The sequence below is a fragment of the Protomyctophum bolini genome (assembly GCF_963924005.1).
Source record: "Protomyctophum bolini genome assembly, chromosome: 16".
Lineage (NCBI taxonomy): Eukaryota > Metazoa > Chordata > Actinopteri > Myctophiformes > Myctophidae > Protomyctophum > Protomyctophum bolini.
This window is the reverse complement of record NC_137877.1, coordinates 9,640,779-9,701,726: the sequence shown is the minus strand read 5'-3', so window position 1 is coordinate 9,701,726 and position 60,948 is coordinate 9,640,779. Positions and strand designations below refer to the sequence as shown.

At 43.8% G+C, this 60,948-nt stretch overlaps 1 protein-coding gene across 2 annotated transcripts; it reads right to left on the bottom strand.

The window, feature by feature from the left end:
• Positions 1-432: 432 nt before the first annotated feature.
• On the bottom strand, positions 433-30,425 carry ppp2r3b (protein phosphatase 2, regulatory subunit B'', beta). 2 transcript variants are annotated; one of them, XM_080785367.1, is made up of 14 exons: positions 30,351-30,425; positions 28,962-29,352; positions 15,230-15,415; positions 14,704-14,807; positions 13,546-13,648; positions 9,995-10,069; positions 8,285-8,371; positions 7,258-7,414; positions 5,747-5,795; positions 5,524-5,613; positions 4,417-4,592; positions 3,636-3,754; positions 2,883-2,992; positions 433-2,146 (listed from the first exon to the last, which is right to left on the bottom strand). In XM_080785367.1, exons 2-14 carry the CDS (start codon positions 29,313-29,315, stop codon positions 2,005-2,007), a joined length of 1,752 nt encoding a protein of 583 aa, XP_080641493.1. In that variant the 5' UTR covers positions 29,316-29,352; positions 30,351-30,425; the 3' UTR covers positions 433-2,004. The 2 variants fall into 2 exon arrangements, with proteins under 2 accessions (XP_080641493.1, XP_080641494.1); XM_080785368.1 differs by lacking the exons at positions 28,962-29,352; positions 30,351-30,425 and adding an exon at positions 19,333-19,849.
• Between the last annotated feature and the right edge of the window lie 30,523 nt (positions 30,426-60,948).

Below are 60,948 nucleotides of genomic sequence, written 5' to 3'. Positions count from 1 at the left end.
CATAGTGTACACTACAGTGTACACTCAAGAGAATGTACCCGCTACCACCCTTTCCATATACTGTATGGAGCTGACCCGTTCTTCATATGTTGATCATTTGACCTCATCAAACCCTGTAGACTCAAGACGATGTTTTGATGAATTGAACATGGACCCCGTTGTAAACAAGTGTAATGCTTAATTGGGTCGTCCACTCACAGTTAAGTCTCTGTATTGAGTTTGTGCTTGAAATGTACTGTAATTCTGCAAACTGTTAATACATATTTCAATCAATCAATGGCACATTGTGAGCCTGTAGTTGCCATTCTTGGTATACATTACGCATAACAGGGCTTTGAGTACCGGTAATCATGTTGAAAAGTGAAGTACTTATATGTTAAGCTAAGCCCTATCTATATATAGCACCGGTTAAATAATGACAGTATACACATCTCTTCGTCACCATTTATTTGAACAAAACAAAACATTGAAAAAATTGGTTCCATTTTTCCTGTAAAACTTCTCAGATAGAAAAAGAAATTTGGCCAATTAATTTACAACACAGCAAGCGGAAAATACATATTTACATCTATTAATAAATATCTCAATTTATATAAAACCATTTCTCACACTGAAGTTTATATCCTCCAAAATATAAGGTTCTATAAATGAACACAAAACAGACACTTCACGTGTCGCCAACTTTACTGTGTGTGTGTGTGTGTGTGTGTGTGTGTGTGCGCGCGTGTGTGAGTGTGTGTATACAGCAGGTCAACTGTGTTCTAGTTTGGCACTTTCAGTATTCTCCAGGGGTTTCCTTCAATCAAACCATGGCAGTATTTACATTCTTACAGAGCACTATTATTATTATCTGGAATGTCAGATGATTACTAGCCAAGATCCTCAAATGTTAAGTATTCGAATTGCCATGGTGGCTGTCCAATAATACACATGTATGTAGCTACTTGTACCTGAATGAGCTCTAGCACAGGGCGTTGTGTGAACGTAGCGTTGGCCCAGTTCAACATAGCAGCTTCCAGCCAGTGTTCAACTTCTAACCAGTGCTCAGACTGTACAACTTCCATCCCTGTAATCGGTGTCAAGTGTGAACATTATGTCCGATAGTTTGAAGGCCATTTAATCCCCCCCCCCCAAGGACACGTTTGGACAACCACATCTCTGATACAGAGTCGGGAGCTGCTTCTTTTCACCCGATGGTGAAGAGTTTTACCGGAAGGGCGCAACGCTAGGCCTGACAGATTTTGTTCTTTACCAATTCAGACATTTCCATATCTGTGTCAGTTCTGGTGGACCCGCCCCCCCCCCAAATATCCACGGAGCACTTAAGGAGGTGCGAACACCTCTTTATTGCAACAAAATGTAATATTACGGAATACTAGCAGTCAGACTGGATGCCACATCCGTTGGTGGTAAAACACTGAAGACCATTCAACACGGCGCATGCTGTGGATATTTGGGGGGGGGGGGGGCTCCAACAAATATGGACAGAGTCTGATATATATAAATGTCAGAATTGAAGAAAAACCTGTCAGTCTCCAGTCTTCCTAACTAGCGTGCAGAGGAGGAACACACCGTTCATCCCAGTTTTCTGCTCGTTGCTGAACAGGCACCCGAACCACCTGTAGGAGTCACTAGTGCAGCGACAGATGGTCCCTCCCCCTGCCAGCCTTCCACCTGCAAACACTTGTGTTAATTAAAACACCCCGGCCAAGCCGTAGGCACCACGGAGGAATGAAAACCCGCTCTCCACTGTGGTGAGACTCCCTCATTCCCACAGCTCTGATAAGGGTGTCATTCTGGGCTTGACAGCAAAGTTTGCTCCCGGGCAAAGTGTGTCCTCCTCCTGTCTCGCTGGATGGGAACTTAAACCTGAAACCTGTGTAGCATTGACTGAGGCTTGGTGGCGCTCGTCTGCCTTAGCAGCGTAAGGCAGCGTATTGTGTTATGTCCGTTTGCAGAGCAAAAGGGTCGTGATTAAGTTTATATATAAAGGGTTGAGGAAGGTCATTCGTAGTCGTCCTCGTATTCATAGTTGTCCAGGTCCAGGTCGCAGTGTGGACTGGGGAACTCGAAGAAGTGCTTCTTGCTCTTCAGATCCTGCTCACTGGAGATGTGCTGCCCGATGGGGGTCAAGGGGTTGTCGTACCTGCACAGACAATTCAATTAAATTCAATTCAATTCAAAGGGCTTTATTGGCATGAGAAAACATACGTTTACATTGCCAAAGCAGAAAGAACAATACAAGACACACGACACAAGATACACAGACACACAGAGAGCAACGATGGAGCATGTGAGAGAGACAATGAAAATAGTGATTTTAAGGATGCGGTTGGGGAACAATATGGAGGGGTCAAAATGCCATGATGCATCATATGAAAACGTTGTGGTATTTTATCATGGACATTAGTGAGGACCAATTATATGAAGATAGGTTGAAAAGGGGCGAAGTGGTCCTTTAACCCATTGTAGACCCGAGCTCTATTCCACAAATGCCTTCTAAACTCAAACTTAATAGAGTTAAAAACGTTTGCTGTGATAGGATTTCATTGAATGTATTTTGTAATATGAAAAATGCAGCCTTGTCTTTTTGTCTTTTTCCCCGTATAGTCTTGTTTTTCTTGTCTGTTTTTTCTTCAATAAAAATTAAGTAAAAAAAAAAAACGTTTGCTGTGAAAGAACATATTCAAAGATTTGCGCCACATTTTTACGATTTTTCAAAAAATAGCAGACCTACAAGCTCGTAGCGCGGCACTCGGTGGCGCGCTACGAGCAATGTAGATCTGCTATTTTTTCAATAGCTAAAGTATAACAGAATGCTTACGAAGACCAAAAATGGGTTAAGACAAGTGATATTTTGACGAGCGTGCGTCGAGTCTCACCCTTCATTGTACTGGTCGCCGGCGGTCTCCTCGGCCACCAGGAGGTCATACTCCTCGGCGGCGTACTTCTCCCAGTCAGACATCTCCTGGTGATCCACCTGCTCCATCTCCTTTAGAGAGAACACACATTGCCAGAGACAATACTACACGTCAGGATGCATTTGTGTGAACTCATGACTTCAAATCAATATCACTATTATTTATGCCTCGATGATGATTCATTAATTAACAATTATAGAACTTTTTTGTGTGTGTGTGTGTGTGTGTGTGTGTGTGTGTGTGTGAACGTCACGCGATCCAGCTTGTAGATGTGGTATTTTTTGTACAATGAAGTATAATACCGGGTTATGTGGGTTAATCAGACCAATAGATTTTTGTCAATTATTTAAAAATAAATCTATTAAGACGTAATGGCCCAGCCTTAGCCTTTGAAAGTGTCCAAGACGTAAGGTCATAATGCCACCCTGTGTGCAGTCAGTTAACCCATTCTGACCTGAGATCAGATTCTAAAAATGTCTTCTACACGCTGACAGTTTTCTGAAAAAGCTATGTTTCTGACCTGAGATCAGATTCTAAAAAGCCGTTTCTATGTCAGTGGTTATTCGATTTTTCAAAAATAGCAGACCTATACAAGCTCGTAGCGCGCCACTCGGTGGCGCGCTATGAGGTTGTAGATCTGCTATTTTTTAAATAGCTAAAGCATAACGTAATGCTAACACCAAAAGGGGTCCCCGCCCAAAATGGGTTAATTACCCTTATAAGAGAGAAGGGGTCCCTCTGCTCGTGATCCAGGTACTTCTCGATGTTGAAGAACGTGTCAAAGAAGACGTGGGCCAGTTTGCATCTCTTCAGGTCCCGCAGTGTGATCTTACCTGGGGGAGTGGGGATATAATAAAACAGGTAAACGTCATGACAAAATGTCCCCTTACTTTACCTATGCGTCGTCCAACAGCCTAGCGTCGATGTCACAGGTTCGATTTGGCCAAGCATTCGACGACCAGAACATGGCGGCCTAAATAAAATACCCCGCAGAGGTGCGGCGGGCGGCTATGTCTCGTGTTTCACTGCTTGTTCCACTGAAAGGTCAGATTCTTTCTGCTGCTGCTGCTGCCATCCATACTGGTAAAGCCAAGCCGGGACCGATGAATCAATCAATCTCTAATCGATTACCATTTGGCTAAGCGGACGATCAGGCCTGGAAACACGTTGTGACACACACTCATTGCTGGTAATGAGTGTGTGTGTGGGGCAGCGGTGGCCCGAACAGTTTGCGGAGCAGGTCTTGATACCGGAAAGGTCGCCAGTTCGCATCCCCGGACCGGCACGTTAAAAATGTACCACCGCTGAAGTGCCCCTTGAGTAAGGCATTGAACCCCTACCATGAAATGTTCTATGAGCAGGGTGTGGCTGTAAACAAGTTCTTGAGCTTAGTCCACTTCCCTGGGTAAACAAAGAACTTTGCTTTGTGTGTGTGTGTGTGTTTGTGTGTGTGAGAGTGTGCGCACGTGCTTGTGTGTGTCGAGTGGGCCCTGACCTTCAACCTCTGGCTTGACGAGGTCGAGCATTTGGCAGAGGCAGTCCTCGAAGGGCAGCGGTTCGATGGCCATGGTCTCCAGCTTCTGGCACTGCTCCTCGTAGAAGTACTCCAGCTCGTACATGCTCAGCACGCCGTCCCCGTCCACGTCCATGCAGCGGAACCAGTACTCTATACTGGACAGAGACACAGAGGGGGGGAGGGGGGGAGCCGGCCAATCAACATCTTGTTTTAGCCAAAAGAGGAAAGAAAAACTACAGCACATTAACCCATTTTGACCTGAGATCAGATTCTACTAAATGTCTTCTACATCCTGACAGTTTTCTGAAAAAGCTATGTTTCTATGTCAGTGGTTCTTCGATTTAAAACAAGCCCAAATTGATTAAATCAATTAATTACCAGCTGCATTATAATTATCTGTGGGTCTGCTGCTGACGTTATGCCACTTTTTAACTGCGCTCCGCTGTTATGCTCATATTAGTGACCCTAAAGAATTCTGAGGCAACATGGCTGGAGACGAGGCAGCCAATCAGAACTGCTCGACTAGCCATGCCGTGCAGACGATGGGATGTTATGGGTTGTTGCCAGTGGTGGCAACTGTCGTGACAGAAATAAGCTAAGCAGACTCCAAAAACCAAACCAGGCAAGCAACTGTGAATGAATCCAGGTTAGGCTGGAAATATGCAGGATTGGCAACCAGTAGCAGAAAATGATCTCCAGTGTGTACTACCCGGTCGGAACGAAAAATCTTAAAACGTTGATATAACTCGCAATCTAAATCATCCTGTCCAATTCTGAGAAAAGATCATGTGTTTTAGACGGCCCCACCGCGGTCCTGTCGCTAGTCGCGTTAGAATTAATCATACCATATAAATCATTGGGCGCTATGATTTAATGGATGAAATAACCCCCGGGGCAATCGGAAGTGTTAAGGACCCATTATACCACTTAAACCCTTTGATACTGTGTAAAAACGAATACTTAAGTTAACTGGGGGTCATCTCTGCAATTGGTCCACACTTTTTTTTCCTGTCGACATCAAATCTGAACACGTTGTGAGCTTGAAGATCTACTAGTTAACAGTGGTTAACACCGATGTTTGCTCACCTGGTTTCTGTCTTCTTGTCCTCCTCGGAGATGAGGAACCAGACGAAGTCAGCGTAACTCAAACGCCCCTCCTTGTGCACCCGTCTGTCTCTGAGGAACACACGGTACGTTGAAGATCAATCAAATATTAACTTTCAAACATTGTTCAACTAGTTCACTAGCCAAAGCATTAGAATGACTCGTTCGTCCTTTTAAAAAAAAAGGACGTTCATTGGTCACTTACCGTGTTACCGTTCCTGAGAATATTCTTTCGATCATCTTGTGAGAGATGGCTAGAAAAAAAACACAGCGGAGAGAGAAAACATTTACGATACGAGCACTTTGAATTCCATGTTTCTAAAGCATCTGGCTCTTACAAGCTTAATGTACAACTCTCTCAGACTGCCCCTTAATCCGTTCTCGCACGTCATAAATCCAACATCATTGCGAAAATGTCGCTCCGTTTTTATCTTTTGACAATACCATAAATATTCTTGTTCATCATATTTGGCCACTCGGGTGGTAGTAATTGTGCCAGACATGGCGTCACCCCAGCCAGAGCATAATACACTGCTCTCTCTCCATTGATCTTGTGTCTCATTTCCCCTGCTGCACTCACGGACCCATCAACCAAGAACATGTGGCGCGGAGTGTGTGGGAGAGAAACGTCCCCTTGTCCCAAGTGTGCACTTGTGTCTGGACTAGACCTGCGGGGCCCTAAATGGTATTCAAAAATACGTATTTTTGATTCAGCCTTCTTCTTACCTGGCAAGATAAATGAGAATCGTTTGCATAGAAGACAACAGCTGCTGGGAATTTTTTATGTGAAGTGTTTTACTAAATTAATTTTCAAATACTTGGCAGTGACTGACAGGTTACTCGTCACCAACGCCCGGTACAGTAAACCCAACTCAACTGGTACCCTGTGGAGGTTAAAGCGGCACTGGAGGGTACAGTATGTTGCTGATTGCAAGTGGCTACAAGAGGTGACCTTTGATTCTTGAACCAGCGGTCATACAAGACCACATACAATGAATATGCATAATACCTTATGGTTCAGCGGGCTTGGTGTTCCTGGGTGGAGGAAGAAATATGTACTGTATGTTTTGAATTGTTTTCAAACAGAGTACTGTGTATTTGGCTAATTTTTTATTTTTATTTTAGAATTGTTTCAACACAGTTTTTAGCCACTGGATTTAGATTTCTACAGGTGTATCAAGAGGCAGAGGTCTCGGATTAAATCAAATCAAATCAAGCCCTGCATGACTGGGGTATAAGGTTCCACAAGTTCTGTGAGATAAGGAGCCGGCCCACATAAAGATTTACAAACAAAAAGGCCTTAAAATTTATTCTGACATAGATAGGGAGCCAATGCACTGCAGCTAAGACAGGAGTTATAGGTCTCGCTTTCTTTTGTGCCACTGAGGAGACTGACAGCCGAGTGCGGACTGCTCAATACCTGCATAGCTGGCTACGTGAGACTAAGCTATTTTAGCTTAAATATCTTACAAAGTTCATCCCGAAGGGGGGGGGGGGGGGTGAGAACAATATATTTGTAACTGTGTAGACGAGACTGTAGAGAGTGTACACATGTAACAAAATGTACACTTACAGTATGGGTCTATTTGGTTACATTTGCACACGCTCAGACTTGAATACTCAAAGATTTTTGCATATAAATACCATACCCCAGTCGTTGTGTATTGGGGGATGGACATGTGTGTGTGTGTGTGTGTGTGTGTGTGTGTACCGTACCTTGGTCATTGTGTCGCGCCATGTCTCTCTGGTCTATGTAGAGGTCGTGGTCAGCATCCAGCTCCCAGAATTTGCAGTAGATGACGTAGAAGTGTTCATAAGAGAAGAACTCTGTCAACTGGTTGACGTCTTCCTCCTGCTCCAACAAGGCTATATTCTGGAGAGGAGAGGAAGACATTAACGTTAGAAAACTAATGGATCCATTTCCCCAACTGAGCGCAACTGGCCATTTTGCCAAAGCACATGTTTTTCCCCGCATGACAATAAAATAAATTAAAAAAAGAAACCTACAAAAGAAAACAAACGACACAATAGATTAACTTCAATAAAAAGAGGAAAAACACAATGTGGCTAGACCACACTGGTAGAGGTTTGGGTTGTGTACTCAGCTTGCCATGATGCTCCATTGACATGAAATGAATCATTAAAAAATCCACTCCTTATTGACTTGCACTGTACAGCTCTCAGTCACAAATCTGATTCAGACCGTATCAAATATCACAAAACGCAGGGAAAATAAAAAATGTCAACTTCCATAGCCATCGACTTTAGCCATTTTCATCAGGAAGAAAACCCCATACTAGATCTGGCTGCGGATACATATCTTCAAATAGCAAAGTCATTAGGAAGTTGAATAGACTCAGTTTGCATTCGTCCATGAGCTAAAAGAGCCTCTTCTTCCCTGTACAGATTAAGTCAATGAGGAGCATATTTTGTATGATCAATTTCTAGTCAATGGGGCAATTATTTTAGATTTCTTGCACACCTTAGTTACCAAAAAATTATCTTGCCCTTTAACCCTTTGTGTTTTAAACATTATGTTATAATTTAGCTATTTTTGAAAAATCGTAAAAATGTGGCGCAAAGTGAATGTTTTTAACTCGGGACTAAATGGGTTAAATGTGTAAACTGAGGATAGCCGCAACACAACAACAACCAGATGGGAATCAGCATGGGAAGAAAAGAAGAAAAAAACTAACTTTAAACTAACTTTGTCTGTATAAGTCTTTATAGAGTGATGTCTGACCTGAAGGAAGTTGCTTTTCCGTAGCTCGGAGCGTGTGATTCTGCCGGTCCACGAGCGGTTCACAGTGTAGAATATCCTCTGGATCACCTGATAAGTAAATCAGTGGTAGTAGAAATATGTTTTGCTTTATAAGTCCTGTAATCACAATTGCACTTGATAAAAGTACCAAAGCATTGACATGAAAATATATATATAAAAAAATAAAGAAAAAGTAAAAGTACTAATTAAATTAAGCAGAAAGGTCAATTTCTCAAAAATTAAGTGTTAAATGGGTACCCACACATTTATACCAATGAATTCCCCAAACTTTTCCAGAACATTTATTTAACCCAATTTCCAGGCCTATACAACAACCACTTAGCGCAATAATGAGTCTCTTGCTCCTACGTGCCCAAAGACAGGCAGTGTAGCAACAATAAAGAATAGAATGCTACAATTCAATTCCAAATGTTGTGCCAAATATTTAGCTACAGTGCGTTGTATTTCATGTTTTGGAAAAAAAAGTTTTTCATTAACAAAATCTATAGCCAAAAACAATGCATAGCCAACTATTTTTCCAGGACCCTTGATACATTTCAAACCTTTTTTCCAGGACTGGAAAATTTTTCCAGGAATTTAATGACCGTGGGAACCCTGTAAATAGCTCTATATATTGATAGTGTTTCATTATTAACGGGCGATTCTCCCTTTCTCCAACTCCTTAGTAAACAGAATTGATTGGATAAATTGGTATGGCAAGTCCTAACCCGAAATTGTCATCACTCACATCACTTACTGTACACCCTTAAAGGGACACTTCACCCTTTTTGCAAAAAAATATATGTTAATGACGTTTAGAAGCTTTAGAACACTTTCCTGGGGGTCTTTATGTGTGTAATACGTGGTTTTAGATATTTTAGATTGTAGCAGTGAGCCTGTTGTCTCTGATGTCATGGACACTGGGCTCACTTCCTTCCTGGACTACATGTTGTCTCAGTAAGACAGCTCTCCCCCCTATCCACAAGGAGGAGCAGTGCACCAAATAATTATGGGAATTGTAGTCCAGGAAGGTAGTGAGACCAGTGTCCATGACATCAGAGACAACAGGCTCACTGCTACAATCTAAAATATCTAAAACCACATATTACACACATAAATACCCCCAGGAAAGTGATCTAAAGCTTCTAAACGTCATTAACATATATTTTTTTGCAAAAAGGGTGAAGTGTCCCTTTAATGTTGCAGCTGGTTAAGAAAGATGAGGCTGATTACTGTATATGCGGTTGTGTGGCTTAACCTATAATAACACATCATTTTGAATTATACTGTACAGTATTTCTTCTGTTAACTAGTAACTAAAGCTATCAAATAACTGTAGTGGAGTACAGAAGTATAATGTGTCAAAAATACTCAGCTAAAGTAATAGTACTTGAGTAAATGTACTTAAGTTTCCACCAAATGTATCCAGTTCAAACGTGCTGCCAAGCGAGTACAACCATGTAGGAATGCACTGGGGGAAAGGGGCACCCGATATGCTGTGATTTACATGGAACGACTATCTGTAATATATCGGCCGGAGATATTTGCTGAGTAAATTAAGGCACGTGCAATGCATTTGGAAATGGCGTCACTTTCCCTGCGTTATTTACCACTCTCTGGAGTTAAATGAACAAGTGTTGATTCAACAAATTTCTACAAGTGTTATTTTGCTGGTCTCTCTCTCTCTCTCACCGTGTTGATGTAGCGCGAGTGAAAGTCAGAAGCCTCCTTCAGGAAGGCCAGGCCAGCGTGAGTGTTCACCACATCCTGGAAAAGGGAAAGCAAATGTCTCATTTCAACTAGCCCATTTAGGCCTGACCTCAACATTTAAAAAACTTCTTCTAAATCCTACAGTTTTCTGAAATAAATATTTTCACGATTTTTCAAAAATATCAGACCTACAAGCTCGTAGCGCGCCACTCGGTGGTGCGCTATGAGCTTGTAGATCTGCTATTTCAATAGCTAAATAATAACAATGTTTAAAACACCAAAAGGGGTTCCTGCTCAAAATGGGCTAGAAGAAATAAGCAAGCCGCGCTGTGCCATATCAACGTATTTCACAGGTTCGGAATTAGTTTCTATTTTTGGTTTCAGATAAAGGTTCTCGGAATCTCCGTGCTCAAAGAGCTGCCTGGTACCATCTCTGAGTGAGTTCTGGTAAACCTAAAAAAAAACTCACTTTCAAAATATTTAGAAAATAGCCGATCTACAAGTGAGCCTTCATGGGTGGTTTTGGTTATAATGAAAACATAAAACAACTAGAACTGCACTCTGCCGAGTGCATACTTGCTTGTTGCACACTAGTAGGCCATAAATGGCCTACTAGTGCGCAAGCAGAGCGCGCAAGTACTTTCGACCGCTGGAAAGTATCACATCTCAGTATCTCTGTGAAGGAACGTTTGAAATGTATAATCATTACGTGTAACTATTTGCTACCTAACTACTTTTTTACAGAAAAATGAATCATTGATATGTGATGAAAAAGAAAAGGTATATAAACTGAATTAAAATATATTATACAGTATAATTATTTTATTACTTATTGTAAATTGTCAATTGTTTTAAATGTATTTCATTTTGTACTATAGTGATATTAATACTAAATCATGATCAGAGTAATATGTGTCTCTAACTTCAATTTCTGTAATAATACTTTCAAATTTGTTGAAATATACATGATCTAAAATACTTCCGAAATCTGTAGTTGTAATTTGATTAGCAGTATACCGTGGTTACTTGGTTCCAAAAAGTGAAGCCAAGTTTTCTTCAACGGTAAATCTGTGCCTGGTTTGCTGGGACTAGTTACAACATTACGTCATCGTTGAGAACTGGGACCAGAGTACATGGTGTGTGTATATGTATGACTAGCTCTCAGTGATGACGTAAGAGATATGGTCATCTGTGTAGTCTGTTCCCAGCAGACCAGGCACAGATTTACAAATTAAAAATCACATTACAACTACATACAGAGTATGTAGTTGTAATTTGATTAGCAGTATACTGTGGTTACTTGGTTCCGAAAAGTGAAGACAAGTTTTCTTCAACGGTAAATCTGTGCCTGGTTTGCTGGGACTAGTTACAACATTACGTCATCCTTGAGAGAGTACATGGTGTGTATATGACGTAATGTTGTAACTTGTAACTTGTAACATTACGTCATATACACACCATGTACTCTCTCAAGGATGACGTAATGTTGTAACTAGGCCCAGCAAACCAGGCACAGATTTACTGTTGAAGAAAACTTGGCTTCACTTCGAAGAGACCAAGCGAAACGATTACTTGCGCGCTCTGCTTGCGCAAGTAAAAATGCACTGACAGAACTTAACAGGTTCAAGGAAGGTTTCAGGTTATGGAAGGTTGTGGGTTACCCCCTCTTAGTAAAAAAAAATAAAGTGCCAAAAGTCAGCCCACTCTGTCTCTCCGACTCCCATTTCTACAATAAAACTGTAAAAAGGAAACGGAACCAGACCGGACAGCTAGAATCCTGCGCCCAATAATGATAACAAATACATACTGTATGTTCATTTTTACTCCGTGGGAGTCTTCCAAGAGATGAGCGAGCAGCAGACACACCACATCTGTCTGCCTTTTGTGTGCTCGATGGTGCACATTAAAAAAAGATCGCAAGTGGTGGATGGGAACTCGGGGTACTTATTCAAACATCCACAGTTGTCAATGTCCATCTAGATCAATCCGTCAGACCCATCTGGCTTTTACGTTGAAGCTTTAGTGTAGAAAGATCGCAGAGGGCCTTGATGTAAAAAGGTCTGTCTAATACGAATGTTAAATCTTGGAAGTCTGCAACAGTTGGACCGGAGTACCGATGCTTTTCCAGGGATGATCTTAACCTTTTCTGAGTGGGCAAGAGAAATGGGAGGCCTGCAAGTGTCTGTTCTTAGTGGCTGCTCTCTCCCCTTTTCTCCCCGTGCCACAATCACCCAGGGCCTTTCATGTGGTGTCTGTGGGGCTGCATTTCAAATGAACTATAGCTATATTGCTGCCATGAAACTCCCTCACGCCTCTTTTCCTTACACTATTGCCCGCCTCCTCCAAACCCTTTTCTCCTTTCTGCTGGGGTGGTGGTGTGTGTGTGTGTGTGTGTGTGTGTGTGTGTGTGTGTGTGTGTGGGGGGGGGGAGATGAAATGTTGACACAAATGCGAAGGCGGCAATGAAATTAACCCATTTAGGCCTGAAAAAAATGTCAGTTTTCTGAAATACGTTAATGTTTCTAGGCCTATATCACCTCAATATTTCATGTCAAGGACCCCAAAAATAATCTGTAATTGGCCTCCGACCCCCATCTGAAAATATGTTGTTCCAGCGACCCCCTCAGAAGCAAAGATTTGAGTTAAAAAAGATGTTCTGAAAAAATATATTCCAAATTTTAGGCACATTTTCACGATCTGCTATTTTTCAATAGCTAAATTATAACATAATGTTTAAAACACCAAAAGGGGTCCCCGCCCAGAATGGCTTAAAAGGTTTTATTTTGGGGCGGGCCAGCCGTGCCTCTTTGACTCTTCCCGGGGAGAAATTAAATCATAGAAAAACACATAAATCACGGGGCTGAGGAAACGGGCGGGGACAGTCAAATCGACTCCACTGCAATCCACCTTTCATTCATCACAACAGTCAGAGGCGATTTTGCCGGGCGGCACAATACAAATTAAACGGCGTGTGCCAGAAGGCATCTCTGCTCTTATGCTAACGGGCTGGCTGGGCCCGGCCCAGTCACTCCTGCTAGCATGAAAATGAATCAGGGTGTAGTGGGGAGGGCTGCACCGCTGCTGGGCTCACCAAACAGCTCAGCAGACAGACAGAAAGGGAAAACAAACAGCCAGCGCAGCAAAATCTGCATGACAGGACTTAACAAACAAGTCAATTTGCCCCATTCATATATTGAGATTATAAAGTGCATCCCGTGTTTTTCTGAGACAGAATTAAATCATTGCCGGTTTCCGAGCTGAAAGTTGCATTGTGAGAGCCGTTTATACATCTCATCCTAACCAAGAGGTTTACCTGACATTCGTTTCTGCTGAGTCTAGAAGGGAATTTTACTTAAGGCAAAGGTTTTAAATAAAATTCCTCCTGTGTCGCACCCTGAATTCACTACACCAGTCCACCACATTTACAATTAGAAAACTATCTTCATCCCCACCAGTCAGTCCGATTTTACCTTCCCATCCCCATCCTGCCAAGCCTATAGCCCTCTCCCTGGGTGTGCCGTTATAGCCTGTACCTGCAGGAATGGAATAAAGTCCTCTTGTTCCAGGTAATTACAGCCAGGCTTGGCCAAGAGGTGCACAAATTTAGACGCGTCATCGTGACAGGTCTGCAGCGTTCTGGAGAGGAAAAGAGAGAACAGATGGCTCGCTGGGTTACTCCCTCGGCCTTCCCTTGTACTACTACCCCCCAACCTTTTACATGCAAGAACACAAGTCTGACATTATTTCAGCTCAAAAGAGCTGAGCGCTGGTACATATTGCGTTCCAAAATTATGATTCTGAAATAGTTGCTGGGGAGATTACAGGCTCAAGAGCGTTAGGGGACTTATTTGTAATTTTTGTATTATTGTTAATCTGACTTTACCCACCATTGAAGTTGTTTATTAATCATAACCATGTGATTCCTTTCTTTGTATCTTAGTATCTTATCTATCTATTGGTTTTATACCTGTATATACTGTATGTTGTGTGTATTGTCATGTACTCAACCTATTAGTTTTATACCTGTGTATGTATGTTGTTTGTATGTCTGGCCTCGTGGGGAAAGATGGTGGGTGGGTGGGGAGGATTGGGAAAGGAGTTGTGGGAGAAAATGTAAAAAAAAAAACTAAAAAAAAAAAAGAGTCGTATTCTCTTTCTGTGAAAATTGCATATGATGTCATACTCTTTGAATAAAATTTACTTAAAAAAAAAAAAAAAAAGAGCGTTAGGGGAATGATGCTAAAATAATGCAAGTCTCTGCCATGGCTTCTCTCGTCTCACATGGGTCACAAGCTTGTATAAAAAGGCCAGGCGCGGGGCTCCCACATTATTACAACAGCATGACTGACTCTCTCATACAACAAGCATACAGTGCAGAGGAACCCATTGAACACTTGCACAGGCCTTCACTATAATACAAGCCCAGTGGTATTCCTTCTCTTTGTCAGAAAAGAGACATTGAATTGACTATTTCACGCACATATACAGTGTTATGCACAGAAGTGGTTCCTTCGAGGCTTCTATTAAGTGATTTCTTTTTTCTTTCCTTTTGTTACAAATGGAAAAAGAACTGGTCATAATGGAAGATACGCAACTGTACAGTGTCTTCAGATCACCATTGAGCTGCTGCCATTGTGTGTGTGTGTGTGTGTCTGTGGTGCACTGGGGCATGAGAGAAGCCATTGTCTTACTTTCTCCACATGGCCACGAACTTGTGAACGGACACTGAGCTCGATCTGTCGCCTCCAGCCGAGAAGAACAATGGGTTCTTCCAGTAGAGAGGACACTCGCAGGCCTGTGGAGAGACGTGTAAGAGGAGAGAATGGAAGATGTGTACAAGAGAGAAGAAAACAAAATGTTTGTAGATGAACACACACACGCGCACGCACGCATAATCTCTTTCTTTCAATAGAGCAGTACGAGAAATGGCAGAACAATGACACAGTATCCCATGGTTGATAAGTGCTGCATCGTTTCATTCAAAATCTTCCCAGAGGAAAACGCTTGCTGTCATTTCTCTGTAAGTGCAGGTTCCCCTCAGGTCATAGCTTTGCATTCCTCGGGGGGGGGGGGGGGGGAAGACCAGCCATAATATTTTCCATGGGGTTAAAAGCAGCAAACATTTTATAAAGTCAGAAGGGGCTAATGGCGCTAATGAAAATAATTTGCCGGGTGGCGGGTGGGCAGCCCCCCGCGCGCTACAAATCACATTCTCACCTTGGCAACCTGCCCCATGTCCTCAATGGTGGCCCTTTCATTGGGGAATTGGGAAAATATTTTCTCGATCTTGGAAATGAGGCTGTCGGTGTTGAGGTTGGCTTTGGGCCTGCCACGCGGGAAGTAGAACTTTGGAATGCTTTCACTCAGTGCTGTGGTGACGGGCTCCTCCGGCTTCACCTGGGCCTGAGAGAGAGAGAGGGGTGGGAGGGGGTCGTGACAGAAACAAACAGTGTTAGCTACTGATACTAGCAAATGCTAACACTTCACATCCACAAACACATCCATGTGCTAAAATTGGCGTTAGCTAGCCCTAGTAAACACTCATAACCCACACGCAGCTAACCCCCACCACCGCTCCATTAGGGAAGAGTTATGATTGCTAGGCAAATCATTTCCCCCACCACTCCTGCCCATTAACCATTTATCCGTAATGGCTTTCAATTAGGACGTGTCAACTGACATTGGCAGGTACAGAATGGACCATTTACGATTATTTTGGCCCCCCGCTAGACTGACACACAGCCCTGTTTCTGACGAATGAATGGCATTATTCAGCAAATCGTGTCAATGAAGAGCCCAGGAAAAGATAGGCTCCTATATTGCTGGAGAGTAGAGGGAGCTTGTGGTGAGAGTGCAGTGTAAAGAAATAAAATAAATCACACTTGTGTGAAGTGAAGGGCGGCTTTTATCGTGACATCACAGGAGGCATGATGATTTTTGCTCGGGCATGTTGGTTTTTGGGGGCTTGCTGATTTTTGGGGGAGCATGAATATGACAAACAGTAAAAGTCCATAGACTTGGCTGTCACATGACCTCATGTCTGAAAGCCAATTATGGGTCTATTTGTACACCCCCCAGTTAATAAATTAAGAGTAACACTGAGGAATTTACTGTATAGGTATTAGGTAGGCAATAGAATACCCAACAGCACCCCAAAATACACAATGAATCAGGAATGTTTAGCTTACAGACAGTAAGTAAGTAAAGTTTATTTATAGAGCACCTTTCAGACAGTCACAAAGTGCTTTAACAACAATAAAAATTAAAACAAGTCGATAGTCAATAAAACAAGTCAAGAACTAAAATAAAGTAAGACAAAATAGAAAAAGTAGAGTAAAATAAAGCAATCAAGATTTAAGGAGAGGCCTGTTTAAAAAGTTTTTAACAGTCCTTTGAAAATGTCCACAGAATCCACAGTTCTTAAGGTGGAGTGGGAGCTCATTCCATAGCCTATAGGGGCAAAACCTGCAAAGGCTCGATCGCCTTTGGTTATTAGTTTTGTCTGAGGAACAACCAGCAAAGCCTGTGATGTGGATCTCAGTGACCTTCTGGACAGTGAGCTACAGTAGTGAGTCGTGACTATAGTCTAGATTATGCAACAGAGAAGGCGTTCTCAACTTTCACACGTGAAAAGTGCTCCTACACAGCGGTCATAAAAGCCATAACCTTAAGCCTAACCCCCAACATTGAGGTAAGTGGGGAAACCGGGGACAGAATTCGGGGGCCAGGGGACAAAGCCAGGGATGACCCCGGCGACCATGATCAAACAAACAGACAGACAAGAGCCTGCACAGTTCAGGCCTTCATCTCAGGAAGAGGAATGTGTGTGATGATCCAGTGAAGAGGAGAGATAACAAATCACTAGATAACCACATTGTCCATGTCCATGACAAGAATGGACATGCATGCATCAGAGTGAGAGAGAGAGAATGAGCGGAGCCACCATGGCTGGGTTTAAATGACAGGCCTGATTGCAGGGCAAACAGCAGTTGCTCATGACAGCTTTGCCGATAGATGAAAGGCGGGCCATGTGCTTTGTGCAATGTACATGTTTGAGTTTGTATACCGTAGACAGAAGGTACAGTAGGAGTTTAAGGGCTCATACATGGATCCACGCACCCTGTCTCTGTGCATCTCAATCCCAACTAACTCCTATGAATGTCATTCCTAAGTGTTCCTTGGTAACTTAAAACCTTGAGTATGCCAGTGCTTGTGCACAGCTGTGATTGTGTGTGTGTGTGTGTGTGTGTGTGTGTGTGTGTGTGTGTGTGTGTGTGTGTGTGTGTGTGTGTGTGTGTGTGCGCGCGCGCTTGCGGACTCCAACCAGGATGCAAAGTGACAGCTTTGCCTACAAGGTCTTCGAGTGTGCAAAGCATGCCACTAAAAGTTCCACAAGCACCAACACTGGAACCAATCTTTCCTTTTCAATGGTTACCAACTATGACATCATGCAGTAACATTAAGCCCAGGGCCTAACCTGTCACGATCAATTTTAGTTCCATACCAGTTTGATTCACGTAGACCTGCTAAGCATAGCAAACATACTGTTAGGAGATCCAATGGCACAGCCTCCACTCTTTGTGAGCCAAGAGGCACTACTACGTTCCAGCTACAGGCTTTTCATATTTTCACGCTCGCGCGCACACAAACATAAAACATATTCAAATCCCAAATGCAATGTGTGGTGATGTCTCACATTATTAGCTACTATTTGCTACGCAAGACCAGGTCAAACCCTAGTATGTCTGGACCGTGTATGAACTGCTATTAATTTTAAACAACGGATAACAGGAACAAGCAGTGTTTATAGGACTGGGCACACTACTGCTGTCCAGCCAAAAACATCTTGGCTGCTGCCTTCTAGCTCATGCCCAAAGGCTATTTACATGGATTAAAGAATCTGTGCACTGGATCGTTCTCTGTGCCTTTAAGTTTAATAACCCACATAAACAAACACTTGCACTTGCACTAGGAGATAAAAATGGCATCCACTGGGAGCCATTCAAACCTATCCAGTTATCGCCTATTGTTAGATCTGATAAACACACCTCTTCATGCCGGTGGACTGCATCTCACCGGCTAAATGGAAGATTTGAATCTGTAACTCTAGGTTATTAAGACAACACCACCCCATTTAGGGGGCTATATCCATCCATGTCTTCCATCTAGCAGGTAAGTAACCTTGTATGGTGTGCACTAGTGCACGCGTGTTTGTCCATGTTGATTATTTGGAAAAGTTTGAAATGCACCGGATGACAAACGCAGCTGATCCACAGCCCTCCACTGTCCTGTGTGTGTGTGTGTGTGTAGGGGGGTGTCAGCCATGGCTATAAAAGGACATAGACATCTACTGCTGCTCAGCATGCAGTGCCCCCCCCCCCTCCTCCCAATGCTAACCACTAGCAGAGCCCCCCCTAAGCACAGCTGCTAATCCCTGTGATATTCCACACATTCACTATGATGCAGTCTGACCTGGCTCGGCACAGGCGGTCAAACACCAAACATAGTTGTCAAGGACACAACTTTCTTTGATAAACTAATAGCTAAACTAAAAGATTAAATAAATCACACTCATGTGAACTTAAGTGACTGCCACATGACGTCACTGCGCCTTCTGTAAGCAAATGTTAAAAAAGTCCATAGCCTTGGCTGCCACAAAGTGTGATTGTTTTTCTGAAAGCCAGACGTTACAAAAGGTTAGTCATTTTTTTCTGTGAGGCAAAACCCAATGAGACCCCAAATAAAAGTAAATGAATAATACAATTTTCAAGTGGATGGTCACTGACATCTATAGTGTGAATCTGAGCTATTCAAAGGCTGGTGTATTTGGACTTGGTAGGGTAAGAATGGTAAGTTTATCCACTCACTAACAGCTACTTTGGCAGGTAGCCAAACAGTGAAAGTGGCTGGAGAATTTTGAGACTAACCACCTGTCACTAGGAAGACAAAACATAACACAATTATGCGAGCACGAGCACACACACACACACACACACACACACACACACACACACACACACACACACACACACACACACACACACACACACACACACACACACACACACACACACACACACACACACACACACACACACACACACACACACACACACACACACACACACACACACACACACACACACACAATGTCAAAGCATAAATATCCTCAGCATCCTGTACTACTATAAGAGAAGAGACCATGTACTAGCAGCCTGTGGAGAACGTTTGACAATTAAGTCACCAGTGTTACCAGCCGCAAATCAAATCTGTCCACATTAATGGACCGTCTGGGACACACTATCATAATGTACACCTGCCTGCTGTCCTTGCTGGAAGGCTTTGAGCCTCTTCTTGAAGCGCGAGGGCAGGACAAAGTCACAGCCGCGTGCCAACAGGGCCAACTCCTTCCTCAGGTCAGGGTCCTGACGCAGGGACAACTCCTTCATCCTCATCCTCAACCGGCACGGGGGGCACGTGCGGCCGTGCCCACACAATCTTTTTTTTTTTTTTTTTTTATCCTCCCAGCTGTACAACAAAAGCGGACGGTTGTAGCTGTAAGTTCTGCAATAGTATATTCGCAGTGAGTTGCAGCAGGAACAGCAGCAGCAGCAGTCGTCCCGTCTATAAGCTGCGTCCCTCTATTTGTCCTCCGTCAGAATGAGACTCTTAATGCAGGGTTGCAGCTGCTACCGTGTGTCTCTCTATCTCACTCTCTCGAGTCCAGATCTGGCTGTGCAATGTTAGCTCTGCCTGTTGTCCTGTCCTGTCCACTGCACATGAACACACACACACACACACACACACACACACACACACACACACACACTGCTCGGGGTCAGGAGGGAGCCCTAGCCTCAAAGCTACTGGGGAGAGATAAGAAAGAGAGGGTGTGTGTGTGTGTGTGTGTGTGTGTGTGAGAGTATCCACACACACACACACACACACAAGGCGGGAGGGGCGTGTGTGTGGTGGATCTGCCCTTTCCAGTGTTGCATTCCTCAGCTCTCATAGAGAAGGTTATGTAAAGATACAGACCTGTTGTTGCGGCTTGCGGCGGCCGCAGATTCCACTGAAGGGGGCACAGCTGAACACCGAGATGACACAGCGCTTACACTTGCTCGCCAGCTTCCCTCGAAGAAGAAGCGGCTCCCACATTACCAAAGCGCTTCAAAGTGAAAACTCCGGTCCGGCTTCTCGTCGACCCTGCAGCAAGCTCTTCCCCTCTCTCCTCGGGACAGCAGCACGATCAGCTGACATGGTTCAACAACAATCCAAGGCTGTTCCTCTCCTTTCATAAGTTATTCCGGGTAATAAGCCCATTGGAAATGGTGGATGCGCTGGGAGTAAAACTGAAACTCCCCATCCTGGTCTTACAAATCTTAACAAAAATGAGTAGACGTCACTGAGATGCTGATGAACCAAATGGAATTCATAATAGCATTCTAGGTTGTCATAGAAATGTATAATGGTCAAGAGGTGTGCGCACATCCACGAATTGCAACGGGTGAAGGATCCAAAAAAATGACTGAGGAAGGAGAGAGGAGATCTGCACACCGTTTTAAAAGCTCCCAATTTTGTATTGACCAATTTTCCATTCCGCGTCATAGAACTGTACCCATGCCTGTGTTTCCTGTTGTTAAAAGCAAAGCTGACAAGAGCCGAAGCCTAAATCATCGCACAGCATAAGCAAACAACTGTAAATCTATACAGTACAGTTCCAATCTCATGTTGGTGATGCAGAACAGTATGCATTTCCTTTTGTTTTGTTCAGAAAGCTTGGGGTCGTCTTATCACAGTTGACGACGGGCCGGAGTCGGCAGTACGTGTCAAATTCAAAAGATTTATGGCTGAACCAGCCAGTGCCAATTAAAGCAACAAAAAAAAAACAGATCTGTAAAAAACAAAGATGGATATCTCTTAGTCGACCATATAAACATCTGCTTTACCCCCCTTCACTCCTGTCCTGTGACTGACAGCAATTACAATCAATTCTACATAAACGTGCTGATCTAACTTGGTTGCTGGGAAGAGGAGGTCCTGACTGAACGCCTATAGGCCCATGCGGGGGAAAGACCTGTACTGGAACATCCATTGTTCTTCTCCAAGTGCATCTAATTATGAAGAAACGGAATGCACACACGGCGTGTTAGTTTTATGTGTAAAAAAATGTACACACAGAATTGAGGTTATATGCAAATGTGACCCGTGTGCCTGCTGCATACGTGCAATACTCGTGCAATGTTTATGTACAGTATGGCACTACAGAGGCAGTGCGTTGCTACCTTCGCTGTACGTGTACGAGTGTAAACATGTGGGGTGTGAAGAGAAAAGCACACCCGGACTTAAATGATAAGTATTTTTAGACGACGGGGATCAACAGAGTCCACATTCTTCTGCTGGTTTTAGCCCAAACCCAGTTCCTGTTATCCCCCCCCCATGGCAGGATACTGCACATGCTTGATAAGCTATATTTGTGACGTTCCTTTTTTTTCTTTTTACGCCATCTGCCTTTTGTTGTCCAACAGCCCTCGAAGCAGCACCACCACCGCCAACACCCTTCAGTCCGTGTTTGTGTTAGGACTAAAAAGCAAAAATCTGAGGTTTGTTCCATGAAAATAGCAAGGCGTCATCACACGATAACACTAATGATGTGCTGGTTTACATAATAACTCTCTGTGTATTCAAACACTGGTGCACACATCATATGAGCGGCATTGTGGAGTGTAGACTTCTGTGAACTGGAGATCATTGTGGAAGAGGGCAACCAACCAACCGACCAACACACACACACACACACACACACACACACACACAGAACAGTACCGCACAGGCGCACACACACAGGTTCTGATTTTCAGACCAACAACTCCCTCCTAGGAAGAGGATCATGGTACTATCAATCATGTGCCCTTAAAACAACACAAAAAAAATCATACTGGACAAACTCCAACAAGCATCACGCTCACAGTCACAATTAAGTTGTTGTCTGTGATTTGTTTGTCATTCACTGGTCAGACTCATTGTTGGCAGGCTATATCCAAAACAACAGCATGCCAAGAGGCCACTATCAATCTACGTAGATGTACAGGCCTGACTCCACAAGCATTCACTATAAAAGTAAAAAAAGAAAATAGGACATTGGAGTGTGTGATCTCGCAACGTGTCTAAGCCAAACACGTCCAAATCGGATTCGAGTGCAGCCATGTGTCCCCACCATGTGTCAGTTTATTACATAACTGATGAGATTATGAAATTGACTGTCTGGTTTTTTTGGTGACCGGCAGCACATCTAGTCTAGATGTAATTACTCCAGCAGCCAGACCCAGAGAGCCATTTACAGAAACCCCCCCCCCCCGTTTACAGAGAATAAAGGAAGTAAAGAACAGAAGTACAGATTCTATCCAGCTTGCCTAGCATGAGTAACATCAACGTGGAAGGCAAGTTGTTCCTTTAAGAGGGGATACTGGAGACATATCACACAGTATAGTAAATAGTACATACAGTCCAGAATAGACAGCTAAAGCAGAGAGATATACATTATATAGAAGGGTGGGAGAAACCCAACACAAGTTGTCCCCCATCCGTGGCTTTTCCCAAATCATCAATATAAAACCCTAAAGTATACTGGTGAACAAGAGCAACAAAGAGGCATGCATAAGTTGAGCTCTTTGCCAGATGACCTGCAGTGTCGTTGACCGCTCCAAATGTCCCCAAGTGTCAGATATTGAGTTGAAATGATGCCGCTGCAGTGTATCGGGTCACCGATACATAGACGGCCTCAGTTACATTTTATAGTCTTTGAAATGCTTCTACTCTGCCACAACAACCCAGAGCATCTCGACACGGGGGGCCAATCACTATAGTGATGCGGAAGGTGACGTCCGCAGAGCGCACCAACCAGGAGCTCTCGCCAGTGGGGTCATGCTCGTATAGAATACAGTACCACAGCGTGGTACAAAAAAGATAACAACGTGCAGGTACGGAACGGTGCACGCGGCTAGAACACGTCCCCAAGAATCGCCATGACAGAAGCGTAAGCGTCTGTTGGGAAGCCCAGCCAAGGGGCTGCTGCGGACAATGCAAGCGTAAAAAGAAAAGCTATTAATCCAGGTCTGGTGAGTCGTTACGAGCATGTGCAGGTAACGAGCACGCGCGCAACAAATTCACGGGACCGCGCTCACGTAAATACGCTTGCGTTGTCGCACCGCAACTTCTCAGAGCAAAAAACGCAGGTTTCATTGAAAATGAACTATAGGCGTGTTTTCTCTCTCCCTGTTTGCAAGGCCCTTTACTGGAGTGGAGGACAAAACTGATTCAAAAGCAAAGCAAAGCAAAGTTCTTAATTTACCCAGGGAAGTGGACTAAGCTCGAGATGCTTGTTTACAGCCACACCCTGCTCATAGAACATTTCATGGTAGGGGTTCAATGCCTTGCTCAAGGGCACTTCAGCGGTGGTAATTTTAACGTGCCCGGTCCGGGGATTCGAACTGGCGACCTTCCAGTATCAAGACCGCTCCGCAAACCGTTCGGCCACCGCTGCCCCGAGCAAGCACCACCCCAGTAATAGACTGCTGGACCAGTGGAAACTAAGCACTGGAGGTGTCTCACTCTCAACTATTAAGAATAAGAGGCAGTCTGAACAGTGCTTGGAGAGAGACAGAGAGCTGGTAAACAAACAACAAGGGCACCACTGGTACAATACTGAAATCCAGAGATAGCTCTGTCGCAATCCTTCCCAATCTGATTGTCCGAGACAGGGATTTGGAACACATAGGAACTCGGGCCAAAAATAGTGTCTACTTAACTGGCAACATCGTGGATTTGGAGAAAAGGCCAGTGAGTACGACATGAATGTGAGCAAATCAGCTGACGCCCAACACGGGTACCGTGAGGTTGGCTATAAAATGTGTCCAGTGTCCACATAAGAGACAGAAATGTTTAAACCACCTGCAACCTGTCCTGCGTCCCCATGTGTAGTTCGAAGAAGTATAGGGCTTAAGTGGTCAGAGCGCCACTAGAGATAAGCAACCAGTCTTTATGTTGTGGCTATGAAAAGAAAAAAATACAGAATTGAATAGCAGCTTTCAGTTTTTCGGTCCAATTCCAAATCACAGATGAATAATATCAAATACCGTAATAAATACAAATGCTAGAAATGTGCGCTCCTCATAGCGCAGCTACTTCGGGTTGCCTAATGCCTACCAGAGCCTGCAGACTTCCAGGCAGTCCAACGGTGCAGGAGATGAGCTCTGCACAGACAAAACACGGACGGACAGACACAGGGGACAGACAGGGGCGAAAACATCAGTCTCCGGCCTTTGGCCGTACAGACAGACTGGTGGAGGCAACAATAGTATATCGTCAACAAGTAAGCATTGAGAGAGACACACTGAGATTGTGTGAATACATATATTAAATCCTGGGTGTGAAAACTCACTTCAAGGTGTTGAAATATTTTCTTATCTGGTGGAACAACAAAAGTAGACAACCAAAATATCTGTTATATACAGTATATAAATACCTAGATTGTCTGTTAACAGCACACGGCGTGATTTATCTGCTAAGGAGGTGCTGGCTAAAAGATAAAGCTTCCTTTGCACTCCCCAAGTGAACAAGGTCTTCCTAATAAAAAACACTTGCGGAAAACAGTTTAGCACCTCTTGTGTCTCCTGATAATGTGACCCTTTAACCTCCGGCTTCAAATAGCTTCAAGGTTGGCTGAGCCCGAGCAAGGCAAGCATGTTATAAAAAGCCACCTTGAGAAAATAGCCTGGGATGCTAAATCCACACAGGAGGATACAAGGACATTTCATAATGTCTTTAATTAGGTTCCCCATGCTCAGTGTTAATTACAGTAGGTCCCCCCCAAATTTGGATTTTACTTTCTCATTACACAGAAAACTATAGGTCAACCGTCAAAAGGTCTACTGTGTTTCTATGTGTGACTTATTGAAATGAGCACAGAGCAGTCACCGTGTTGAAAACCAAGCCTTCATTAGTTTACTAATACTAACCGATTTGACCATTATACCAAGAGTGATTTATCGCAATTGGCTCTAAATTAGACAACGAGAGCATCCGATTGTAGTTTTCACTAGAAGCACGTATACAGAGGATGAATGCGATGCCACACCTCATCTCTCTGGCTCAGTTCTGAGTATATATAATTCCAACACAGGGGGAACGAAGGCTATCTATATCGGTGTCTGGTGTCAAAGTTGGACACAGCTGTTCCAGGGCAGCATCAGTATGACGTTAATTGAATTTTTTAACTAATCCTTTGAAGAATGCATTTGTATTCAGGAATTCCTTTGGCTGTCTTTAAATAGGAACATTTACTTTATGCTGGATCACGATCCCTTTAATATGAAGTGACACAGTGTGGGCAACATACCGTTGCCCACGCCACAGCGGAATACACAAACTGTCCAGCAGTTTTTTTTTCTTCACAGCGAATGGGGGCCAAAGATCAGTGAGGAGCCCAGAGGAAAACGGGTGGACGTGGAAATCAAAAAAGCTCTCTCTCGCATCTGTCAAACCCCTTATCGTTTCACCATGAGCAGACAGACATAAAGTGAGACAGCTCATGACAAGAGATTCATTGCCAACAGATGTCCCTCATGAGAAAGACAGGCGATCTGAAATCCACAGACACAGAGTATAGTCTGAATGACGCTGTAGCAATTCGACTGGTCTTCTGTTACGTTCGTGGTCAGGCTATTACAGCCGTCACTCATTCAACAGGAGGGGGATCATCTGAGAATACCCCACCCACCACCACCCCAGACTTTGATGAGCTAATGATGGTGGCCATTTCCTTTTCCACCCCCAACGTTTTGCATACATATAAAATAGACACTGGCTTATTATTCATACAAATACAATGGACACTTTTCTCATTTTAAAACTAGACACTGGTCTGTATATGCTCCATCTGCAGCTCTCATGTGACACTCCGATAAGCAGTTGTCAGTGGTAGAAAGTAACTCTCATTACTCATTACTCAAGTACTGTACTAGAGTTGTCCCGATACCATTTTATTCAGATCAAGTACGAGTACAAGTTTTTAGTATTCGCCGATACCGAGTACCGATAAGAGTACTTTATCTTTCTTGAGTAACCACTTATTTTACCCCCTTTTTTCTCATAGATGCAGATGGATCTACGATCTACACTTGTCAGTTGTCATTTATGCTTGTAGATCGGCTGTTTTTGGCGATTCGCTGCAGTGTTGGGTCAGACTTGCTTCCGTCGCATTCGCAACCCCTTTTGGTGTTAGCACTAACTACTAGTTTTGCTTTAGCTATTGAAATATAGCTGATCTACAAGCTCATAGCGTGCCACCGAGTGGCGCGCTATGAGCTTGTAGGTCTGCATTTTTTTGAAAAATCGAAGAACGACTGACACAGAAACACAGCTTTTTCAGAAAACCGTCAGGATGTAGAAGAGACATTTTTAGAATCTGATCTCAGGTCAGAATGGGTCAAGTAAAACAATAGAGTACTTTTTCCACCACTGCACTCGGATAAGCACTGCCGTTGACAGCCAAACTGTGGTGTGGTGTGGTGTTGGGGGTCTTAGAAAGAGCGGAGCAGCCGGCCCAGCGAGTGACCGACCGGCCGAGAGAACACCTTCTCTGGCCGGCCGGCCTGCCCTCAACGTGTCAACAACGCGTAGAATGCAAGGAGGGCGGCAGAGAGCAGCATGCCACACCAGCTGCCTGGCTGTCTCACTGTCATCACATACAGTGAGCCTTCACCCAGGCCCACACTGATAACCACCTCTCAGCTTGAGAGGACAGGGCGCACGAGTAGTACAAATCAGACCGAGCAGCATTTAATGGTTTTCTAACAGGCTATAATTGAAGCCGTCCCTGCCCCAAATCCCCGCTACTCTGGAGGAGTCCCTGATCAGACAGAGCAGGCCTGGTCCTGCTTGCTCAGACCATGTGCAAAAAAGAATAAGGGGGAGTTATTAGAGTGCCAGGGATGGCCTGCATTCATATGCTTCCCTCCTCCCCATACAGTACCACATTGATTCATGGGTGTATCCAAAAGCATATGGAAAGTATTTGTCAGTCTCTCTACATATGCTTACAGACATGAAGGCTCCATCCAGGCCATTGGTGGGAAGGCATGGACCATTTACCACCACCCTTGCTCGCTATAGGTGACTCAGCAGCCCCCTTGTGGCGAGACAGGGGAAATATGGTTTGACAGAGAGACTGGGGAAATGCAGGTATCGTTTGACAGAGAGAGCATTTTGCAAGCTGGAATCTGTTGACTGTAAACGCAAAAGGCTAAATCACTGAATTGATTTAATTAACTAAGCGGAAAGACTAATCAACTCGGTATCTCTCGCTCCACTTGCAATGCTTGATTGGATTAACCCATTAAGACCTGAGGCCGGTCTTATAAATATTAAAAAGTAAAAAAAAAAAAAAAAAACTGTGGGAAAAAAAACGTATGTTGCTACAGTGGCGCTCATACTTTTTCATGCCAAGGAGTCGGACCCCCATAATTATATGTAGTTGGCCGCGGCCCCTCCCCATCCGAAAATATTTTATTCCAGGGACCTCTATACAAAAGTTTTAATAAATAAAAAAAAATATATTTTTTTAAGCTTTGTTAGTTTCAAGATTATTCAAAAATAGTCAATCTTCAAGCTCATAGCACGGCACAAAGTGATGCACTGTGAGCTTGTATATCTGCTATTTTTGACTAGCCAAAGAAATCTAAAATGACATGATGATGCTTTCCAGGTTTTAATGGGTTCACTCCCTGGTCGGAGTGAGGGAAGAAGTAGGTAGGGAGTGGCTTTTTGTCGGTATCAGCCGGTAACACGTGGAAGATGGATTTCTGAGGTACACTGGAGCCGGAGCGCCACACCTACCTGCTCCCAGTACTTCCCGCATGACTTGCAGCACCAAATACGCTGAGTTGGCAGTGCCTGGCATCCAAAGGCGAGAGCTCTACCGACTGAGCTACCCGACACAGGCCATAATATCTCAGCATAGCTGCCAAGTACTTGGCAGATAATGGTGTTTGTTTTCTAAAGCCATTCCCATTTCAAAGTCAAAGGTAGCACGTCTGAAGGTGAGAGACATTGTTCCCTCTACCTCCGTCTGCACATACAGTACTTTAGCATCAACAGATTGTGATGACACACACCGCACGGTGGGAGATCTCTCCACATGGTTCGAGTCACAGCCACCTCGAGCGACAGCACAACACACAGCATGCACAAACTGACAGTTAGCCACACCCTGTCGCTTTTATTATCAAGTGTAACTCAGGTGTTGTTGTAAGCCCTGTGGCATAATAAGCTCTATGGGATCTTGTTTAAACCTGTGAAGTGGTTTCATAACAATTTCTATAGGGTGGTTTAGTAGTAGTAAGTCTACTGTACGTTGTACTAGCTGGGGTACATACTGTATGTTCCAGAATATGTGTTATATAATGCTCCGTCTGTTATCCCTTTATCCGTGTTTCGAGTATAAGTACCTGCCCTGTCAATTTACAATGGGTGAGGATCTGATCACTACCGCATAAATTGTTTGCATCATTCCACCCACTCCCCCCCCCCCCTTTACTTGATTATAATCTGGACGGCTCTACCTGTAATGTTGTGAGAGCATTTCATTAGACTCTAATGAAATGCTCTAATTATTAGAGGTGATGGATATGTTCTGCATTGAAGGCTGCTACTGCCCTGCACATTTGCAATGCTGCTCTCTTAAGAATATATGCAAGTAAAGCTGACCCGATTGTCTGCCCACCATTTCTATAAGTGTTAAGACTGAAGTGAGGTGTGAGGACTGCGGATGAAAATTAGCAACTGTGCTATATCCGGTGTATTTACGTCCATGTGACACCCATTAATATGCATTGTCCTGTCCCAATAAACAAATAAAGTTAAAGTGTTAAGGAACACTATACACACTTACCTTCTTTGGGGTGAGCGTGCTGACAGACTTCCGTAGCGCTCTGCCATTGGGTCCCATCACCCTGGCGTTGCTGCTGCTCCCAGAGGGCAGTGTGTGAGCAGTGCTGGGCATCGCAGCGGTGGACTTCCTCTCCGCGCGGCCTTTCAGGGTGGTCACATTGTTGTTGTTGTTCTTCTCGCTGAAGGTCACCGAGCCCGTGGCTCCGCCGCTGCTCACGTCCACTTTTTGTCCAGTCTTGATGAGGTGGAGGTATCCCGCCAGCACAGCCTGCGTGTCTGGTTCAGACAGCCAGTTGTGGAAGAGCTCATCCACCTTCATTTTCAGAACTGGTTGGAGGGCTTGTGGCGACGGCATGTTTGTATGATCAAATCACGCAGGGGCCCTAAAGCACCTGCCGAAAGAACACAATGAGTCTCAACTTATGCAATCTAGCCTTAGTTCACCACCGTTATGCAATAATGCAGACACTACTACACGTTGGAAATACACAGGATGTAATTGTAATATCATATGCAAGCAGAACGCCTCAAGCAAATCCATTGAATAAAGTTCAAGTTCAAGTTTATTGGTCATTTAAAATACACACACCTTATACAATGTATTCAGGGTTTTCTTTTTTGACCAAAAGGGAGTGTTTGGCAGAAGCCTCAGCTTATAATGCCAGCCATTTTAATACTCAGAATAGCTATAAAAAGGAAAAAAGGAAAATAAAGCTCTGTACTAAAGAAAAGGCGGCCATCTGAGGCGAGCACTCAAAAATGTTTAAAAATGAGAGTGTGGATAAAAGTCAAAGTACTTTATTTAGAAATGTTTAAAAGGCAACATATTTCGACGAGTCTCATCGGGGTAGACCAGAGAAAAGAATAGCTCTGTATAATGTGATCATCATCACGCCACGGTAGCTATCGCTATGGTGTTAATGGCAGCTTAACTGTTGCATTTCAACAGTCTGCGCGATTGTCTTGTTACCTTTGTAACTGTACTCTCCTGTGCTTGTTTTTGCAATCTATTAAAGTATTCAATGAATCAGTAGTTGATTTATCAACTACATTGAAGCCAGGCAGTAACACACTGGCTTTCCTGATCAATCAAAATAGAATACCACTGCACCGGGTCCACGGATCAAGCAATGTTGACACCATAGGTTGACTGACACTCACTCACTGACACCACGGGAGCCAAGAGCAACAACAGTCTGCATTGCAATTTGCAAATAACCAATGTGTGCAGTCAGTAGGCTAACGCTAGCAAACTTAGCAGGCTAGCGCGTTAGCGGCTAATGCATCAACTCCAGAAATCAGACAAGAGCGTGCAACGCTAGTGACTTTATTCATATGCATGTACATATGCTGTCCGGTCAGTAGCCTTGTCGACAATCACTGTAAATACCTGTATATCATCTCAGCGGGTTCTTTGTGCGGTGCCCTCCTTCCTTTTACCGGGAAAACGGATGTGAGTGTGAGGCGCAAGTTTTTAAGTTCTCGTTCCCTTGGTAACCAAAGGGCTAGTAACGCGAGAACCCACACGGATGGATGCTGCACACTTCCTACAGGGGGAGATAGTACCGACGCTCACCTTGGTTGGTAGGTTTGTTTGTTGTTGTTTGTTGTTTTGTTGAATTATACACACAGTCGGCTGTCAGCATTACTAAAGCTCTAATATTGTAATTTTTGTTACAGTTCGTCGAGTTCGAGTCCTGTCTGTCAGGAAGCGGCCCCCGTACAGTCAAATGGGACAGTAAGGTTAGTTCCAGTTCAGACAGAGACCAAAGTGCACGTGTTTTGATGAAGGGATAGACCAGTGAGTAGTCCAGTCACAGTCAGTACTGTTATGTACTTGTAAATAAATAAATTACTGTAAAAGTTTTAGAAGGCAATTCTGGAACACATAGATAGACTATCTCTCTCTCTCTCTCTCTCTCTCTCTCTCTCTCTCTCTCTCTCTCTCTCTCTCTCTCAGAAACACCTAATTCTACACAATTAGATGCACCCATGTTTTCTGTATCCCTGAAAATTTCAAATGTCAGCTTGCATTCCTCTGTTTAGCATGGCTTGTTTTATGCCATGCATTATCCAGATTTAAGTTATACCCTAATTGCAACTCATTGAAGTAGTTATTTCCTGGAAACTACAGTCCTGTGTGTTCAATTTAGCCTCTTATAAACTTGATCCTGCTTCTCTTTGCATGAATAACAATGATACATCTGTGCTTGATTCCCCGCTCTCTCTTTTCTCTTCTCTGCTCCTATTCTTCCCCAACATCGAGGCAGCTAGAATTGGTTAGCGAGCGTGGAGCTGGTCTGGCCGGTCTTATTGATTACCGTAGAGAGGAGAGGGCCCAGACATGGTGTCTCCCCTAACTGCATCCTATGACTCCATCCCATAGACGGCTTCACCGCGAGAGGTCAGTTCAAATAATGGGCACCATACATGACACACTCTCACAGTTGTATCTTTTCTGCTAGCAAGAGGAAAGAAATTTCCCTTTTGTACCACGACACTCGTCAGACATTAAGGTCTGACACCAACATGCAGCATGCACTCATATAGATTCATTCAATTCATTTTGAAGGGTTGTAGGCATTTTTATTCACTGTATGATTCATATTTGAGAGACCGTTGTGGTGGCTACATTTTGTGGAGTAGGTTTATTGTTTGTTGTCACAAACTCAGGTGTAATTAAATAGGTTTGCTCCTATATTATGTCTACCATTTTCCAAAGAAAACTGTAACACTGGGTCTGACAAAAGTATTGCTAGCAAGAAAGTGGAACACCATATTAAATATTTCTGAAGGATTTTAAAATAGCATAGAAGTCAGAAACATCTTTGTGTGTGTGTGTGCGTGTGCGTGCGCACGTGTGTGTGTGTGTGTGTGTGTGTGTTTTGTTTTTAATATATATTCAACAGTGAGGTAAAAATATTTTCTCCTAAATGGGGAGCAATTTGGAACGAAACCACTGATTTGTTTTAATTACAGTAATACAAATTGCACAATTAAAAACACAACTTTATTATACCGATTGAATTGCCACAAATCAATTTGATGAAACGCAGTAACAGTATACCGTAAAGCGTAAAGAATGCCTATCCCCCAAGGTCTCTCACACATACATACAGTATTGTGCTCAAAAAGTGCCTGTAGCTTTTTGTGTTAAGAGCAAATGAACACTGTCTGCAACGGTTGTGAGAATTATTGACTGAACCCTCCTGATTGCTTCCCTTGATAACAGCAGTAAGCAAAATCTGAAACATTCAAAGTTTTTCCGAGGCACAGAACGTAATCAGAAACCTCTTTGTACTTTGCAACAAGCGAGCCTTACATGTATTTTAGACCCTAATCAATATCAGAAATGCGAGGAGAAAAAGTGAAGGTCCTGAAACTTTAAACTTTGCAACTTTTCAAAGTGTAATTACAGTGTACAAATAGGATTTTACCCAAAGCTGTGTGCATGTTTTCTTCCCTTTTTTTTAACGCCTTGAAGGACATTTCAAAGGTTTGGCCGCGGCTGAAACCACAGGGGGACAGCTGGTTAGCGCAGGAAAGTGTTAGTGAGGAGTTCATGTGCTGCAGCTCTGCCTTTACTGCTGTCAGCTATGCTATATGGACTCTCTGTGAAGTAGGCAATAAGCAATCGGCTCTAATAAGGAGAGTGAGTAAAGTTGAAAGTGTTGTGTGGCTGCCCTGTACTGTAGAGAGAGTTATTTAGACATGGATCATGTTCTGAGTACAGTAGAATTGTCAATAGGTTATGACTGAATTCTAGGTTGTGCCATGGGTTTATAAGTGTATACACGTATAACTTGCTTTTATTTGAGCTTTGCAAAAGTTTGATCTCTGAGCAAAATAACTATATTTTTTCTTTCTTTCTTTCAAATTTCGGCGTAAAGAATATAGTGCTCACAATTAAACATAGGCCCAGTGATTTATCTACAATGGCAGAGAAATAATTAATGAACAGTTTTAACTGAAGTTTATAGGATTGGTTGGTTATTTAATATTGTAATTGACTTTAAACTATATGACTGTAGTTTACTCTTTGTCTATTGCGTATCCATTACATTGTGAACGGAGTATGGACCAGCTTAAAACCTTAAACAGTAAAGATTGTAACACTGTATCATGGGAGTATGGCAGTATATTAGGCTGTGTGAAGTGGAAGTGTCGCCATTCGTCTCCTCATTAAACAACTTTACCATTTTCTGTAATCCGTTAGATCTGTTAGATTTGAGTGTTTTGATGGCTCCTTATGTTGTTACAAAAAGGACAATTACTATTTTTGGTGCATGCACATTGCAAGGACAAGGTCATGTGTCACACTTGCTTCACACGTTATGAGCCATCATATTTTTCAAGGACATTATTCTCTCATGTCTCCAATTTACAATATTAGCCAAGCATGGTTGAAATGAAAAAAGTAATAATACATTTTACAACTACAAGAACAATGCCGGTCTAACTAAGGATATTTTTGACCATGAGTCTGCTTTGATTCCAGCCTTAAACATTTTCCGTTTGATATGTCTTTTAACTGAACTGAACGAAACACAGAACCTCACTTTCTGCCTACCCAAAATGCCACAGGATAGTGACGAGCCCTCTCATGGCACTTTCATGGCTTTACCCTGTAAACATGCATATGCTGTTTTTATTCCTTAAGCTAATCACAGGGAAACAATCAAAACCCTTTTCAGTCAACATTTAGATTCCTAATACACTGTGCGAAATGGAGACATGGCGGCATTGAGGCACTTTCATTAGACACATCACTGGGCTCTCTGAAGTTTGATTCTGCCATCTGAGAGGCTTTTAAAAGAGAAACAATGCCTCAGCCTTAGTGAGGTCTTTGGAGAGTTTTTGCTCTCTCTCATCACATATCTGGAGAGGGGGGGTGGGGGGTTGTGTGGGTGGGACTGTATTGCAATGGATGTCTTTATAATACTTTAAATTTGTTTTTTAACAAAAATAGCAGATCACCAAGCTCACAACACATTGCAATGTGAAGTGCTGTGAGCTTGTGGATCAGCCATTTCCCCACCACATTTGCATGACTCTCATATGAAGTATAGGCTAACTTAGGCCATTATGGGGTGGTGAGATCTGGAGAGATATTAATGAACGAGGTAGTAATGTGTTGGTTGTGGAGAGCCGAGCAGGAAAACCTCCCGGTGTGCCAATCCAGCTCCTCTTTTCCTCACACTGTTCTTGCATTGCATGCACTATTCACGCGTGATGCGGAATATGTATCGTTTCACGATACAGCTTAACCTAGACGTTGATAACACCGTTTGAAATTGAAATCCATGCTTTTTGTATACTGCAACTGCCTTGATATAGGATTATGAAAATGTGGAGATAAAAACTACTACCTGTAGGGGGCACACTTCACCTGGGATGCGTTAACATTACACCACTCATTCACTCTCAAGCTGTCTCACTCTCTACACTACCATACACATACTGTAAATGTACACACACACACACACACACACACACACACACACACACACACACACACACACACACACACACACATATACACTTGCATAGAGAAATGCAAACAAACACACTCACTCCACGTAAGCCTATTAAAACCATATTAACCTCACTTCATGCACACAGCAAGCATGAATTAGATGTGTGGTCATGTCGCTTAGTAAGCTGAATGGATGTGAATTTCCCTGATATGCTTAATTTAGGCTATACATACATGCATGGTCGTGTTGTGAGTTTGTAGATCGTCTATTTTCTGCAGAGTGACAGCATCTTATGTGACGAAGTATAAATCAGGCTAAAGACCTTTATTTCTGCTTTTATGAGACGGTCCTGTCAGGCATGAGCTGGACCTTTTTGATATCCCCAAAAAGGCAGTAATGTTAAAAAATAAAAAAATAAAAATAGTAATGCTGCTCACACAATTCAAATCAAGGGAGCTTTTTGTCGGAAAACCGAAGATCACTCCAATTACCAGTTGTTTATTGTTTTCTATTGTTGTATTTACCACAGTCTAATCATATTTGGAGGTCAGCCACAGCACCACATGAGCTCCAAGTGGAAAAGCCTCTTTTGAAGCCCTTTCATTTCGTTTTGCCATATTAGCTGTACTGAGAGGCCCTAGACTAGATGCAGCCTTTGCTTTCAAGATAAAAAGGAACAGGCATATTACATCACTCTCAAAAATAATTTCACAAATTAGGGAAATTGCACTTAAATTGGTCAACTTAAAAAAAAAAAAAAAAGAGCAATCCATTTAGAAAAATGTGTTTCATCTATTAATTTGCCTGGAGATAATAATCTTTTCTTTAATGACTTGAACATGGGAACCAGAGGTTTGTGTTCAATTCTGAGCTAATGTTGTCGGTCGCTAAAGTTTTGCCAGACAAAGACCCACTCGTTTTTTTTTTTTTACCCTCCCAACATGGAATAGCAAATTTGTGGCATGAAAGCAGGAAAAATCATGGAAATCAGCAGGCCTTCATTATACCAAGGTCATTACAGCTGGCTTTTATCCTCCTCTGTACTCATAGGAGGTAAAAGAAGCCTAGGCTCTATCACCCAAGGCCTCACCTTTGAACACACATGAGCTCACATGCAGGCCTGTAGAGTGTGTGTGTGCTCACACACACACACACACACACACACACACACACACACACACACACACGCACGCGCGAGTACGCATACTATACTCTGTCAGAGATGCACACACACTCGCCGGCTTCTCTTTCATTTGGCCTCCTTGAATTTCATCATTCATTTTTACATCACATTAGCGTGGTGTGATAGTGGTGGACACTCTGCATGCCTGCGTCGCGTATAAGGCAGGCTGTTACTTCAGGAATGGAGCCGTTACGGCCGTATCAGGAGAACGTTATAGGAGGCTATATATGCTGACTGAGTATTACCTACTTACACACTTATCCACTTACCACTTATTTCTTTAAAAAAGTGTGGCACACAAGTATAAACGTTTACATTTTAACAGCTTAACACTCAGGAATCGTTGCTGTCGGGCAGAATCCTCTTATCTCCATTTTTTACTTTTTTGTGTTTTTTCATAAATGAGCTTGATCATACTACACTACAGCGTCTCAAAGTATCAAAAGTAGCAGATCCAAACAAGCGACACGTTTTGAGCTTGTAGATATGCTACTATTACACACGCACACACACACACACGCACGCACGCATGCATGCATACACACACACACACACACACACACACACACACACACACACACACTGAGCATATGTAATATCTGTATATTCTTTAATAAGTTAATGCAGCAAGTTGAGAAGTCTATGCCACCATGGGTGAGGATTCTAGAGAGGTCTTTTTTATATATATATATATATATACTGTATATATCAGGTGTCAAGTTTTCTGTTGAAAGGCATAATGTGATGATTGGACTTCATACGTTTGTAACAAACTGACACAATCAAACAATTTCCCCGCAACATTTCTCAAATTCTAGATAATATACCATCAATAAATTATCCGACTTGACCTTATAGTCACATTCACTAATGATAATTACTTTCTATAAGAAGAATGGAAAGACTGAACAGCAGGTTCTCGCTTCACTCTTCCTGAGAGAGAGAGAGAGAGAGGGAGAGAGGAGAGAGAGAGACAACTTAGCTATCAGACACAAAGTCGTAGTCAAGGTTACAATGCATACTGTTCTTTCCAGAGAGCGGGTGAGTATAATATCACATTAAGTTACTGAAATGAGGCCATTACGTTCAAAGCAGTCCAGTCCCAGAAGTTGCAGCAAAAAAAAATCAAGCAACCCACTCCACATTTAAAGTTAACATTTCTAATGAGCATCACAGGACAATTGATTATTTTTTTAAATGGCCCCATCAAAAAGGAATAAACTATGATCTTAACCGGAAGGGAAGCGTTCTCTTAATGTGCGCAAGAGAGCGTTCTTCTGTGTCTCTCGGCAGCCATGTCTTATTTGAAACCCTTCTCCATTGATCTGATATACCACCATCAACTGGACTGCATATTAAACTGATACAGACCCACAGAGATGGAAGAGGTGTGCGCGTGTGTGTGTGTGACTGTGTGTGTGTGTGTGTGTGTGTGTGTGTGTGTGTGTGTGTGACTGTGTGTGTGTGTGTGTGTGTGTGTGTGTGTGTGTGCGTGTGCGCGTGCGAGACTGGGTACTGTACGTGCACCACAGGCTAATTTATGCTCACAGCAGCCTCGTATAACGAAGTATAACTCAGGCTTAATGGCTATGGACCTGTCAGGTGGTTCAGTAAGTTGAAGCAGAAAGGAAAAATAAGACCTAATGTATTGTAGTACAGTAGTGTATATGGTCTGCGCTCTTTGTCCGAGAAAAAATGAAATATCCTTCAGAACCCTTCCAGAACTGTGCGTAGCGCCTGCCAACACACACTGGGCCTGGCCCTCACTCCTCATGGTGACATCACAACGATCCGAGCAGGAACATAGTTTAGGCCCTGAGTCCTTGGAACCGGCTCACCTTATAGAGAGGATGAGCTCTTTGCTTGTCTGTCCTCCAACACAAACAAACGGCTGACTATACTTCACTGTCTCCCGTTCCAAGACTAGCCCGCATGTCTCTCTTATTGGTTAAGCCATTTTGGGGCGGAAAACCCTTTTGGTGTTAGCATTATGTTATGCTTTAGCTATTGAAAAATAGCAAATCTACAAGCTCATAGCGCGCCACCGAGTGGCACGCTACGAGCTTGTAGGTCTGCTATTTTAGAAAAATCGAAGAACGACTGACATAGAAACATAGCTTTTTCAGAAAACTGTCATTTTCAAACAGACATTTTTAGAATCTGATCTCAGGTCAGAATGGGTTAATGAGGAATGCCTGTCTTGTGGCCACAGCGCGTTGGGGCCCGTGGTTCATATAGTGTGGAGTGAGAACAAACCTTTCCTGGGTGCATATAGGAAGTTGGAACTACGCCGCCTACAAAAGCTATCCGTAAAATATCCCTGTATTTATATTCATTTTTTCAAATTGTTTTGATGGCACCTTTTCATGGAGAGTTGGACCAAGGCCTGCTCTTGTTCACATCTCTGTCTTGCTTCATGAAAACAAAAAACAAAAAATAATAATAAATGATGCGCGATGAAACGTAGGACACACTTCTCACCTTAGAACATATAACGCGAGCACCCGGGAGACACCCCCCTGGAAAAGGATGAACAGTGGGCCACCTGAATGGACAGGATCAATGAAAAGCAATTAGGTTATCAGGCCGGTGGAAGGTTGCGCGCGCGTTGCCACACAGGTCTGAGGCACAGCTATACCAGCACAGACTTCAGAAGATAAGTCTCCCCCCCGCAAGAGAGACTTGATGGAATACATTTAGCAAAATAGGACTGCTATACTGCTGCTGAATAATTTGTATATTTTGTCGTTCCATATTTCATATTTTTAGATTTGATTTTTTTTGATAATTACTCATGGGATGGCGCAGTTCTAAAATAATTAGCCGGGACTTGCAGGTGAAATGCAGGTGGAATGCTATACCAAGAGGTGATACAGTGCATGCATGGTGTATCCACACACTGTACTGTACTGTACTGTACGTATGTGGCTTATGCCTAACATCTATTGTCATAACGATGTAGGATTATTAAGGGAGCAGGGTTTTCACAGCAGGCGTAAAAGGGGGCTGAGCCGACAACAGGTTGCGGGCCTCCCTTTGTGTCTTTGTTTGAGCACTCAGCAAATACATATTCATGTCCCCCCCCCCCCCCCCTTCTTCTATATGCACACAATAGCACACATTTGTTTATATCTTTGTTTATTTAGGTTGCATATATTAGCAACAAACACAATGTTTCCGCAATTGAACCGTAATTGGCGGTACAGTGAAAATAACTAAGCGACAAAAGGTTTAGCGGTTTAGAAGTGGTGGAGACCGTCGTCTCCAGCGGCTGATGTCTTGTTATTTCAGTAGTGTCCCTGGGAGAGGTTAAGCCATTCTGACCTGGGATCAGATTCTAAAAATGTCTTCTACACGCTGACAGTTTTCTGAAAAAGCTATGTTTCTGACCTGAGATCAGATTCTAAAAAGCTGTTTCTTTGTCAGTGGTTCTTCGATTTTTCAAAAATAGCAAACCTACAAGCTCGTAGCTTGTAGGTTTGCTATGAGCTTGTAGATCTGCTATTTTTCAATAGCTAAAGCATAACGTAATGCTAACACCAGAAGGGGTCCCCGCCCGAAATGGGTTAAGCTCTCACAGCAGGATGGCTATTAGGCTAAACCAGGGCGTGATTATTACTGTATGCTCTGTGTGGGTTTGAAACGACACATTCTGAACACTGACCATTAGTGTTTCCTCCTACGTCTGGTCCCGGAGAACAAAAGCATCTGAGGGAGAACTTGTTTTTTAATGATGGCACCACGAATAACGAATTAATCCATTTTGGACGGGGAACCCCATTTGGTGTTTTAAAAGCATTATGTTATAGTTTAGCTATTGAACAATAGCAGATCTACAAGCTCATATAGCGAGTGCCGCGCTACGAGCTTGTATAGGTCTGCTATTTTTTTAAATTCGTAAAAATGTGGTGCACATTTCTAATTTTGCCACAGCGAACGTTTTTAACTCAAATCTTTGCTTCCGAGGGGTTCCTGGAATAACATATTTTCAGATGGGGCTCGGTGGCCAATTACATATAATATTTGGGGTCCTCGACATGAAATATTGAGCACCACTGATACAGAAACATAGGAGGTATGTAAGAAAACTGTACGAATTTAGAAGACTTTTTTTTAAATTTCGACGTCAGGCCTAAATGGGTTAATCAAGATTTTCTTGGTTTTTTTCCGTTCATTGTTTTTGAACTGAAACATGCCTTCATCGGTGGTCCTTAAAATTAAATGAAGATGGTGTAAAAAGGCTATAGTAGAGCGTACGGTCTTGCCGTTTCCTAGTGCATCTGCCTGTTCTCAACACTAGATGGCTTTCTCTCCTATATGTTCTCTGCTGGGCGGCAGTGTGTAAGTGTCTTCATGTTGTATTATTGGCACTGGAAATGCACGGCTGTGCAAAAGATTTGTGTTAATGCTGTAAGACAACCGGGGTTACGAAAACACAGCTACAAAGGCAGAGCAGCAGAGGAAATGTTTTGATGTTTAAATTAGTCAACAATTCCAACTTTTGGTGGATGGATTAGATTCTGGCACTGTCAGATATACACCTAGACAGAGGGTGAAAGTTCACCGGTGTAGATTTAAAAATACACTTTTTTATGCATTGCTAATTTTATTCCATTATAGAGAAATCTTGGATTTCTTTGTGGGCCAAAAAAAGACCAAAATTACATTGTAATTAATGTACAAACAAAAATATATAGCTATATAGTTTACAAATTCTCACCCTGTATACTTTTTTGTAATTATGTCACAATGCTAAATGGTATAGCTATTCCCATGCCATTGTGACGTGTACGAGTATGTGTAGGCCCAAATTGTATAGCAGGGCCATTTGTAGTGCCATTATGCTTAGTAGATGTGACCACATAGAGCACTTGGTCGCAGTATTGACTTTGAGGATTGCCTCTCCTTTTCTTCTTCGGAGGCCGTCTGTCTCTCTATAGCCCGAAGCTCCACAAACCGCACAGCCCCGGCCAGAGCGTGGCGGTGGCCCTTTATTATGATGTCAGCACATCACTTAAATGGCATTCAATATCTCCAGGACAGCCGTTAGTGGGACATCAATAGAATAATACAGAAACACACTGAATGGGTGATTCCTCATAGCCGGTCAGTTCATTTGCTCATTGATTTATTGATAGTTGGGGCTGTGTAATGTAATTAAGTGGGCAGTGATTTCCCCACGCAAGTAAACAGGTTTTTCTATACCGTATATACAGTGTACTTTATATAGTAGTGCAAATACTGAGACCATTTATCCCCTATGGCATAAAACACCTTCAACACCTGCTCTCTGAAGGCAGATATACACTCACATCGTGCACGTCGGTCGGTCGTACGCCCACACACTTCTTAATAGTTATGAGAAAATAACAGATGCAGAGTTGCAGACTTGCAGCGGGGTCATTTCTCAATCAGCCCTGGCATCCACTGTGAACAGTATAAAGACCTGTCGGTGAAGGCGAGGATAACAAAGGTAGAAAAGAAGCTGAGGAACAAATGAGAGCGACAGCGGGCGGAGAGGAGAGAGAGGGGCTATTAGCCGGCCAGGTCTGGCCAGCAGGCCCATTAAAAGATGGAGATGTGGTGAAAACACAACACGGCTTTTTGTTGGGCGCTTTGCACAGGAAAATCACCCACATAAATCAGGGCCGGTTATACTTCAAGCAGCCGGAGTTATTGGGTGCTAAATCCGCTGTGTTGCAATCTTTAATGTTATTAACACTTTTAATAGCCAACGACAGCTTGTATAACAGAAGACTTCTGAAATGTTTGCAACCGTCCAATTGTGTGCATGCCGTATAGCAGCGCGTCCCTCTTTATTCACTCCCCAACAACTTGGGGGGGGGGGGGGGGATGAATAAAAACATATCATCATTACGTTGCCAAGTTCAAACGTTTCCAAGATTTAATAGACAGTTCAATTTTACAATTTACAGTAGCAGTGAATGTTGTGCTGTGCTTGCTTGTGTAGCCTATACTGTATGTTTGCGTGCCACACGTATACTCCCCCCATCTCGGCATCACCTCCTTCCTCCCTTGCATTCTATAATGCATGCAAAATGAAATGAAAACCCTTCTTAACGAGATGCAGATTTCTTTATGCAAAGCAGTGTTACCTATGGTGCGGCGGACAGCGGTGCACGCCTTTGATCAGACTCTCTGACATTCTACTAACTACCAAGAAGAAAAGAAGTTAAAAAATTGTAAAGGCTCCTAATTGAAGTGAACATAAAAGAAGATAACACAGTGTTAATTGGTATGTACGCTAAGAATAAGCCGGGCCTCGGAGACTACTGTCCCTTACCACCGCCCCCTACCACCCCACCCCTTTGCTAAAGTGTCAAGATTTACATCTTTAACCCATTCTGACCTGAGATCAGATTCATACGAGGTTTCCACTGGACAGACGCTGGTCTGATTAACCCATTCTGACCTGAGATCAGATTCTAAAAAATGTCAGTCGTTCTTCGATTTTTCAGAAATAGCAGACCTACAAGCTCATAGCGCGCCACTCGGTGGCGCGCTATGAGCTTGTAGATCTGCTGTTTTTCAATAGCTGAAGCACGACATGATGCCAACACCAAAAATGGGTTCCCGTTCAGAATGGGTTAATTCAAGATTTCCCCCACATAATTACCTCGCATGGGCAGCCAAATGCGGATCACTTCATTTTAAAGTATAATAAACATCCGGATAGTGTTCTGCCCCCCCCTAGTCCCACTCCCTATCCAACCCATGAATATCAAAATGTCCTGTGCGAGGAGCTGATGCCTGCAGTCTCTCTCTCCTGTACTAAAGGAGACACATGGTCTACTGTATACTTATAAACTGGGTATGTTTTGGGGCGATAATGTACTGTAGTTCAGGGGGAGCAGTTTTTCATTCCTATATTGACTTAGAATAGATAGATAGATTCATCAACTTATTTGTTAACGGTGCTCTTATAAATAAGTTGATGCAGTAAGTTGTCCGTTTCCGTTCCCTGGAGTGTGAAACTAGGGCAAGTTTAGCCTTTCTATTAACCCATTCTGACCGGGCACCCATTTTGGTGTTGGCATCATGTTATGCTTTAGCTATTGAAAAATAGCAGATCTACAAGCTCATATCGCGCCACCGAGTGGCGCGATACGAGCTTGTAGGTCTGCTATTTTTTAAAAAATTCGAAGAACGACTGACATTTTTAGAATCTGATCTCAGGTCAGAATGGGTTAATCAGACCCAGTGTGTGTCCGGTGGAAACCTCGTATGAATCTGATCTCAGGTCAGAATGGGTTAAGACAGTGTGTGTGTGTTCGTGTGTGTGTGTGTGTGTGTGTGTGTGTGTGTGTGTGTGTGTCGGGGGGGTGCAGAGGCTGGCATGCACACATAAGCATCTTCTTTGCTGTGTGAAGTAAAGCAATTTCAACACAGGGCCCCCAGTGTGACCTTTGATTATCCCATTCTGACCTGAGATCAGATTCATACGAGGTTTCCACTAGGACACACACTGGTCTGATTAATCCATTCTGACCTGAGATCAGATTCTAGAAAAATGTCAGTCGTTCTTCGATTTTTCAAAAATAGCAGACCTACAAGCTCGTAGCGCGCCACTCGGTGGCGCGATATGAGCTTGTAGATCTGCTATTTTTCAATAGCTAAAGCATAACATGATGCCAACACCAAAATGGGTGCCCGGTCAGAATGGGTTATGAGAGGAATACAGCAGTGCTCATATCCCAGGCCTCTCCGTTCCCACTCGACATGATGAATGGGACACAGAGCTGCAGGACAAAACAAGCGTAGGCTGTGGACACACACACACACACACACAGACACACACGCACGTGCACACGCACGCATGCACGCGCACTCACACACACACACACACACACACACACGCACACGCGCGCGCACACACACGGAACAAATCGCTTTCCTCATGCACTTTGATACAGAGCCAAATACTTATAAGCACTGAAATGCTACCAGCAGCACTTACACATGGTTTCTAATGTACCTGCACTTATCCTTATATACGACCATTTAACACCATATACTGCCCCTTGAAAATAGCCAGCAAAGCTGTAGCTTTTTATGTATAGCTATACGCCGGTCCTGCATGTATGGATTTATTAGCAGAAATAGAAACATCCATTTATGGCTCATTGAAAAGGCTTTCCGTTATACATCCCAATGCGGTTAATATTATGCAGTTTATTAGGCAACAATAAGCAATTTATGTAAACACAGTTCAAACGAGTGCTGCTCCTATGTACACCTTAAGAACCCCCCCCCCCCCCTTTTTTGAAGTGGTTTTATTTCGGGGGTGTTATTGTAATTTATTGGCTCAAAGTGCACGATCCACTGTTAAAACTGATTTGATATGGAAACCTGCAGGGACATATTAATTAAAATAGCAATCTAATTAGCATTCCACTGTGTGACCCAAAAGTTGAATATTATTAGAGATGCAACCGTCGGCTGTGATGAAAAGAGCGTGTACATGACAGGGAAATTGAAATTCAAAGAGCTGGAGATAACCCATTCTGAACGGGAACCCATGTTGGTGTTAGCATCATGTTATGCTTTAGCTATTGAAAAATAGCAGATCTACAAGCTCATAGCGCGCCACCGAGTGGCGCGCTACGAGCTTGTATAGGTCTGCTATTTTTTTTAAATCGAAGAGCGACTGACATAGAAGACATTTTTTTTATCTGATCTCAGGTCAGAATGAAAACTGTCAGGATGTAGAAGACATTTTTAGAATCTGATCTCAGGTCAGAATGAGATAATGTACACACAGATCAAAAGAACAAACGGCGGGGAGAGAGAGAGAAAAATAACGCACCAAGAAGTTTTACATTTTCTCACACATGGAGGAGAACCCGCAACGCAAAAGCCTTTTGGAAAGCATGTGCACTCAAACACACATGCGTGCACACACACACACACAAACAAACAGACGTGACGTACACATGGCGCACGTCACGCGCACACTCGTGCATTCGCACACGACAAACACAACCCAGACACACCTCCGCTGTGTGTGATATAGGTTCATTTAATCAAATCTGGCGGATGCTAATATCCATACTGAGCCAGTGAGTTGACACCCAATAACCAACCCGCCACAACCATTTAGCATAAGGAGAAAGAATGACGTGGTAATCTCCAGTTGTTTACACTGACATGCCCCGATTATCAACGCAAAATAATATTATTACATTATACTTGGGGCTCCCATTGACCATATTCGCATGCTATATTTTTGCTCTTATACGTCCATTCTTGGGGTATGTGTGAAACTGAAACCCCACCTCAATTATGAAGTATATACTCGAAGAGCAAAATGGCCGCCATGTCAAAGGCAATTCACAGTGAACGTTTGAATGACCTACCGTATATGCTAAGTCCGGGTGGTGTATGGACTGCTATATAACAGACTATGACAGTTCAACGCCAGTTCCTCGCCGAGGTTAAAACCGCATAACCACGGCGCTTCTAACATTTGCTAGCTTTTATTTAACCTTGAGTCGCTCCTCGGTCTCACCCCGCGGTGTCCCCACGGTACGGATGCATGTAGCCTTGTATAAGGGGGGGAAAAGGGGGGGGTGTTTGTGTTCTAGGGGGGGTATAAGGGCCTCGACAAGAGGGCGTATTAGCATGTGTCCCTGCAGTGTGGGCCTGGCGTGCAGTGCACTGCCAGCCACAGCCGGGCCGGGCGAGCGATAATTATTCATTAGTATTCATTAGTGTGAGGTGATGCCCGGCGCGGGTGCTCATGTCGAATCAGTGTTTGTGATGAGGCCCCGGCTCCGGCGCGGGTCAGCGAGGAGCCCAGTAATTAGGCCCCACCAGTCAGGAGGCATTTTCCTTTTTGCCACAACACGTGAGGTTATAAGAGCGGGGAGATGTGGTCGGCGGGAGAGACACGCAACAGGGGGAAGGCAGAGAGAGAGAGAGAGAGAGAGTAGAGGGAGTGGATTTCAAAAGAGATGCAACCTTGCCCCCCCCCATGCTCCTTTAATCCATTCTGACCTGAGATCAGATTCTAACGCACAGAAGAATGGTGGTTCTTTAACGCATTTTGACCTGAGATCAGATTAGAAAAATGTCTTAAATCCTGACAGTTTAAAACAAATAGCAGACCTACAAGCTCGTAGCGCGCCACTCGGTGGCGTGCTATATGAGCTTGTAGATCTGCTATTTTTCAATAGCTAAAGCATAACATAATGCTCCAAAACACCAAAAGCCCAAAATGGGTTAACCCCTCTTCCTCGAGCTTTCTCTCATTCTGAATCTGTATCATCATCACCGCAACATATTCGCCCCAACCTTGGCCTTCTCCTGCATGACAATACCTTTCTTTAACTCTGTACACACGTTTCTTTGTGCTTTTATATGTTTACGTTTTCTTGCAGTGTGTGTGTGTGTGTGTGTGTGTGTGTGTGTGTGTGTGTGTGTGTGTGTGTGTGTGTGTGTGTGTGTGTGTGTGTGTGTGTGTGTGTGTGTGTGTGTGTGTGTGTGTGTGTGTGTGTGCGTGTGTGTGTGTGTGTGTGTGTGTGTGTGTGTGAACACATGCAGAACCGCTGCCCTGTGTTCTCTCAAATTGTCTTTCCTCTTCTGCCATCGTATTTCCCTATACACGACGATGACTCCTATGTCAATCTGTCCATTGCCTCCTACTGTACAGGATAATATTGTAAATCAAGAGTGTGTGCATTGCAGGTGCATGTTTACACTTTCCGAGTTAAATGTAAGGGGCATGAGACCCTTGACTGATAGGCCGACAGTGAAAAATTGGTGAACACTATAACAGTCGGCCCGGTGATTAAAAACAAACTACAGTACAGAATTGGCATATATAGGGTTTCGTGGCCCTTTAACACTCTTCGCTGTGTAGGTTAATTTGCACAGGTGTTGTTGATATATACGTGCGATTGTGTTGTAAAAGTGCTCGCTTCATTGGCTGCACGTCGTGCAGCGTGGTTGATAATAACCACACTTAGCGAGACATTACTAAGATAATTGTGTGAGGGGTTAACCCATTCTGACCTGAGATCAGATTCATACGAGGTTTCCACTGGACACACACTGGTCTGATTAACCCATTCTGACCCGAGATCAGATTCTAAAAATGTCCGTCGTTCTTCGATTTTTTAAAAATAGCAGACCTGCGCTATGAGCTTGTAGATCTGCTATTTTTCAATAGCTAAAGCATAACATGATGCACCAAAATGGGTTCCCGTTCAGAATGGGTTAACATGACTGAGTGGTACCCTCCCAGGTATACCGCTGTTGGTGTTGTAAAAAAAAAGCCGACTAAAGCCTAACCAAATTAATCTAATCGGAAAATAATTACACAGGCTGCGAGGAGGCTCGGCCAGATTCATCAAACTGTTTGCCGCCCCCGTGAGCCGTAAGTAACAGGCAGCAATCCACAGACCCTGTAAAGGCTAACGGCGACCAACACACCTCAAAGCCCCGCTCCGCCACAGCTGTCAGTACACGTCTGCCCCGCTAAAGGACCTGTGACGTTGATTGACAGCAATTGAGAAAACAAGGGGTCAAGCGTTGAGATGGAAGAGAGATGGGAGACAGAGACAGGGAGAGAGAGAGAGAGAGAGAGAACCCCATCCCCTCCCCCAGATTCCAAATCCCTTTGGAGTTCAGCAGAATCCAAAGGAGATGATAGCTTGTCCTGTCAATGCATAATGTCAGTTTACCTTGAATTAAAACAAAGAGTGCAGACACGAGACATTGACAACCTCTCCCTCCCTCTGTCACACACACACACACACACACACACACACACACACACACACACACACACACACATTTCGGTCTCATATACACACACAAATACACGAGGGAGGGAGAGAAGGAGTGCCTTGCCTAGCCTCACTGTATCCTGACATGATTCTGGATTAGACAAACTCCCTAAACTACAAGTGGATGGCATGACATCCCCCTCCCCTTCCTCCATGAATTCTCTCTCTCTCTCTCTCCCTCTGTCTCTCTCCCCCTCTCCCCTCCTTGGTCTCCATGGCGCACACGCGCACGTTTCTCCTTCAGATTTATGACATTGCCGTATAGGTGCACTTGACAGCTCTCAGATTGGCACTGTAGAAGAGAGAGCTCCTTAATCCATTTTTGTCGGGAACCCCTTTTGGTGTTATAGCGCTACGTTATGCTTTAGCTATTAAAAAATAGCAGATCTACAAGCTCATAGCGCGCCACCGAGTGGCGCGCTACGAGCTTGTAGGTCTGCTGTTTCTTTTTAAATCGAAGAACGACTGACTTAGAAACCTATAGCCTTTTCAGAAAACTGTAATTTTCAAACAGACATTTTTTTTAATCTGATCTCAGGTCAGAATGGCTTAAGTGAGACGGGTTAGCTGTGTAAATCTATCAGGGGTCCGTCCGGGAGGAGGGGGAGGAGGAGGGGGGGGGGGAGGAGAGGGGGGATGGTTGCCGAGCCCAGGGAGAGGTGGAGAAGAGGAGGAGAGAGAGGGGAGAGTGAGAGGGAGAGGAGAGGCATGGAGGGGGGCCCTGCTGAGCACACAAGCTTCCATGCTGCGCACATCCATGGCTGCCTGACAGTTGTGTTCAGCCTTCACTGTAATAATGAATAAAAGGAAACTCCCCACAGATTACACATCTTCCGTGTTTTGACATTGACCTTAATACATAATTTAACCACAAAGCCTGAAGAGTGTGTAACGAGATAAGAGAGAGGACCACAGGATAGAGGAGAGAGAGAAAAGGCGTCCGGGCTAAAGCATACACACGGAGGCTATAGGCACGCACACACACACGCACGCGCAGTCGCACACACACGCACACACACACACACACACACGCACACAAATAAAAAGAATAAATAAATAAAACTATCCCGGCACTATACTCTGTTAATGGGACTCATGTGAGATCTGTCCGTGCTCGCCAGTCAAGCTTGAAAAAGAACCGTGACGGGACATTTGCCACATGTTTTTAGGGTTTGGGGGTTTATTTATTTATTTGATTTTAAATTTTCGTTTTTTAACAGTGAAGAAACAATGCAACGAGGACTGCGTTGAAGAACACAAAGCAAAAATCCTGAGTGATATTACTCGGATGTAAATGAGCACGCCCAGACTTTGTGTTTAAAACCAACACTTGCTGTGAAGACAAAGGAGAATTATAGCTGTGTGCGTGTGTGTGTGTGTGTGTGTGCGCACGTGTGTGTGTGTGTGTGTGTGTGTGTGTGTGTGGGGGGCACGAAGGGGGGTGTGTTGTGCAAATGTGAAAAAATGCAGATATTTCTCTGCTTATCAAATTCCCAGCGGAAGGAGAAAGTAGTGCTACTAAATCTCAATAGAGTATAGTAATATGCTGCTTTTCCGTGCATGTGCATGTGTGTGTGCACGTTCTTTTGCACACACACACATGCTGTACTCCTCCTAACTGCATTTCTGTATGTGTGCAACTGTGAATGCGAATGTGCGCGGCACATGTGCGCATGTGTGTACTGTATACTGTACTGTATGTACAAGTGTGTGTGTGCGTGCATGCTTGCATGCGTGCGTGCGTGCACACGCGTTCGTCCGTGTGCGCGCGTGTCTATGTTGATGTTCACACACACACACACGAGCGCTTGTATGTTTTCCCCAGGGCGCGTGTTGTGTTGTGGAGTGACTGTAACTGTACATGCTGAGCCAGCGATCTCTGCCACGCGTTATGTCACTCCAGCTGAGGTCACCGTGTCACACACGCTGTCAGGAGGAGGCACTCTGGATATAGTGAGACGCATAGCGTTCACTCCTACAGCCACCTGCTTGACTTGACTCAGACACACTCGCACTGCCAGGTGGAATGTGTCTCCCTACAAGTAACGATAGAAAAGAAACACACAGGTTTATATATATATATATATATACGCAGGTTTGTTTCTTGAACGCAGCGTTGTTTTTGGCAGCACATTTAGATTTTAGTTTAAGTCGTATAGTCTCTTGAATTGTTTTCATTTAGTCTGAGTCACATTTTAGTCACCTGGAATGATTTAGTGTTAGTCTATAGTTTTAGTCAACAAAATATCATTTTAGTCGACTGAATCTACAGGTGATTTTGTCAACTGAAATGTATTTTGGCGGGCCTTGATGCCGTTGTATAATGACTGATTTTCAGCATGCAACCAAGTGTAAAATGACTTATACTGGATCTCTTGTCCACTAGTCCCTTCCTAACATTTTAGTCTAGTTTTTCTCATTTGTTGAAATTGTCAGTACATTTAGTCTTAGTTTTAGCCATCGTAGCTTAGTTTTCATTTAGTGTCCATTTAGTTTTCATCAGTGGAAAAAGGTAGTCGACGAACATCTTTCGCCTTAGTTTTAGTCGAAGGAAATCAACGCTGCTTGAAAGACAAATGCCATGTAGGCCTATAAAGGACTTTACAAAACTATAGTCCATGTGTGTGTGTGTGTGTGTGTGTGTGCCCCGCACACACACCTATCGTTTCAGATCCGGTCACACACTACACAAGCTCTGAATGGGAAACGCATCACTGCGCGATTCATGCATTAACAATCATCGCTATCCAATTAAGGACACAATTGCATCACCAGTGGCCTGCTAGGTGCTGCTAGAGCCCAGATGCAGATATTAAATATGAATTACAGAGGCTGTATATCCACCTACCCCCCGCCCACACACACACACACACACACACACACAAGCCCTCTCATCCTCTGCTCTCCTCTCAAATCCTTTGGTCTTTGGGGCCCCACAAAGACGCCGGTGTGTTCTGTAATTGAAGGCGGGTGTCAAAGCTTCTCTCTTCTCTCAGTCCGCTTTATAAGACTCTCTTGATTCAGCACGCTGCTCGTTAGTGTCATAATTACCCGCTGGGTGTTGGATCGGGGCGAGAGTCGGCGTCGGGCTGCCGCCGGTGTGAAGGTCCCAGTCTCCCCCCCCCCCGGCCCGGAGGGCTGACCTCCGACTCTGCAGGGGGCAGTGGAGAGCAGCACTGATCTGGGTATACGTCTCTCTCTGCTGCGCGGGTAGAGAGGCCGATGAGGGGCTGCATGAGGGGCTAGAATAGATGCTGCTTTGCATGGTAACAAGCTACTGTGAAGGCAAAAAAACTGATTGGTTCATAAATAAATCATATACCAGAAGGGGTTGGATGTGGAGGACGGTGGTGGTGGGGCTCTGCATGGCTCTGAGCCCTGCATGGCAGGATAAGGGGTTGGATGTGGAGGACGGTGGTGGGGCTCTGCATGGCTCTGTGCCCTGCATGGCAGGATAAGCATGTTTTCCCCCCCTCTTTCTCTCCTTTTTCCTCTCTCCCTCTCCGTCTCTCTGTCATCTATTTGTCTATTCATCAATTGATCCAATCCTTTTATTCCGTTCCATCTATATCCATCCTTCGTGTCATACATATATATATATATATATACATCCCTCACTCCAGCCATCGCTCATTCCATATCCTTCTGTCCATCCATCCATCCATCTATATCGCTCCCTCCCTCCATATACAAACCTCCATTCATGTACATCCCTCCATTCATCCCTATACCTTTCTCATCCATCCATACATCCATCCAATTCAATTCAATTCAAAGGGCTTTATTGGCATGAGAAAACATACGTTTACATTGCCAAAGCAGAAAGAACAATACAACAATACAGCAATACAATCAAAACAAAAATTATGTACTTTGAAGGTCAGAATCTTCAATAGATCAACTTCTGTGTACCAAGATAACTCGATGCAGGTATAGTGCAGGAATATACACAATGATTAGTCTTTAGGGTGGTTGTGTTCCATTTGATATCCTTCTCCTATCACAGCAACTCACAAATCTTGCTGCTGTGTTTGCACATTGTTGTACTTCGCCCAGCAGATATGGGAGTTTTTTGTCATTGGTCATGTTTTCAAAATCTCTGTGTGTGGTTGTAATCTGTGGGAAGTATGTGTCTCTGATGTCTTGGTACAATGGACAGATGGTTAGGAAGTGTAGCTCGGTTTCCACTTCATTTTGTGTGCAGTGGGTGCATAGTCTGTCTTCTCTCGGGATACAGGTCTGCCTATGACGTCCTTTCTCGATCGCGAGACTGTGCTCACTGAGTCTGTACCTAGTTAAGATTTTTCTTTGTTTTGGGTCGGTCACGGTGCTCAGGTATTCTTCCACTGTGTATTCTCTGTTTAGGGCCAGATAGCATTCTAGTTTACTCTGCTTTTGTGTTGCTTCATCCATGATCCATTCATACTGTAACTCATCCATATCCCTTCCTCTACCCTTCCATCACTCCATCCCTCTCTCCCTTCATCCATCCATGATCCATTCATACTGTAACTCATCCCTATCCCTTCCTCTACCCTTCCATCACTCCATCCCTCTCTCCCTTCATCCATCGAGCCATCCATCCATCCATCCATCCCTTCCTCTATACCAGTGTTGTTTTCGTCGACTAAAACTAAGACGAAGAATGTCCGTCGACTACCTATTTTCACAGACAAAAACAAATGTAAACTAAATGAAAACTATAAGCTATACGATGATTAAAACTATAAGACTAAATATACTGGCAATTTCGTTGACAAATAAAAACTATAGACTAAAATGTTAGGAAGGGACTATAGTGGACAAGAGATCCAGTATAAGTCATTTTACACTTGGTTGCATGCTGAAAACAGCTGATCTACAAGCTCACAACGCGTCGCAACGACGCGTTGTGAGCTATTTTGTGTGCTATTTTTGTGTGCTATTTTCAGAAAATTTGAAAAACAACACTATACCCTCCCATCTCTCCATCCATCCCTATCTCTCCTCACTCCATCCATCCGTCCATTTCATTGTGTGCTCTAGTATAGCTCACCCACCTGTCAGTGTGTCCCCGAGCCTTGGCCTCTGCAGCCCGTTTCCCTGGAATACAGAGCTCTCCAGGGACGGTGCTTGGCCGCAGCCTATATAACATGCTTTGAGTGGTCTCCAATCTGGCCCAGATTGGACTTGGACTCGGAATGTGTGTGTGTGTGTGTGTGTGTGTGTGTGTGTGCGTGTGTGTGTGTGTGTGTGTGTGTGGATGTGTGCCATCATCGCGGTGTTCCACACATCCATACAACCACCATGGTGGCAGTAGTGCTTTGGTGATTTGCCATCAGGCCTCCCTCCAAGGGCCATGTCAAGATGGTGAAATCCTTGGTCTGGTGTGTGTGTGTGTGTGTGTGTGGGGGGTGTGTGTGTGTGTGTGCACCCGTGCGCGTGCGAAGGCTGATGCTGGGCGGTGCTCCGCTTCTGCGGCAGTGATCTAATGAGCCTGTAAACACACTCATTTGACATCATTAATTGGAGCGAGATCACAGGGCCTACCCAAGAAGAGTGCATGTAGTGTGTGTGTGTGTGTGTGTGTGTGTGTGTGTGTGAGAGAGAGAGAGAGAGAGTGGAGGGTTATCCCATCAGTGAGGTCTCTCCCAGATCAAAGATTTCGAGGCTAAAATCCTTGATTATGTGACAGAGAGACACATTAGAGTCAGTTTTTCTGCCAGGCTGAGCAGTTTGGTCAATGCCAGCAACAGCCTTGCACAGATCTGACTGGAGAAGGACTATAAAACCACAAGCATGTATACGCGGACACACACCGCGCGCGAACACACACACACACACACACACACACACACACACACACGCACACACGCACATTTAACATCTTTATTTGTATTCACATTTTACAAGAAATTTCTTGAACACAAACCATAGTCGATGCGCAAACTTGAGAAAACTCTAGTTTTGTGCTTCAGATACAGATCACGGGTACAGAAAGCATCGCCTTCACACACACACACACACACACACACACACACACACACACAGCCTTAAGAATTAAACTGCCAATCAAAGGCATCTACAGTTTTTGTCATTTTTTCCGATGAATTGATTCTCAAATAGAGTTCCAAACATTATCAGATACACTGCAAGTTATAGGACCGGTCGGTCGGCACAGTACAATAATATTTGCTGACACATTTCTTTCCCGGATAAGAAAGGAGTTGAAAAAAAAAGTTTTGAGCCTTTCTGCTCCTTCTGCTTTTGTAAACTGTCACAGAGAATGTTCCATGAGTTGGAGTTGAACCTCTCCATACTGTTTCTGGTCACATTTTGTCAGCGTGGATGGATCTGAGCTGGGGTGTACAGTTGTTATAGCCATCGATAGACCTCAGCTTTCTGACTGTTACCTCGTTATAGGGTCCCTTAACCCATTCTGAACGGGAACCCATTTTGGTATTAGCTTCATGTTATGCTTTAGCTATTGAAAAATAGCAGATCTACAAGCTCATAGCGCACCACCGAGTGGCGCGCTACGAGCTTGTAGGTCTGCTATTTTTGAAAAATCGAAGAACGACTGACATTTTTAGAATCTGATCTCAGGTCAGAATTAATCAGACCAGTGTGTGTCCATGCAGTGGAAACCTCGTATGAATCTGATCTCAGGTCAGAATGGGCTAATGATCCATCTATCTACCACCAGCACAATGGCCACCACCACACCGCCCCGCACGCTTTCATTTATACAGACTCTCTGAACTCACATCATCAGCCCTTTGTTCCTGGCCCGTTTCATGTAGTGCGTGGTCCCGATGTGGGATGGGGTGTGTGTGTGTGTGTGTGTGTGTGTGTGTGGCAGAGAGGCCTGTGTGGAAACTTTTGTGTGTATGCTGCGAGGATAGAGAGAGAGACAGAGAGAGCATCTGCTCGCTCACTCACTCACTCACTCACTCGCTGTTCTGGCGGTGTGATATATTATGAAGATTTCACTTTCTGCCTTTGATTCCTCACTGACAGTTATCCTTCAGCCCTCCTTTAAAGTCCCACTTTCAATCCCTAATGGCTGTCATGTCGCTGCGCTCTCTGGACTCTTACTCAAAGTGTCATTGGCATAATGGTCGGCAGCCGCTGGCCTCTTTTGATCATTCATGCTGTGTGCGAGAGTAACCGGAGCCCGAGACAGCGAGGTGTGTGTGAGGTGTGTGTGTGTGTGAGGTGTGTGTGTGTGTGTGTGTGTGTGTGTGAGGTGTGTGTGTGTGTGTGTGTGTGTGTGTGTGTGTGTGTGAGGTGTGTGTGTGTGTGTGTGTGTGTGTGATTGTAAGCGTGGGTGCAATGCTTGCACCACGACTCGAACTGCCACTCCCAGGCAAAGCATCACGGACCGGATATCTAAAATTCACTTTCAAATACTTTCCCCCTTCTTTTGTGCCTAATAGCCACTCCGTGGATGTGTGTGCGACGCGCGTGCGTGCGTGTGTGCGTGCGTGCATATGTGTGTGTGTGTGTGTGTGTGTGTGTGTGTGTGTGTGCTCTCTCATTAAAGTCACAACGCTGGTTTCTACTGTATCAGCATCTCTGAATCAGCCCAGTTTGGCAGTCCCTTAGTGGAAGGGGGGGGTGGAAAGAGAGAGAGAGAGAGAGAGAGAGAGTGTGCGGGTGACGTACTGTGTGTGTGTGTGTGTGTGTGTGTGTGTGTGTGTGTGTGTGTGTGGGCGGGCGGGGGAGGTCTAAGGCTGAGGCCTTGGATTGAGCCAAGTAGCATTCACATTCAAACGGGCCAGGCTTGCGTGTATCAAGTGTATCAAGCCGGTCCAAGATAAACTCACACGCAGCGGAACACATCAACACACAAAGTGGACGAACGGGGCCCTGAAAGAACACATCTAAGCTGGACGAACGGGGGCCAGAAACCTCCTCCATGCAAGAGCCTTGATACTATACGTAGGTTCCAACAGAAGACGTGGTTGCATTCAGAGTAACCTAGTATACGAGAGTGGTGACACTGCTTTGATCTCGCCGCAAAGCGGGTGCCTATGTGGGCTATAGATAGTTCCAAACATTGGAACTATCCCGTTGAGATAGAAGGAGCACTTCCGCATGCCATTATTGTTACAGTGGGAGTCAACACTATAGCGTCGCCACTCTCTTGCTATAGATTACGCTGGTTGTATTATAGGCCAGTATGTCGTCGCTGACCTTGTATCTCTGCATGCGTTCCCTCTCTCTATGTTTCTATTGCCCTATATAGCCCATACGTTGTTGTATGACAGTGTTAAGGTAGCTCATTTTGAACAGTTCTGATATTGACATGGTACTATATGAGGTTGAAAGTGGTTAGGTCCGGCCGGCCCTATCGGTCCGGCGGGCTCCGCCTATAGGCTGCTAATCCAGCCTGACAGCGTGCCGCGGGTTCGACTCCTGATCCCGACGACCTTTGCTGCGTGTCACTCCCCCCCATTTCCTGTCAGCTTATTACTGTACACCAGGGGTGCCCAAAAGGTAGATTGTGATCTACCAGTAGATCACAAAGGCTGTGCAGGTAGACCACATGGCATGCCCCTAAAATATATAAATATAATTAAAAAAATAATTGGCATCTGACACTTGAATTAAGGTGACTTGATTGATTGACATAAAAAAGGGCCTGTCAGCTCAAACCCACAATGCAATACTTTGTTAAGAGTGTTGAGCACAGACGTCAGTTGCATTATCAAGTTAGTTATATATTTAAAAAAAAAACCCTACTAATTCCATTTCCTCCCCTCTATTTCCCATCCCAAATGCGCTGCTATACATTTTCACCACTTCTTTTGGTGGGTAGATCTTGTTGAGGTGGTCATTTTGAAGTTTCAATAATATAATATAATAATATACTTCCAAGCAATATAAAAAGAGGTACCCTAAATATACTGGGCTCAAGCATTCGACTCCCTCCCCAAACTTACACCAGCCCACTGATAGCTATTGCTAATACAGGAAATCGTCATTACAGTTCCCATTATCAAGCTCTTGTCTGGAACCAAGCTCACTTGCCACACCCTGGTCTTCCTCCAGTGACCGAAATGGGATGGATGCTCCTGAGTCAGGACACCATATCATGAAACTGAAAGTGTTTGTTATCTTTTATGAAGTAATAACAGGTAGACACAGCAATGCTGGTTATCGCATAACGTTAACCTCTGTTGTACTTTCACAATCAGATAATCTGATATCATCATGATGTGTGACTGAGAGGCATAATTTACTCCCCTGTTTTATTACTGTTAGTTGTGTAAAGAGATAAGAAATGTGGGTGGATGATTTCCATGAAACCATGTGGTTTCAAGAGAATAACCGTCCGATACACAGCTCAGCATATTTCCTGTCAGTAGGCTGGGGTGCAAAACCAAAACTCAACTGTACTACACCATGCCATACATATTAGGGATATGACACTACCGAACCGATTGTTGGTAGAATTACAAATTAAAAAACTCTATTCCATTTCTCCCCCTCTATTTCCCATTCCAAGTGCATTTGTCTTAAATGTAATGCCAGCGCTGCTATTCCAAAGACATTTTCAGCAATGCTATTATAATGGGTAGATCTTGTTGAGCTGGTCATTTTGAAAGTAGCTCTCAAGTCAAAAAAGTGTGGGCACCCCTGCTGTACACTATCAAATAACGGCAAAACAATATCTTAAATGAAATAGAAAGTGGTTAAATTAGTCTGAATGTGGATTATATAAGTATATGCCTGTGACTAAATAATTAATAAACTAACACATTGGATCCATTGGAACACACCCCCCCCCCCCCCCATTTCCTGAAAAGTAAGGGGTTTTGGACTGACAGCGTAGATGTGTGGGATGAAAGAGCCTGTGTTCAAACCACCCTGACTGGGCCCAAGGTAGTGTGTTCTCTTCCAAGGCCACAGTTCTCTCATGTCCTGCCTCTATAAGTCTATAAACTCACCTGCCTGTTCCCCTCGCACGACTGTTCAGGACTCTCTGGCCAAGATCTCAGGTGGGATGGCTGGTAGATCCAGAGCCCATGGATGGTTCAAATTTAAAAGGTATTCTGGGGGGGCTTTTTGTGGCTTTATTGATAGAATGCAATAGATTTATCAGGAAATGGGGAAAAGAGAGAGATGGGGAATGACGTGCAGCAAAGGTTGTGTCGGGATCAGGACTTGAACCTGTGACACGTCGGCCAGCTTCATTCAGAGTGATGTAAGCACCATATTATTATCTGACTGAAGTCATATAGTATCTGGTTCAGGGCAGGACTCGGTTTGACCAATTGTACCTCTGTAATTTAATGCCATGTGGCCACACTGGCCTTGATGTCATGTGGTTGTTGTAGTTTTTATTTTATTCTTTATGTTTTTAGAGAGAGTAGGCGAGTGACATGCAACGAATGTCCAGCTTGGCAACTCTATGTCAGCCACCATACTGGTCAGCCCAATAAACAGCTTTTTCATTCATTTATTTAACTGATATTGTTATGCTATGAATTAAACATTAAATCATCCTCAGCCCTTAACCCTTTAAATCCACTACAAAATTTTTTATTTTCCAGGCACTTAACAAATCATTGTTTTATTTGATGGCCTTGCTGCCCTGCAGGCATTTTGCATTTCTGCCCTAAAAACTGAACAAAAACAAAAGCCAAGCGGCCTTTCCCCTAAAATTATAAATCCAGACCTGATAACTTCGCCCCCACCCCTAATATAACTTGTTTTTCCTTTGCCGTCTATATGCAAGAGTGACTTGTATGAATATATTATACACACGTCACAATTCCGCCATTTACATAACAGTGATACCGTTGTGGACCAAACTCCACAGAAGTTTACCTCTCCGGTTTTGTTTATAAACTTCCACACTCCCATGTCAATCGATTTGCCTTATGACTTATTCAAACATACACTTCTACACACACACACACACTGGCATACACAAAGACACACACACACACGCACGCACACACGCACGCACGCACACACGCACGCACATGTCTCCCCTCCCCTTTTATCCCACCGAGGGATCTCGATCAGAGCGCTTGGCCAAGTGATGGCGTGTGATGTAAAGTTCTGGAGAATAAGACACGTCTCTTCCAATAACATATTTCCCGCACATATCGAAAGGCGTGTCAATTTCATTTACACCTGGCGAGGCGGTCGGGGGCGAGAGAGAGAGAGAGAGAGAGAGAGAGAGAGCTCTTCCCGTCTAAACGACAGCGCCATCCCAGTCACTCCCCGACTGAATGACGGATACATTAAACATGCAGAAATCAGCGGGGGGACGCTGGGGAGGGAACGTTCAAAGACACAAACAACATGCTTAACCCATTCAGGCCTGAAAAAATGTCTTCTAAATCCTGACAGTTTTCTGAAATACCTATGTTTCTATAGGCCTATCACTCAATATTTCATGTCAAGGACCCCAAAAATGATCTGCAATTGGCCTCCGACCCCCATCTGAAAATATGTTGTTCCAGGGACCTCCCCAGAAGCACAGATTTGAGTTAAAAACGTTTGTTCTGAAAAAAAAATATTCCAAATTTAAGGCACATTTTCACGATTTTTCAAAAATAGCAGACCTACTAGCTCGTGAGCTTGTAGATCTGCTATTTTTCAATAGCTAAATCATAACATAATGCTAACACCAAAAGGGGTTCCCGCCCAGAATGGGTTAAAAAAAAAAGGAATTACAGTGTGCCAACGATTATGCAGGTGTCTAAGCGCTGGAACACCAACGCTGGAACACAGCCCTCTCCAGGAACAGAGATATAGTATTTTATCATGTACAGACAGTAAGGTAAAATAGAGGCAAAATCAGTCTCCATGAATAGAAACTTTTTATTTTCTTCTTTTTTGAAATTTAACTTGTAAATGTGTCAATGGATTCTCTCCTAGCTAACTGCTCCATAACAAAGGCCCTCCCTCTCTTATTATGTTCCCATGGCGTTATAGACGAGTCTATTTCTGCACTGCCGATGTGGCGACAGTGCTTGCCATTGCAAAACCTCTGGTGTTTCCTAGCGTTTCCATTCTCTGAAAGCCATCTCGGATAGTCATCACGGATCACTACAGATCACACGGGGGCTTTTATATGAAAAGAGCGGAGGGTAGCATCTCCTTCAGCTGGCTGGTTCCTTGACAGGAATGTCAAGACTATACGTGGCGGGCCCATAGGGCCACCACCATCTTCTACAAATCCACAATCCTTATACAATCGGCATGAAACGCTGACACAGCTGCCCATGTGACTGGCCTGTTGTACTAAATTAATTCAGGCATGTTAAGAGGACGCCTCAGTCAGTGAGACAGACAGACAGAAGGGGGGTCCTGTTAGGCATGTATGTGTGAGAAAAGTGAGTAGATTCTCTCGTCTTTGTTCCCTTAGCTGGACACATTAGGGCTCCATTAGGGAGCCTGACACTAGAATATGGCTTCCTCTGTTCTGACTGTGCAAGGAAGGAGGAGATGGGGAGTTCTGCTCTTTGCCTCTCTCTCTCTCTCTCTGTGTATGTCTTTCACGTGTCTGTGGGCAAAATAAAAACGGATTAACCAATTCTGTCTTCTAAATCCTGACAGTCTTCTGAAAAAGCTATGTTTCTATGTCATGGTTCTTCGATTTTTCAAAAAATAGCAGACCTATACAAGCTCGTAGCGCGCCACTCGGTGGCACGCTACGAGCTTGTAGATCTACTTTTTTTAAATCGCTAAAGAATATACATAATGCTAACGCCAAAAGGGGTCCCCCTTAAGAAGCCTTTGTGTTTTATGAAGCAATTGCAGATTGAATCACATTTCTATATACTGTAGATAGATGTAGTGTGCTCTGTTGCTGCATGCTGCCCCATGGTGTGTGTGTCAGTGTGTGTGTGTGTGTGTGTGTGTGTGTGTGTGTGTGTGTGTGTGTGTGTGTGTGTGTGTGTGTGTGTGTGTGTGTGTGTGTGTGTGTGTGTGTGTGTGTGTGTGTGTGTGTGTGTGTGTGTGTGTGTGTGTGTGTGTGCTAAACTGTATAAGAGACTGCCGTGAACTAGACGTATATTACTACAGTATACATTTAGATTGGAGACTTAATTCTGAGTCTTTATAGTTAGGCCTTGGGGAATCCTTGTTAATGATTCCTCCTGCTCGGGGCCTCTGGCTTAATCCTTAGCCATTTAGTACTTCCTACACTACGCCTGATAAATACTCCCAATTAGTGCAGCTATAGGGCATCTGCCGTACTGTCCACTTCTCTTTACACTTTCTTTGTGTTTTGTTTTTAGTTAATTTTTTTTATTTTGATATTCTTATATTTTTTTTTGGGGGGGGGGGGCTTGTTGTTTATAGGAGTTGGCCATGAGAGAAACCCATCGGTTGTCTCTCTCTCTCTCTGGCAAAGCCTGTTCACTTCTTAGTGGGAATTATAATTATCTCTCCCAACATCAATTAGCATTCAGTACGTTAGAATGGTATAACGAGGAGAGGCCAATTACAGGGGGGGAAAAAAAATACATAATCAATTATTTATCCACTCTTAATTACAGTGTGTTTTACCCA

What these genes read in the sequence shown, in the direction of transcription:
- ppp2r3b (XM_080785367.1), bottom strand. Translation starts at nt 29,315, where the DNA reads ATGCCGTCGCCACAAGCCCTCCAACCAGTTCTGAAAATGAAGGTGGAT. An exon ending in ACATGGGGCAGGTTGCCAAG is followed by an intron (nt 14,808 to 15,229) that starts GTGAGAATGTGA and finishes GTCTCTCCACAG; the next exon opens with GCCTGCGAGTGTCCTCTCTA. An exon ending in TTCTCAGGAACGGTAACACG is followed by an intron (nt 5,614 to 5,746) that starts GTAAGTGACCAA and finishes TGTGTTCCTCAG; the next exon opens with AGACAGACGGGTGCACAAGG.